The sequence below is a fragment of the Porites lutea genome, chromosome 7 (assembly GCF_958299795.1).
Source record: "Porites lutea chromosome 7, jaPorLute2.1, whole genome shotgun sequence".
NCBI classification, from domain to species: domain Eukaryota; kingdom Metazoa; phylum Cnidaria; class Anthozoa; order Scleractinia; family Poritidae; genus Porites; species Porites lutea.
Genome location: NC_133207.1, coordinates 22,836,135 through 22,904,317, shown reverse-complemented (window position 1 = coordinate 22,904,317; position 68,183 = coordinate 22,836,135). Strand labels below are relative to the sequence as shown.

Below are 68,183 nucleotides of genomic sequence, written 5' to 3'. Positions count from 1 at the left end.
TATTTTAGTATTTAAACGGTCGATATTGGCATATTTTTATCCCCTAAAAAATTTTCATCCGTTCGAATTTCCTAACTGAAAGTGTAGTGATCCGAAAATTATAAGGATCAAAACTTACCTTTTCGAAAATTCCAGCCAGGTAAAAGGCTACCGACTAGGGGTACCTTCCGGCAAGTGTCAACGAGGCGAACTCGTTTATCTTTTGTGGAATGTGCATATTCAGATCTTCGCGATATTTTTTTTCATAATTTTAGAGGTTTAAAATGGATTCCGCAAAAGAATCACTTCGGGATGGCCCCCAAGTTCAAAACAACAACTTTGGCACATTTACGGCTTTCACTTTTATTAAACAATCACAACAGGGCTTGAAACTCTGTTGGTAAATATGAGCAAGTTAGCACTTATGTTTCTTGGAAAATTCCATTGTAGCAAAACTATAAACGTTAGAAAGAAAAATATAGTTTAAATGAGGTCTTCGACTGCTGAAAATAAAAATAATAATAATTGAATTCCGAGCAACAGCGTCATCAGGGATAGGAAAAATATTTTGCGTGGTAATATACACCAGAAAAAATTCGGGTAAAGTAAAATGTGTGAAAAGCGCAAGAATGGGGCGGAATGTATCAGAGGTATAAAAATATAAACTTGAATAAAATACAAAGATCTAATGAGCGAGTGTCACAGGACAAAGAGTCTCTTGAAAGGCATAATGATAGTCTTCGAAACAAAAAATCCGCAAATTCGTTGCATTCCCTACGGGAGTTTTGGGCTGTCTTAATGAAAATCGAGCAGCAAAAAAACATGCTGGTTGACAAAATCTCTCGAAAGATATAAATAAATTCTGAAAAAAAGGTCCGCAAATACGTTGCATTCCTCACGGGAGGTGAGGACTGGCTCGATGTAAATTGACCTGGGAAGAACACGCTGGTTCTGATAGAAGTTTTGAGAATATAACCATACGCCTTGATCAACTACCGCTTAAAATTCAATTTACAAAGGAAAAGAGAACACTGAAAACTCTGGCTCTGAGTCGAAAAGCGAACCAGAGCACTAATTGCCCTCGTATTAAAGCTTGCTCACCTGTTAGGTGCTCTTCAACAGACAACGAACAGCTGCACACTGATTCACCCAATTTCGGACCACGAGTTGTAAATACAAGACCATGACGTCACCATTCAAATGTGGGGACTTACTTACACCCAAATATGGTGAGAGCTTTGGCCTACATTCCGCGGCGTTATAATTCTGCCGCCGAGGCAACCTCGCTTCTTAGCTCGGTCGCCTCGTTGGCAAAAATTCTAGGTGTTCTTTTTAGGGAAAAAATCTGTTAAAATGGGCAATTATACCATTTTGGCGAAATTCTTAGGAGAGGCAGGCAAGCAAGAAATTTCACAACAAATGTTCCGAAAATTCTAGATCTCAAATCGTCTTCCGAACAAATATTTTCCGAAAATTGACGTTGGGTGCTCCTGACTAGGTGGCACGCCCATGATTCTGTGAGTCAGACACCACGGCATTATGAAATCACTTGCGCACCAAAAGGAAATATAAAGTTCAATCTGTTTTAGCTTGAGTAAGCGAGTGTTATCGTAATGCCATGGTGATCTAAACTCCTAGTGTGATTTTTAAAGCAACAGAAACACTAGGTGGCGCGCCCGTGATTCTGTGAGTTAGACACCACGGCGTTATGAAATCACTTGCGCACAGAAGGAAATTAATATGTCTGATATGTTTTGGCTCGAGTAAGCGAATGTTATTGTAATGCCATGGTGTTCTAAACTCCTAAGTGCGATTTTTGAAGCAACAGAAACACTAGGTGGTGCGCCCGTGATTCTGTGAGTTAGACACCAAAAAACAAATACCACAGCCTTGTATATTAATTCTATCTTATCCATCGAGGCGACTTTCGTAAACATCACATTTCAATCAAGCAAACAGGAAGACTCTAGCGACACCTTATCGGTTCGCTTAGGTCACACACGCGAAAACTGATCAAATTCAAGGTACATTTATGAAAAAGTGAGGCGTTCTAAACTGATCCAACTAACATAGCTATAAGTAGGTGCCATAGTAAAGGTAATTACAGAAAAAAACTTTGCGGCCCGACCTTTACTAAAACTTTACAAACTCCGTAACTTTACCTAATTTTCGGCAATCTCCAAGTTTGGCCGCCATTTTGAGGGACTTGTCAACATGAAGCGAAGCAGATATAACATATATCGAGCAGGTAGATCTTAAACCGTCAGAAATACATAGGAAAGCATTCAAATGAACTTCAATTTCAATTCAAGGGGCAAAATTTGAAATTGTTCGTTAAACCTACCATTCCTTCATCCCCATGCGACCATTTCTTCCAACAACTCAAACACTACAACTAGTGTTCGAATTCCCCTCGTCGATTCCACCCTAAAAAATAACCTGTGCCACCCAAGCTTCGACTCGAATGTGAATTACGAACCAAATAACATAAGGTATTTTGATTCTCTGACCGACAATAACGGTGATCAGGAAGTGATCGCCATGTTTACAATGTTTACCTCATAAACGTGACCGCTGACCAGCCGCTGAGTGAAAACAGTACGGCGCGGGGTGGGGTGGGTTGTGGGCTTATCGTCATAAGATATTCGAATGCGTGCTAAAAACCCTTTAGGACTCTCAGTCTAAACAGTGAAGGCATGCTTCGTGGTACAGACAATTTTTATTTTATACTCATAACTTTTCCTTTAAATTAGAACTGGTATTAATTAATAGAGTTATTTACGTATTTGTAACCGATGTTCTCGTACCGGACCTTTTTGCTTGCTTTTTTCTTCCAGAATCTTTTATTCATGTCTTATTGCACGGAATGAACACTATACTTGGAATGTTTGTTCTAAATCATTTTTGCTGTGTCCAAGAATGTATGCAAAATCATTGCTTTATACAAAGCTGACTCTAAAATATGATTTTTCGTAACAGTAACCAATGTCATTTACGTAAGGTGTTAATAATACTAGCAATGTACAATTTTTAGCGTTTCCACTTACAAGCCTGACATACAATTGTCAAGTAAACTATGTTAGTTTCAGCTCATTCCTTGATTCGATGTGACCTTTTATCACTAAACCCTATTCTTTTCATTTGCAATTTTCCTGTACGTTTTTTTTTTCATACGACAACGACAAAGAGTTTTACAAGTAAACCGATTTTCTGGTGGACCACGCTTATTACAGTGTACATACCATACAAATACATGCAAAAGGCGGGCTAAATAAGCTCCTCCCCCTGCTCCTAATGATTTTTTGGTTGCTTTCGCCCCATGCCTCTGCGCGACTCCCTGTTGGCTAAAAGGAAATTTGCAAGACTGCTATGCAGGACACCTTTTCTCTTTCATTTTCAGTTACCCTCTACAATTTTTTATAAGTATGTAAAGATATAAAAACACAAAGGTTTTTACAAGTAAACTGTCTTTTTTTTTTGTGTAGCACCCTAAATATATACATATACTTTGTTCTGGCAAAATGGTGGCTAAAAACGGCTGAATATATACCTACTTGGAAATAAAATGATGCTGTTTGGTTTCCCGTTAAAACATTACGTAAGAGTGACGCGTGTCTGTTCAAATTGTGACAAAAACACGTCACAAAGTCAATGCAAACAGAAAAAAGTGTAATTTTCAGCCACTCTTCCCGGGAAAACAGGCGCTCCCGGTTTTCCCTCTTCGCTTTCCTCATATCTTGCGAGACTTGTCGCAGATCCACTTTCCTTCAAGATTGCTCACCAATGTCAAACTTGGTGGTGAGATACTGCCTTACTTTCTCGGAGAAGCGAAAAGCGCCACCTTTTGGCTGATGAAGTGCCCATCCTTCACTTAAATTCGACTGGAAAGGTTCGCTACCCTGTCTCTAGATAGAATTGGTTCTGTCGTCTTCTGAAAGGGTAAGAGATGAGAATTTTTCAACGCAGCTTAAATCTAGAGATTCCAAAGCTGTTCTAATGTCAAAAATAAAGGAAATTACCCATGAATGCCAGTGCTCAGTGCAAGGATAATTACACCATCAAGCAGTGACGCAATGGCCCTTGTTGCTGTCTATAGTGGAGAGATTGTAAGTTGGTTATGAAAAACACACTAGTAGATATATATTCAGCCGTTCTTAGCTAACACCTTACGTAAATGATATTGGTCACTGTTACGGAAAATCATATTTTTGAGTCTGTATTTTTGAGGTTCTGGAAGAAAAGACACCTTATTTTATTACACCACGGTTAAAAATATTTAAATAACTCTATCAATTAATACCAGGAGCCCATCAAATGGGCTCCTGTTAATACCAGTTCTAATTTAAAGGAAAAAGTTATGAGAATAAAATAAAAGTTGTTTGTACCACGAAGCATGCCTTCACTGTTTAGACTGAGAGTCCTAAAGGGTTTTTAGCATGTATTCGAATATCTTATGACGATAAGCCCGCCAACCACCCCACCCCGCGCCGTACTGTTTTCACTCAGTGGCTGGTCAGCGGTCACGTCTATGAGGTAAACATGACGATCACTTCCTGATCATCGTTCTTGTCGATCAGAAAATCAAAATACCAGCGTGATATTGCCCCGAAGATGAAGCAGTTATGTTATTCGATTCGTACTTCACATTCGAGTCGCGTAGTTTTTTGTAAATTGTACGCCAAAGTTGCCTCAATTTAACGTCTTGAAAAGTGTCACGACAGGCCTTCGCTCGAGTGAAATTCAGATTCCGTAAAACTCTGAAAAATAAAGAGATCCGATCAAACGGATTGTGGTTTTAGTATAGGTACATGAATGTCTTACAACACCCAAGAAATGAGCTAAATCTGTGTCTCAAGCAAAATCGACCGGACCGCTCTTACTGGACACTCTCTTAAGGGGTATACAAGCTATAAAATCTATATGTCTGTCTTAGAGTGTTTTGTATTAGGTGATTTTCTTGTAGGAGATCCTCCGCCAGTTATATTTTTGGGCATTTATTTGTAAAAGATTTGTTTTTTCGTTACAAATAAAACACGCGTAGCAATATTCCCATTTCCGGCACTTTTAGTACGTCCTGGAAACTGGAAAGCACAGTACGTAACCGGTTATTCGGAAGAAGGCTTTTCTCTTTCTTTTTGATATTTATTTAGAAAAATACTGTTGCAATCCGTTCACTGAGAATCTCTGCTAATGCGGTTACATTTCGAAAACAATATTTTTGTGGTCTCGCGTTCTCCTAGCTCGCGGGCGGCCTTTTGCTTTTAACCACCTGGAGACACTGGTTTGGTTTTAGTTTCATTATTTCACGTCGTAGTTACAAAGAAACGTTTTTTCGTGGCGCACACAGTGTAAATAAATTTGAGTAAAGTGGTCGAGTGTTCTGAAGTTGCTCTGTTTGAAAAGGCATTTGTAATTTTTACAATAAAATCGATGATGTATTTACGGAGGTTTCGGTTATCGTTAGAGGAGACAAAAGCACATTTTGTTCCTGTCGGAACAAAATGTCATATGAGTTAGCGAGAAAGGACACACGATGACGTGCGAGTAATAAGTTCCAGGGATTTCTTATAGTTCCCGATCTTCGGTCCTGCGGTATGTTGTCAACACTTCCTTTGTTTTATATTGCGCAATCGGTCGATTCAGATGACCGTCGTGCACGTTTCCAAGGCTTGCGGGCCATCATGATGCGACTTAAAATAAAGATAACCACGGTGTGTCGCTTGATTCAGTTCCCGCCATTGACTTTACAGAGTATTCTCAGTTGGAAAATTTTAGATTTGGCGCCAATGTATAACTTTTTTGATTATGAACTTCTTACGATTTCTTAGCTGAAAGTCGAAAAGCTGGAAAACTACTGTTTGAGAATTAAATGACAGTAATAAAACTCGGATGGGATTCGCACTCACCCAGGATTTATTTTATTTCGCTTTTTTCGAAGCTGCAGCCAAGTTCCGTTTAGGTTTCGGTCGATGTTAGATAGGATTTTGTGACGTGTTGACACCAAATAACATCGACCGAAACCAGCCTTCTTCGGGAAGGCCATAAGCCGCGTCGTTCAATGCAATACAGCTGAGTCTATTATAGATTTAACTTTTTTTTAGTGATATAAACTGGAAACGACAATATTGGCCGTTCTATAATTCAAGCTGACTCAAATATAGCATCCTCGCTGCGATCGATCAAGTGAGCGGAAGTCGACAGGATCATTTCAGTCATTTCGTAAGACGCCGCTGACATCTCGATGACTCATCTGGTTTAGGTAGCCTCCCGCCCAGACGTTCTTAGGGTTACTCACGCGTTCCTGCCACGCAGACGTTCGTGGGGTAGGAACGCGTGACAAACCCCTGAGAACGTCTGCGTGGGAGGCTAGGTAGAGGTCGATGTTTATATTAGTGCTTTCAAACAAAAAGGGACCGTGATGTAGTGCGAGCGAGACGGTCTGGAACCGAGACGACCAAGTTGAGTCCGCGGTTCTTACAGGTTGTTTACCATTTATAAAAAAAAAATCCGGAAAATTTGGTTGGGAATTTTCGGTCGGTAAGAACGGTACGTGTCGGTTACCATTTGCCCAAAATTTCCGGATTGTCGCGCTGCGCGAGACTGGATTCTAGTTACAATATGAAACTAGTACGAAAATCAAGAAACTTGTAAATGGTAAACGCCGGAATTTCCATTCGGAACGTCCCAATGGGGAAAACGGGACTACCTTTTCAGAATCTCCGTTTGTCCTGGGAATTTTCCAGTGGGATGAACCAAAAAAACGTTCACCATTTACATCCCAACCGAAATTTCTGGGAATTAGTGGTAAATGGTAAACAACCACAGTGTTACGGGGACCTTCCCATAAAAATACCCACCTTATTTGCCCTCAGACAGGCCCCAGAGCACATCACAATTGCGGCATACTGTAAGTAAATTTTTTTAAAGTAAAATTTTAAGTTCGCATCTTCAGGTTTACCCCCACTGAGCAGATGTGCTGAAAAAAAGAACCCAGTCATCCATTACGCTAAAAGCACCGCTAGTTGGGGAGCCCGGGAGGTACCAAATAATGGCCTGCATGGAAAGGAAAACCAATTTCAGCATTGAAGCACACACTCGGCCCAAAAGGGGTACCTTTTTCTGACTTCAGGTATATGAAAGGGTAGGGACTTCGCACAAGGGGGTACTCCGGATTTCACGTGACTCGGAGATAATCGAATAGGGGCAAAAATCAAAACCCCAGAAGAAAAAAATCCCTATCGACCAAAATTTAACCCCCCCAAAAATCCCATGCCGAATTTCCGAGTCATAAACACGGAAATACGCGGCCGGGATACGCTACTCTGATACCCAGCCGTTTTTAGTGTAAAACGAAAGAAGCAAGGCTGATTTTACAGTCGGGAATGTATATATATATATATATATATATATATATATATATATATATTACCAATATTTCGGAAGGCGCATAAGACCAATTTCCGTAAAAGTCACGCTATTCAACTGATAGATCGAAATAAAAGTAAGAACCGTTCAATAGATAAAGTCCAGAATCTGGGAAATGAAAGGAAGTACATATACAAAGACCCTCGCCAAGATTCAGGTCAGAGGGATATTTCGTATACGAGATATCCGGAGAAATGTTTTACCCAAACTTATAGAGATTTGTATGGAGATTTGTATGTATAAGAGATGTATTTGCATGGAGATTCGTATGATGGTGCTCGCCTGAATGAGCACCAACATGGCGGACGGAAACCAACAGAAACATCTGTTACCGAGTTTTGCTACAAAAGCGTGAATTTATTCTTCGTGAAACTCATAACATTAAAGTAATACTTTTTCTAAAACACGAACTGTTTAGAGAGCAAAATTTCCTGAAATACGTCATTTTTTTTAACCTACGTGACAACTCTCTTGGCCGTTATGTAAATACCGCGTCACGCAAAAGGTTAGAAATTCAAGCGTACTCTAACACAAAACCAAGAACCCTTCTGAAGCGAAAATTTGTATGAAAATTATTTTTCAGCTGCTCTAATACATCGTGAAAGTAAAATCTCGGTAGGATCGATAGTTTAGTTTGAATTTTAGTGTCGTCATGTGAAAACCAAGAATACTTGTGGGGTACTCCTGGGAATTCTTGGTGGGGGTGTGCCGCCCGGTTCTCGAAATATAATCCTGACCTTATTTCAGCCCAAAAAATTGTCATTTTCCACACCCGTTTTCAGACCTGGCTTCTCAAATCCATACTCGTTTTCGGACCTGGAGGTGGTCACAAAACGCAACATTGCATGTTTACATAAAACAGAAATTATGTCATCATTGCTGAGATTAAAACCGCAACAAAAAGATTTCTTAAAATACATTTCGAAGTCGCCAAGAGCCACTGATGGGCTCTTGAATTCGCACATAACACTTTCTTCCTTATTCATCTGGAATTGATTCGACGAGCACATTGATACACAACTGTAGTTCCTCCGTAAACATACCCGTTTTCAAACCAAAACGGCGCAAAGACCCTACCCTTGGGGGCGACACATGCCTAAATGGCTCATATATGAGAGTACCCCCCGGAAGCAATAATGAGTTTGTCGATAACTGCGTGACGAGTTAGATTGAAAGGCTGCTTGATTGTTATGAGAGGGCTTAAGTTAACAACGATTTGTATTTTTAGCTTGCCGTGACCTGTGCACTGACTGGTTACAACTTGTCTGTGGAGACTGAACAAGCAGCGCTCAGTCGAAACCACATCCGTACTTCAAGAAGAAAGAGAAATTGGTGCTTTAAAAGAGACTATTAACGCCTGTTCACTTCCGTGATGCTCTGCTAAATATATCAAGTGGACTAGAGCTTAGTGTGTACCCACGAATTGTCGTCACACAGAGGATATAATTCACCTCTACAAAAGTAGCACGCATTTGAAAATTCGAAATCAAGACAGACGCAACAAAACCAAAGTTGTCGGGGATACTCTGTCTATAACAACAGGTATCAGAACACGCGAAAGAGCACCTGGGAACAGCTGTGGCAGTTTCGTGACGTCTTAAAGCGAGCTTAAACACAAGGCAGGTAATATATCCTTAGAATCCAAAAAGAAGAACACTCTTGTCCATACTGAAGTTTTCTCGACCATAAACAAATCATATCACTACTTCTAAACACAACTTGAAGTGGGGCTGTTCAATTATTCAGATAGGAGCCTTAAAAGACATTTTCAACACATTCAGCTTTTGTCAGTCTTCTCATTATGGTAAAGTGTTGTTTATTTAACTCTGCATATTTTGAAAGTTTCTTCAAACGTCTAAGTTTGTCTGGGGGTGTGGGGGGGGGGGGGGAGCACAGCCTTTGGAAGCTTGTGTGTGTCCATTTGTTGGTAGGTTAAGTCTTATTAGCTTAATATTTTTCAGAATAATTTTAAAATTTTCAAAAAACTTTAAGCTGCAGTAATGTAAATCACGATAATTAAATCACACTCAGCTTGGAAGTTTCAATACAAATATTCTTGAACTAGGTAATAACAGGGCTGATATATGAACAACTGTTTTGAAATACACAGGAATGTTTTACTTCCGGTCCGAATCTGCTTAATGTGAAAAGCAACCGTTTATTGCAAAATGGAAGCAAAAGTGGTCTTCATCCTCATCTTTTCAATTGTCTACTCCACCATCGTCTGTTCCACTGCTACGCCACAGCTAATCACCTTACCCGAAATGTACGAAGTTCGAGACGGTGAAGCCTTTGAACTACACCATGACTCAGTCAGTGGCCAACGGAAAACAAAAGTTAATTTGGAAAGGCTTGAAGTGGTCCGAAATGACTTGGTCTTTGGTTTGCCTTTCGAAAGTTGTATAGAAGAGAAAATGGCACGTGACAATAAGTATGCAGCTTCGGATGGACACAACTCGAGATTTAAGGAAGTTCACCAGGTAGGTACCCGGGGGGGTACTGCTGGGAATTCTTGGTGGAGGTGTGCCGACCTGATCTCAATTTCAAACCAAAAGAAGTCATCTTCTACACCGGTTTTCAGACCTGGCCTCTATGAACTTAAGTCGTTATTACTTACTTTAGAACGCCAACAAAATGATTTCTTAAATGCATTTCTAATTCCTATATCACTCTCTCTTTCTTACTTACTCATTTGGAATTGAAACGACAAACACGTTTATACACTCCCTTAACACCTCCGTAGTTCCCTCCAAAATCATACCTCATTCCAGACCAAAACAGGCACAATCTATATCCGTTTTCAGAGCGTTATGGTAAAAAAAAACATACCCTTTGGGGAGGCACATACCTCGATATGGCTTTATAAGAGAGTACCGGCCCGGCGGGGTAGAAATATTACAGTGTTATATCAGAGTTATCAAATCTGTGGTAGACTTTTCACAGTTGCCTATTTTTCCGTAAGATCGTCCAGATAGAGCGCTATGCGTTACCGACTAGGGGCAAATCTAGTTGGGGAGCGGATTCCCATATCGCTTTAACCCCACCCCCCTCCCTCCCCGTACATATGAAACCAAGATGGCCGCACGTAGCGGAAAGCGCTTGATCCTGACGATCTTACGAAAAAATAGGAGACCGTGACCAGTCTAAATCTGTGGGGCAGTAGGTGGGAACATTTGGGTGCGTTGCTACGCTAGGGCCTTGAAGCCCCCAGCAACTCTCAGACTGAAAAAAGTTCAAATTTGCTACACCATCTGGGACTAAAGAGTTTACATCTTATCTCATACTGGAAGACTTTATTGTGGTGAGTTTTTTTCACATTGCTACAAAATCTGTTGTATTTTCAAACGTTTAAACTGAATTGAAAAACAGGAAAAGATATAAAACATCTATCGTGTACAGGAAGTTACACCCTATTCAAATGTAATGACCCCATCTCAGAATCAACTGGAAACCATCATGAACCAGGAAGGTAGTGCTAAAAAGGATCTTTAAGTATTTTGTTTTTTGGCTTCATCTATTTGTTAAGAACGAGTTGTGGTTAAAAAGGGTTAGCAAAGGTGATCTTTTAATCTGCACTGTGATATTTTTGGGAAAATTCCAGTCCGTGAGGCATGCAATCAGTCTTTCACGATTCTCTTACAATCCAGATCTTTCATGTTTTGCAAAAGTAATCATAACGTATTGCAGCCCTCTATTTACAGAATACGATCTCGAAGGCTGAGATGCATGCTAACCACAGAACAGGTTTTGGCTGAAAATCGAGGAGGCAAAGTTAACGTTCACAATCCACTCTCAGCTGTGCCCTATAAAGAAAACAAATACCGTCATCCTCTTAAAAATGTTAAAAAGAAAACGTCCATTTTCACTAAGCCGTCAAAATACACAATACGCACTAAATTAGGTAATGGTAATTATTTTAGTGTTAAGGGGCAATTACGGGTGAAACTTTTATGCGAAGGTCAATGATTTTCTGCAGAGAAAGATTAAGGTGCCCCTGAGAAATTTATGAACGCATGTTAGGAAGTTTTGTCGCACAGAGATAGTCTAATTGTTTCCTTTCTCAATACTCCGATTTCGTTTCACACAGCAAGCTGGATTTCACCATGTTCACCGTCACAGTATGCCTGTTAGACCTCACTGCGTCTTTGATGTTTTCGTACCATTTTATAACTCTTCACGCAAGGCGCGGATTCCCGGCGAGTTCTGCATTCCAGAGCATGTGACCGGTGGAGCGGCTGTCGGTGATTATGATGGTGACGGACTAGAGGATATTTATTTCACCGTGTCTCATGACACGAGTGTCTTGTATAGAAATAATGGTAAGCATTGCGATTAACCCTATTCGAACCGGGCTTTTTAGCTTAGTTGGGGGCTAGAGGTGGCTTTGGGGGCCCTTTTAATGACTTTAAAACTGGTCATGATACAGCCACCAAATTAACACAGAATATTGTACTCATCATCTTAAACATCTAGATAAAATTTGATTGACAGAATAACGTAAATTGACATCATCATGAAGTCATATCGTTCAATTTATTGGCCAAACGTATATTTCACTATTCGACATTGGTTTCTTAATCGGCTAATTGGCATGGCAATGGGCCATTTCCGAGTTCCCCCGGGCCTCTGTATCAAATTGAGGTTGAGTGGTTAGCCTTTAAAATGGAAATGAGATTTTCATTCTCATGCAAATAAATTTCATTTTCACAAGGTCGTGCACTTGGCCTCATTTTGAAAGTGAGGCTTTTTGGAACACAAAAGTGGCCTATTGGCCAATACCTTGCGCATGCGCGTAGTCAAATCATCTAGACAGTGGCAGCCATGCTTGATAAGTTCAGTGGTCCGTCATTCTTCCTTGTCTTGACACATAAGCGTAATATGGCCAACGGGTAGGAAGGGAACCATAGGATTCATCTACATTCCCTTTACCGTCTCTCTCCCCGATGTTTGAAGGAACTGAAGGGGGCGGCTGAACGTACACAGGCTCTACGTTATTGAATAGATATGATTTAGAACCCCTCTGGATATCACCTATTGAGCTGAATAAGCCACCCTGTTCAAAAAAAGTTTTACTTAAATTCCTACTTACCTTAGTTAAATTATCCGTATTTTACATGTACAGGCGCATTTTCTATGCTAGCCAGCACTTTTCCTCACGACCTGTTTTCTTTCTCAGGGGATGGGACCTTCTCCGACGTCACCCAAGACACGGGTATTGGACCCAGATCCCTCGCCAATGGTGCTGTCTGGGCTGACTTTGACCAAGATGGAGATTTGGATCTTTATGTGACTACGGTTGGTGATACCAGGCATTATCTGTACATTAATTACGGAGGACACTTCAGGGAAGAAGCTATGTGGAGGAATTGTTCAATGCAGACGAGTGACAAAAGGAAACTTTCTGGGATGACGCCAAATGTTGGAGATTTTGATCGCGACGGATTCGTTGACATCTACGTGACGGAATGGATTCCCCAAATTCTAGGAAAGGTAATTTTTGGTGGATTATTAGGTACTCGAGGCAAGCGTGCCCTGAGAAATGGGCCATTCCGTTTTGTATCATTTCAGTACCTGTTAGGGTATGATCTAAGGTTTAGTGAGGAATCTTGCGTATTTAAATTCTAATTCAAAACCCCTTTTCACTAGAAGTCCTCCTTTTCTAAAATATCATACTCCTCAGACGTTTCTTCTTGAAATACACGGCAGTAAACGCTCTCTTAAACGGACACCTTTGGAATTGGCACTACGTGTCCGTCTAAGAGTGATGTCTGTCTTGTAGGGATCGAATTAACCGTCTTAAAACTTAAAGTTTTAAGGTACTTGAAATCTCACTATCTCAGTTGATCTTCAAGGACTTCTGGCTCCTAAAGAATCTACCAACTGATTCAACTTGCTTTATATGTAAAAATTTATGTAGAAATTTTACATGTAAAAGACTATGAAGCTGAGACAACCTCCAAAACACAATAGTTAATATTAATTTACACAGAAGTTAACTTTTGCTAAACTGACTCCCGTCAACTGTCAAAAAGCTCTAAAATTCAACCGTTACCCGTCAAAATTTGAAGAAAATAACCGTCAACCATCAAAGCTACTACCTTATTGAGAACCTCTTAGTGATGTTTCCTTTAAGAGAGAGTCGACTGTAATCTTTCAATGTAAGAATTTTTTTTAATTCTTATTGAGTAATGGAGTTTCAGTAGAAATAAGGAAATAAAACCAACTTACTCGATCCTGTTTAGTTTTGAGCCTCTCAACCTTTAGATTTTTTTCCTGAGTGAGTGCCAACTGAGTGAATTTAATCGAGTTCAGTTTTTAATGCACTTACATTCTCTCGCATTTCAGCCTTCGACTTCAAGGCTTCTTAGGAACAAAGGGTATCTAACACCTGGGTAAGTGAAACGTCAATGATAATTTTTGCCTAATTGCCTAATTGGATATTATGAGATGTTCTAAATTGAAAAATTACGGGATGTTTTCTGGAAACTATCGTTGGTTGTTACTATTTTGATTTTAATTGTGTCGCGGCTATTGTTCCATTCCATTTCAACCTATTCCATTACTTTATCAAGAAACTAACACATTACCTCAGTTAAAATGAAAGTCGCCTTTTACATTCTAAAGCAAGAACTGACGAAAAAACGAAAACCATCGGCGGAATTTTATTACTTTTCAGGTATTTCGAGGATGTAACATCACACACAGGAGTGGATATGGACGACTCGTTTACTGGCTTGCCGCTAAACTTAGGAACCTACGCGTTCGGCTCTTCTTTCACTGTAAGTATGTCGCAGTTTACCTATGACAAAAGTCTTTTGGACTTGGACATTTCGCCATTCTCTTAGAATAGGCCACTGACATGCAATATTCCTCACTCTTATATCAACAAAGTTCTCTCGTAGCCAATGAAAAAGTATCCTGAATTTCAGACATCCCTTCGAGTCGCATACTCCTCATGGACCTGAGAGGAGTATGCTACTGGAAGAGATGTCTGAAATTCAGGCTAAAGAAAAGCTGATGGGGATGATATTGAAGTGACAGTGAGTTGCAACTATATAAGTCACTTAACAGAAGACTGCATTTTGATTTCAGGATTTTGACAATGATGGATGGCAAGAATTACTAGTAACAGCAGATTATGGCAGCAGCAGAATGTTCTGGAATACAAAACGTGACAACTTTTCAGAATGTACAGAATCCTGCGGCATCAAGGCCAAACAGGTAAGAAATCATGATATCATGAAACAAGCAAGAAATCCTCTCTTCGTATTGCCATATTTGGTAACTCCTAGTCATCGATAAGACAAATTAACAGAGCTTTAGATTCTAAGACCAGGACAACAACGAGGACGATATTTTCTCAATACCAAGTAGTGCGCGCGCATGACCCTGTGGCATTTTGGCGGGAAAACGTGAACTCGGGAGTAGACCGAGAAACAAATCCCGGTAGCGGCATCAAACCGAGACCCCTAGAATGGAAGAGTACGTGATGGACCTCTCACAGTCCTCCTGGAATTATTTTTATTATCTTTTTTAAGATGGCAAACAAAACGATTAGATTGATCATGGTAATAATGACTTTTTACTTCGTTTTAGGACGCTATGGGCCATGCCATAGGAGACTGGGATAACGATGGTTATCTTGACTGGTTTTCCAGCGCCATTTGGCACAACCGAACTGAATGCTCCGAGTCCGGCTGCAAGTTTGATAACAAAGGAAACGTGTTATTCCGCAACCTGGGTAGCAGGCGATTTAAAGATGCCACAGATCAGGTAAGACACGTCATAATCGAGCAGGCTATATTTATGCATTGAGCTATTTCTTACCGTCTGTTACTACGGATGGCAAGGGCGAATATGGATTGAAAATTAAAGATCGGGACAACTTTTTCATTGTTTCAAAGTCCTGCTTGAAATAATCACCAGTCACTCTACAGAAGCATTTCGTGTGTGGGTATAGTGACCATTTAATGACTTGGACACAGAATCTACCTCCTCGCGACATACTAAGCCCCTTTACGAACTGCCCTCAGATTTGTTTGTCTTCACATTTTTGTTTTGTTTTTTTTTTTGCTTTTTTAGGCGGGTGTGGTCAATGGTGGGTGGGGATGGGGAGCGGCGTTTGTGGACTTCGATAACAACGGATTCTTGGATTTCGTCATGACCAGCGGTAACTGATACGATTAACAACAACAACAACAATCTTTATTTGTACTCACTCTTGCTAAAAAATAAATTATGACAATGAAAATATTAAAAGTAAACATTAGAGTACTGGCTGCCTGGAATAACCATAGGGGCTAGCGGAGCCAGGCAGCCAGTTGACATCAGCATTAAATAAAATGAAATTACAGGTCAGCAAGAAAACTGAAGCACAAATGCACACATAAAAAGAAAAAGAAAAAATAAGGGAGAAGAAGAAAAACGCTATTTCTAATTCATCAATCGATTTACGCAGAGGCTCTAAAAGCGATTAGCGTAACTTTGAACTTTATGAACTTTGAAATAAAGGTATGGAAGTATTGTTGGCGGAGTCATGTTGGAAACGGTAGAGAGATGGTTTATCTATGTGTTTTACGGGTGAGCACGTGAGGGAAGCGTGCAGGTTGACTCGCGCGCTAACCGAGGAGCAAAACAAAGCCCTCATAAATTTGCATGCCTTTTTATGTAGTTGTTGTTGTTGTTTTTTTTCAATGCAAAATACTTTGTGTTATCATTTGAGTGGAGCAGTTTGCATTCTAATTGTTTCCTTTTTTGTATAGTGGTAAGTGGTTTCTTGCTACTTGAATATTTAAAAATGAAAAGAGTGCTTAAAATCAAAGTTTGATTTTCAGTAGTAAAAATGTATTGACACCACCCTATAACTTCGTATCTTTCTGTAGTTTTAATTTTTGACAAATCTTTGTTTTCAAGGAATTGATTTTCCAACAACAACCACGGATGATTATTTCCGAGCAAACACACTTCACCTATGGAAAAACCTTGGTGCTGGTCATAACGGAAAAACAGAGGAGGTAATGTACACTTGATTTTGTTGCAAGAGTTGAAGGCAAAACTCGCGGAGCATGTTAACTTGTTAAAGGTTAACCTTCCAAGCATTTCAACTTGAGCAACCCCCCACTCCTATGGCAGCCCTTACTAGACCGTACGCCTAGGAGTACTACCTCGTCTTAACTGAAAACTAGCCTTCGAAAAATTTATCACCAGTTACTTTGAAGACCAATGCAAGATAACTATAGACTTAAGTCAAGTCGCAACCTTGAACTAGTCGATAGGTTAGAAAAACAGCAATAAAGTTGCCTTAGATGGTCTGACAATAAAATTATGCGAACAAAATTTCCAAGCCAGAAAATCATTGCTCCTGTTTCCTGAATAACTCAACATTTCCCTTTTTTAGAGAAGTCATCTTAAAATATTCCTTGTTCCCTAGAAGAGAATAGTCATCTTTCTTGTTCCCCAAAATTCCTGGAAGGCCGTTTTCTGGCCAACACCGTGTTTAAAGATTCCCTCTTACCACTCCGTAACTGACGATTGAGTGAAAACTAAATTTCGGAGTCGGAGCAAACGCGGGAGAATAAACCATTTGCAATCCCTTTTTGACTGAGTGGTGTAAGAAAGTAACGAAAATCCGTGAGTAGCCTCCTATTAAGAGTATGTGCACATTTCGTTGTTTTTCATGATCCGAGTGAATTGAGTTTGCCTTTTTTGTCCTTTTTCTAAAGGTGTCTTCGGTGTATGGATTAAATGGGACTGGACAAGGTCGTGGTCTGCTGAAGTGGGACTATGATGGTGAGAAATGGTCAACTATAATGCAAGGATTGCCTTTTTGCTATAATTGGATAGATTAGACTGATTTTTTTTGTCATTTTGTCTTTAGACGATGGCGATGAGGATATAATAGTGTGTAACAACTTTGGAGAGCCATTTTTTTATCAGAACCTACAGATGGAGCCAAACAATTGGATTCGAATACGTGTGATGCATAGGTAAATGCCAACAGCATTGAACTATTATGAAAAGATATCTACATTTGCAGGACCTCAGGGTAGATGATCTTATCGTCTTTTGAGATATAAATAATAACCGATTTTTTACGTTGTCTTTAGGTGCTCCCGTAACCATGATAAGTTATGTGACAGTCTCGGTGCTCGGGTGCAAGTTATCTCGGAGAGCAATCATACACAGGTGATCTCAGTATTCTGGATTCATTTCCTCACTCAAAGCAGCGAAAATACGTATTTTCGCCAAAGAGATAACTTTCTCGTAGACTATAATGTTAGCCTGCGAGTGAACCTCATAAATCACCCAATCCACCACTAGGAATTATTTTGACGGGTGATAAAATTGCTTTTATTGTAAACAAATCAAGAGACCATTCAACTGTCCGTAGGAGTTTATATCCCTCAACTCATTAAAGGAAGGACTCTTTTCACTACTTTAACGACACGTTCAAAAGCCTGCTGCTTACATTAACTTGCGCGGTTATTCGTTTCTACACCGCGAAACGTTTTGCCGCTCGTGGCTTCGGCCGGCCGAAGATGTGTTGATCATACAGGTTACAGGTCACCTCCACAAGTTTATTGACGAAAACTTATGACAATTTAAGTTCAATGTCTCTTTCTTACAGACCTTACACAATTAATTGCAGGATAACTGTTCAGGAAGTGTATTTTTTAGCATATCCACAGCAAATTATAAAAGGATACACCTTTTTAACTCGTGGGTACGCGAGAGCGTACCACGAGTTATTGCAGGGACAGAGATATGCAAATGAGTCACTCGCTCACTCGTAGAAGACGGACTTCGTAATTAATCGCGTACGAACTCGAGAGTGCGAAGATCTATCGTTTCCGAAGAAGCAGGCGCTCTCCGAAGTTCGGTGGGATCAAATTCTTCGCTGAGAGCGTGCATCGTTCGGCGTTCGCTGCTCAGACTCAGAGTTTTCTTTGTGGCAAATTTCTACACGGTTAGAGGTCTTACCAAATTTAAGACACGTAGGAGTCTTTCAAATGAGTACGATGGTTAACTTGGGGATTGGATTTCAAGAGCCTTTGACTCGTCCAGGCGTTAAACTTGACGAGAAAATGAGCAATTACTCTTCTGACTCCGAAAGATCACGGGGCATATACAAATTCCAGCTTGCTGGAAAGTGATCTGAAAGTAAGAAAATGTCATGCCATGCTATTCTTAAAACCTGTATGGGCCGAAAATGGATGTGATTTTGACCATTAGCTTCAAAATAACAGCAGAAATCGAGATAAGAAAACATATGTTTTGCCTCCTACTTCGCTGACGAGGTGTATCGGCTTTGTAAAGCACATGTTATTTTGTTCATTCGTTGCCATGAAATGCGTTGACATTGTTTTTTTTACTGTCAATAGCTCGGTTAATGCGGCTCGATCATACTGAACGAATTTGCTAGCGGAAGTTCCATAGATAACGCATCTTCAACGATCTTCTTCCTTTCTTTTTTTTCCGTTTTTGGCTTGTTTTGTTTGCTTATCTGTTTTGTTGTTTTTCTATAAATATGTACCTAAATAACTGTTATTTAATAAAGTGCAATAAACAAAAAGAAAAGTATTGTGTATCTAGAGCAAAGATAGTATATTAAATATATTGTACATGGATAAACAATCTGAATTTCTATCATTTCCTAAATTTACTGTGGGAAAACCAGAGTTGATAACCATTTGGTCTTTTTCCAAACAACGTTCCCAACGAGTTGACGATAGGCTTTCTTTGATTATATTATAGACGCAAGAAATCGGTTCCAGCACTCACTTCTTAGGTCAAAGTTCTTTAGCCGCTCACTTTGGACTGGGGCCAAGCATGCGCAGTGGTAATGTCACTGTTAAAGTCAGGTGGCCTTCTATTCCCATTGAAGTGACGTATGTTGACGTGCCTCCAAACACAAGACTACGAGCCATACTTCCGAGCAGGTGTCCAATTATTGATTAGATGAACCCATTTCAATTTATCTTTCAGACGGAAGCGAAACACCAGCTTCTAGTTTGAGCTGTACCTGGGTCTCAAGAGGATCTTAAATTAGATTTCATATACACCGTATTCACAAATGGCGGACACGCGGGAAAAAACTGGTGCCAGTTACGTGGGATGTCTTCTGCTTTTAATGTTTAGTAATGATTTGCTGTTTGCAATCAAAAGGGACGGGTATATCTGCAAGGAAACAGGATGATTTTGTAGGTTTCCGAAGCATCAGAAGCAGGACACGACAAGTGGGCGATGGCTTGAGAAAAGCGGCAAACATGTTGGCCCAGCTTCACACTGTAACCGAATACGAAAGCCAGATCACTACAATTCTGTAAAACAGAAATAAAAACAGATATTGGTGGCGAGAAAAAGAGATATAAGCGACGGATATATGGCCACTGAAAACAGGTCAAGCTGAGAGCGGGTGAAAGATTCATTCACGAGGCTCATTCATTCATGTCAGTGACATTTTATACATATCTATGTATATATGTATGTCTGTATTTACAACTTCCTTTGGATCATATTAATTCCGTCGCTTTGGAGCGAATTGTTAGAGGTACGTTGGCAGAGCTTAGCAAAAATCTCATGATTTCGTTGTCATTGCGAAATAATTAAAAATAATTTTATCAAAATTAGAAGCTGTAGTGTGTGAATCTTATGGCTTGCTATTTGCCTGGTCTTCTTTAGGGCATTATCTCAGAGAGCTCTTGGTAAAAAAAAGTGGTATAAAGCTTACATTTTACTAGGTTAAACTTTTAAGGCAATGTTTGTGTCAGGACTGAACATGGCAAGCTTCTGTTTCGAATAATTAAATTCGAGTCTGGATCCGTTTAAGAAGACCATCATTTTATTTATTTATGTATTCTTCAACTTTAAAATATAATGGAACATAAAGTTAAAACTCGTAACAGCCAACGATAAGAAATACGAAATTACTCGCTGAAATGATGTGTCTGGCTTACCGAGTCTGCCGAGTAACAAGTTGAAATTTTGAGCGTACTCCACTCGATCGCTCCTGCATTTATAATAAAAAAAATAATTATAATTGATGTCCTTCATTGATAAAGACCAGAGAATAACGTCCTGGCAAACAAAAATCAAACATAACTTCATCGAAACCTCAGTCACCTCTTCTTTCCTGTTTTCCTTTTTTCCATCTCGACTTGAACTGTTTTGTTCAACGGCAGACGTCTCTTGCGTTAACAAGTAGGCCATCTATCTGTCGCTTAATTCTTTTTTCTTGCCACCAAGATTTGTTTATATTTCTGTTTCACCGAATTGCAGTGAGCTGGCTTTCGTACTCGGTTTCAATGTGAAGTTTGGGCCAACATGTTTGCCGCTTTTCTCCAGTCATCGTCCACCTGTCAAGCTTCTGATGCTTCGGAAACCGACTCGAAAACCTACAAAATCATCCTGTTTCCTTGCAGATATACGCGTCCCCTTTGATTGCAAACAGCAAATCATTACTAAACATTAAAAGCAGAAGACATCCCACGTGACTGTATTTAAAAAGAAGTCCGTACAAAGTTATTTTAGGTGGAATCCGTGCTAAACACTCTGGAAGTTCACTGAAAGTCTTCATTTGCAATTTTTGTTTATCCTCCAACGCCTCGCTTTCATGACTAGGCACCAGTTTTTTCCCGCGTGTCCGCCATTTGTGAATACGGTGTATGGGTCGGTTATTTATTAAACGAAGTCTAACTTAGAACGCGGTTTAAGAGTCTCTGGACCTTCAGATCTCTTCCTTAGTGGGTTAATTTAAGAAGCTAAATTCTTTTCTTTTCTACACTTTACCACCGGGGCTTTCATAAAACTGTTCACGGAAAATGGTATTTAGATAAAAGCGTTGGGCAAAGTGAAAATGACTTAGAACGCGGTTTTGTTAAACACTGGTTAATTAAAAGGTTCGCAGTTTTCTGAGATTAATTCTTTTCCTTCATGTAATACCATAAAGCGTTTCTTTCATCAAACGTTGAGTGAAAGGCGTGAAATTTGACTAAAATTTACACTGATGTTTCACGTAACGCACCTTTTCAAGCATTCTAGAAGTTTTTAAGGCTAAAGAATCTACATGACGATTAAAAGTCACGAACTCTCCTTGCCGAGCATTGTACCAACTGTTGATTCACTAATTTTTGCTTGTAGGAGGGATCATTCAGGGAAGACGCTTTCTTATTCTTCCCTTGACAAGTGTTTTTCCTTAAGACTTACAGGAATTGTTAAACAGGTAAATCACCCTTTTGTTTGTCAGTTGGCAGTTAGGTAAAGATAGATGGGTGGGCATGAAGGCAGGCAGGTAGGTAGGTAGGTAGCTAGAAAAGTAGGTAGGTAGCTAGGCAGGTAAGCAGGGTGGCTAAGAAAGTCATCTGGGGATCGACTAAGGTTGGCAGGTTTGAAGACCGGTAGGCAAGTAGATCGGTGAAAATTTATCCTCAAAATGAGCGATATTGGGTTTCATAAACTTATTTCTATGTTTTCGTTATTTAGCAGTTAGTTGTATAGACGTTTCACTCTAAGATTGCCCAAAGTTAACAAAATAAAAGGCAAATTCAGCCAAGCCTAACTATGTTCCACGGGATTTGTTGTTATCATTATATCTCAGCCCGCACATTCAACTGCCACAATCAATCCTGACGGCAAGACAGTTCAGTTTCAATTAAATCCCGGTGTAAACCCAGCTGAGCTTGGCACTGAGGTCTTCACCTACTCTGTGAGCCTGGAACCTAGTCCAAAGAATCAGTCAATGACATCGACTGCAATATGTCTTGTCACGTTCAATCACTACCGAAACGGAAGTCACGCTTCAAGTGAATGCATGGGAGGCAGAAGGTTAGGACCAGCACCCAGCGTCACAGACGAAAGGTAAACTTTAATGTTACGACTTTTTAAGACTTAATCTAGCGAGTGTTCCACTGCTGGTTTTCGGAGCAGCGATCCCTTGGCCATTGCCATGGTTTAAGGGCTCTCGATCCAGTCCAGTGCTCGTGATTCCATTGTTTCTGCACTAGTAAAGGTAACAAAGGTAGCCATATATTGTGTCGATAACTCGTGGCGTACAGTAATTCAATTGATAAACTTGAGATCGACGGTGCGCTCATTTCATCTCCGTCTCTCCACCAGTGCTTTGTTTTAAGTGTTGATTCAAAGCTACTTAAAGCTGTATAGAAAGGAGAGACGTCGAAACCAAGAAGTGATGTCACTGGGGATCAAATTAGAGACCTCCCGCACACTAGCTGTCTGAGCCATCCTTGCTGCTACCAATTAGTACTTTTCTCACCGTACGTGAATTTTACTTTCTGCTTAGCGCTCGGTTAAATAACGCTAGTTTTGCAGGCCACGCCCTTTCTGAATAGATGAAAAATACCCCGCAACCTTTTTAAGCAATGCGTTAAAAGACCAAACCTAACTGTGATTTGCTCACCCAATCGTTCCTGTGATTGAGAAGTAAATTGTTTATCAGATATTTTTCCTCTTTGTCGTGGGATGGATCTTACCACCATCTTATCCAATGCATTTCACTTTTTGCATGTTATTTGTAATCTTTAAACTTCGCTTTGCTTTTCAACCAAATGTGTAATTTTGAAACTAATCGATATGTGACGCACCACTTTTGAGATCGGCGCGGGGCAGATTAAAGAAGTTGTGCCTGCGCAAGAGCTATCCTGAATTCAACGGTGTCGTGTGAACAAAGCCTTGGACCCCGTTTACAATGGTCCGGACAAATTTTTCAACGGACAAAAGTTCGCGCGGATGCGCCTTTTGTTTACACGGCACCGCCGCGGAACCGTGTAAGTTTAGTGTAAACTGCAATCTGTAATAGAAGTGCACAATTCCGTGAAAAAGGGTCGCACAGAGAAAAAACTAGTCGGTTCAAAATTTTTCCAGTCCCATTTTAACGGAGTCCTAGTACTATAGGGCGCATCGGTTACTCCTTTTTTCGGAAAGGATTACACTAACGCCGATGACGTCATAGCCTTTGTTCTTTATTTCATGAATGAAATGCGGAGGAATCTAATTAAGTTAAGTTCGTGTTATTATTTGGTGTTTTAACCCGTTTGACAGGTTTCTAGTTATTTCTAGGCCAATGAATGTTTTGCTTTTTGATTAGTCAACCAAAAAGTAGGTAAAGTATTTATTGTTTGATTCATGTTGGCCTTCCCTGTTTTCTTGCGCGCAAAACGTACATATTAATGAGGAAGAGAACAAACTAACTGGCTCTAGCTCACCCTTCCTCCTTGTTTGCTTCCCACGTTTCTATTATTTCGCTCCATGACCACATAGGCTATGACGTCATTGGCGTAAATGTATTCCTCCGCAATTTATGACATTCATCCGCAATAAAGGAGCAACCGGTGCACCCTATACTACTTATATCACCGTTGTGCTGTTTATTGACAGAAATGTGCTCCTATCCTTTAAGATGATTTTCTTTGTAACAAAAATAAGATGGTCTCTTTTTCATTTGAAAGAATGCGCAAAACCTACGCCGACAACCTGGTACCGGCAGAGACCTCAAGCCCTTTGATTATTGGTACCTACTGCGACCTTACCAATTCCCAAGTTATAAATTCAAGCAAGAAACCCAGACAACAAATAACCACTCAGACCTCATGTGCGTAGGCATGGAATGGCTGTGTCGCGTACTGATCATGAATACTGACTTATTTGTTTTACAGACGTTTGGATGGAATCTCCTACAACCAAGATCACGTGTGGTGGGGCGCTGCAATGGAGAATGTAGCACGTGAATTACCTGCCATGTACGCTGACGGTATCGCTATGCCCGCGGGCACCTGTACTCCTGACCAGCGGCAAACTGGCCATTGTAGATTTCTTGACGGGGTGAATGGATTTGGGTCTAACAGGCCCTCACCAAGGAATGTCAGCAACGAGCTCTTTCGTCAGGTGCAAAGGAATTGTAATTTGTTTTTGATAAATTATGATGGAAGCATAGTGCCTTTAACATGCTTGGGTATTTACAGACATTTTGCTCTTTATTCGTTATCTTGTAATCCTATGCACCACTGTAAGGCCTTTACTTTTGGCTTGTGTCTTATTGCAGATCGAATCCAAGATAAGCTCCCGCCGACTCAGTGACTTACATTCGCACTTTGGTCAGGTACTAGGTTCCTTGATTTATATATCCGTCTGTAATTGGCCAGTTTGTTTATCATTTGGATTTGTCGTCTTTTTCGGTTACTTATGTAAATCAGGCAGTCACAATTAAGCTAACTGAATAGCATTTAAAACAGTGGATACAGTTCTTAAGACATTGAACACTGCACTACTCTTCCCATATCGAGAATTGTTTTGCGTGGTAACGCTACTACGAAGTTCAGTGCAACCACAAAGACAACGGAAAAATGGCTAGTCTGAAATGTCAGCCGTTTTCTCCCCCTAACCCGAAGCGTGCGAGGGAGAGAGACGTCTATCCGCAGACTGAAAATGGAGAAAATAAGCAAAAAAAATTTCCGAACGTGAAGAACACTTTTTCTTGTTTTGTTTTTGTTTTTGTTTGTTTGTTTGTTTTTTTACCGTCATTATTGTACAACTAACATTGTGAAACTCAATTAAAACCGCAATACAATATCCTCGCGTTTATCTCTAAGATCGTCGCTTCATCAATAGCGATAGTCACGACTTCGATTTCGCCGGAAATGACCCATGCTCAGTTATGAAAACGGGGGGTGACAGCTCTAACAAGGGCTGTTTCGGGAGAAAAACAAATTTATTCCGGGAATCTGGCGTTTTTGCCGGGAATCGGGAAACCTGGGAAATTTTTCGGGAAATATGAGATATTTTCGGGACATTGAGCAAAGATTTGATATTAAAACAACATATATATACAGTGATATGCACCCAGTGTAGGCGCTGTATTCTTTGTATTTTGACACTTGAAAACGGCTGAACTTCCCATGATATGAAAAGACCAATCAGCAACGTTTCCAACTAAAATAGCATGAAGTTCGAGCGCGATTGACCACGTGCAATCCCCAGCGGATCGACACAAGAACCGTGCCGGTGCACAGATCCCATCATTCATTAGTTCAGGGGTATTTTTACGCTGTACGTTAACGAGATTTAAGAGCACTTTCCACTGATTGCATACTGGAAAACTTGAAAGAAGTACGTAAGAAGTATGTAAGAAAAAAACGAAACTCATTCAACCTTGTTAAACACAAATGAGGCCATAAAAGTAGTATGTCTGTGAAGACTCTTTAATCATCCTGATCTCGTCGGGGTCCTTCCGATTTTGCTCGAAAATCCCGAATTCCGATCAATATGCGTTCCCGATAGGAAAATTTCAGATTTCGACAGTTGTTCTGAAATTTTCAAATGAATTCTTATGATACTCATACAATGACACCACACAGAGTATACTTAGCTGAAAGTGATATCCTGAGCAATTTCAAAAACCGCACAACTTGTATAAAATAAAATTGACTACTTCTACGCGAAGTCACGCCAATACAAATAAGCATAAAAAGGACAACTGATTTAGAGAACATTTTGGACAGAATTTGTCCTCTCAGAACACTAGAAATGGCGTTTCAGAGCACCAAGATTTCAAAATTTTCTGGGGGAGCATGCCCCCAGAGCCCCCTAGTGGTTGGCCCCTTCACTTCTCCCCTGATTCATTGGTGATTAAAAAACAAAAACAAGGGTTTCATATACCTAAAAAGTTGGACAGTCTTTCTGTGTTAACATGATACCCTCTAAACGAAAAAATAGTTAGATAATTAACAAGTTACATAATTAACAAGAAGCTGCAAAAAATCTATAATCAAAATTTTAATTTTAATGTTAAAACAATTTTGGTAAGTTAAACATTTATGAGGAATGCCACCGAAAAATTCGGGAGGGTCGACAAAATTTCCGGGAGGACATAAAGTTATTCATAGGACTGCCCAAACAGCCTTTGTTAGAGTTGTCACCCCCGTATGAAAAGCCAACTTTTTGCGGTCGTGCGGTTTTTCATAGAGCAAGTCCGTTATGGCCTTGCCTCAATTCACCACCAGCTAAGGGAGTCTAAATTCCAACTTGAAAAGACTTCAAACAATGACACTAAGTATCATTTTTTTAATGTTTCATAGTTCCTGGCTCACGACACAGATTTTTCCAGTCCGCTTCCTCGATATGAATTTCAAGGCGTCGTAAGCGACGTTTGGCTACCAATTGAAGTACCGAAGGTAAGACTTCAATATTATTTGTTGCCTTTATAAGGACCATAATAATCAGGGGAGTATCCGTTTGTAATAGATGTTTAGAGTATTCGCGTAGTAACCCATTCAGCAGAAGATTTGTGTAATTTTCTTTTTTAATGCGACTTACTTATAAGCCTGCGAACACAGACGTATTTCTGGTCGTACTCGTTTCTCTCCACCCAAAAAGTGGAGAGAGGCGACGATCGGAAGTACCTCTGTGTTCGTAGGCTACTTACTTATGGGGTGATTAATTGGCAAACTTATGGAGTGTTCCCCTTTCTGCTTAAGGGTACCAAGAATTCGGTTTTACATCCTCAACGCAACTCAATACTTTCATTTATTTTAAATTTCCTAAAATGATAGAGTCTGAGTGAAAAAAATTAATTTCGTTTCCATAAAAAATCACCAATTGATAGACATTAAGCCCGTATCGAGAACCTGGGGGAACTAACCAGATTCTAATCGTAAAGTGATCTTTGTACTACACCACGCCGCATATCGGCCAATACGATTTTATTTGAGCTTACTTTTACCGGACTAATATTCTTAAATCAGCAGCAAGACCGTTCATTTTTAAAGAAAGATTGAGATTGAGATCGACCACAAAACCAAGTGTCCGAGAAGCCCTCATGATGCGAAGCAGTAGAAAATGACTTTTTCTAACGTCTTTCTGTTTCGTTGCAGGGTGATGTTCAATTTGATCCACTAAACAAAGGCAACATTTACCTTCCTTTTGTGCGTTCCACTTATAACAGGTCTGGATACTGAACTTAATTATTTTACATTAGCGCCGTAAAGGAACTGCCCGTTTTTTTTATCTCAAAATACGTCATTTCCCCTTTGCCCTAAGCCTCTGTTTCAAAGCGAGGCTAAGTGAAGAGCTATTGATATGAAAATGGATTTTTTATTCTCATTCAAATAAAACTCATTTTCCAAGAAGGGTTTTCCAGTAAGCCTTGTTTCGAAATTGAGAATTTTCGGAACTCGGAAATTTATGGCCAATTACGTCCTTTTATCTCGATCTCTATTTCGACACGAGGCAATGCTTGACGTCTGGTTATGTCTCTACGCGCCAGAAGGTGCGTACGGCCGTAATAATCCACCCCCATCAAAACTGTGTGGCCCGTTGAAATCATAACGTTTCATATTATCCAAGGATGTCCAAGTCAGGGGGAAATTATTTCCGGAGCAAGCGATTACTTGAGCTGATTATAGTTAGTCTCACGGTAGGGCATTACTATGCTTAGTTGAACGCCTCTTTCCATGTAAAAATTGACATCTTAATTCCGCTGCACAAGTTCCACGCTGAAATATTAATTTACTCTAGTTTAGGATTTCTATATCATTTATACAGGTATTTCGAGAAAGGTTGTCGGAAAAAGTGCACGCGACAATCCCGAAAGGTATTGTGGGTAGTTTTGAGTTCACTTTTCTTCAAAGAAATTTGAAGGAATGGCACGAGAGGCCATGGATGTATGTTTGCGAGAGCTAAAGGAAAGACACAAAAGCAGGTTCAACAGCTACAGTGTCGGGAACAGTGTACTGATCATAAACCATAGTACCTTTCGGGATTGTCGCGTGCACTTTTTTTCTGACAACCTTTCTCGAAACAGCTGTATATGGGTAGCTGGATAAGAGCTGTTCAGAGTAAGAGGTCAACAACTCACATGCAAACACTGTATTGACTCAATTAATAGCTTATTCGTCGTATTAATACCGTCCCGCGCAAAAACCAATCACCTACTTTTCTATTAGATGCACGGGCAGAAGTACTGACACCCCAAGGCAACAAGTGAACAAAATAACTTCGTATATCGATGGTTCTGTCGTGTACGGTGAATCGGAAGAAAGAAACAGGGCGTTACGAGAATTTAAAGATGGAAAAATGAAAGTTGGACCAGGTGACCTCATACCAGTGAGTAACGCAGCAATTTTTTAATAGAAAAAAATTTCACGCTTATTTTTGCTATTCGTGAAGAGAAAACAAAGTATTGCACTATCCTGACGGGTGTTTGGATATTGGGTCTTAATTACTAGAAAACATAATAAATTTTGTGAACTTAAGCTTTCAATTTTTATTCTTCGATAATTATTATTCGATCATTTGAGGAACTGTATCAAACACCTCATATAGTGTTTTATCCGATATACAGATACCTGGAAACCATCTCGGCTGCGCCCCCTTTTTGCAACCATTTCTCGGTGCTTGGATATCGGATGCAAGACTGCTTGTTCTGATCACTGAGTTCCTGAGGATGTCGCACTGTAGAGATTATAGCCTTCACATGAGACAGATCAGGGATGAAAATGAAAACTGCTTCATATACTCCCTTTTTAATCTCAGCCAATGTAGTTCTATTACGCAGTTTAAGAGGCTTTATTAATAATATAAATTGAAAATTAAAAGAGTAAGGCTAACTAACAGAGTCATTAATTTATTATGGTTTTGCCTCCTGTAACAGGACAACACTATGGCTGTTGCAAATGATAATCCCGTGGGTCGTGATCCAGACAGTCTGCTGGCTGCTGGAGATTCTCGCGCGAATGTTCAGCCAGGATTGATTGCGCTTCACACGCTTTTCGTACGCGAACATAACCGGCTCTGTGATGAATACAAGCGTAAATATCCAATGGTTAGTTGGCATCAACTCTGCTACCAGATAAAAATAGCTTTCCGTTAATTCTTTTATCAGTCGGGCAAAAGATCCAAAAATCCATCGACCCCAGCCTTCAGTTATTTAATTTAAAATTCCGCTGGTCAGTCTGTCAGTCCGTCTGTCTGTCAGTTATGTCAGGCAAACTTCAGACAGTCGATCATTTAGTCAGTCAGTAAGGCAATCAGTCAGCCACGCGAACAGAAAGTCAATCAATTTTTCAGTCAGCGCAGTAAAGAAATTTGTTATCAATATTTTTCGGTAACAAGAGGAAAAAGTAGTTAAAAAAGAATGGTTGGTTTATATTAGTCTTTGCTAAACTGGGACGATTTTTTGAATTTTCAGGCTACCGATGAACAATTATTCCAGGCTGCGCGTCGCCTGGTAGCAGCTGAGCTCCAGGCAATCACGTTCCGTGAATACTTGCCGTCGTTGCTGGGAGGTACCAAACACATTCCTCCTTATCAGGGGTACAATAGGAGCGTGGACGCTGGAATGAGTAACATCATGGCTACAGCAGCTTTTAGGTGAGTTATACACGTGGTGCACATTGTGCGGAACTTCCGAAGACTTTCAGCTAGGCATTTGTAAAGAGAAGTACTGTTTAAATGATTGAAACATTTCTCATCAGCCCGCTGTTGTCATACAAAGTTAAGTAAAGAAACGGCACCTACTACTAGAGTGCGCAGGACCTCGAATGATGAAGGATCCGGCCATTTTGATTTTTAGGAGTCCAATTTTTCTGCTGCAATAAGGTGGAAATGGGGAAATGGAAGGGTAAACGAATCTGGTCTCTATCCTCACTAGGTAAAAAAAAAGTGCAAACCTCGATGTAACTAACGTCCATATAACGAAGTGATCGGTGTAGCGAACAATTTTTCAAACTGATAGTAAAATGTTTGGAAAAGAACCTCGATATAACGAAACCCTGTTATAGGGAGCATATTTTGCCAGTCCTTGGCCTTTCGTTTTTCGAGGTTCCACCGTATGTCTTGGGCCTCCCCTTTTTTTTTCTCTATGGTATTTAACCAACCATTTTGGTGTGACAGAGTCCATTGTTTTCATTTGTAGAGAAAATATGGAGGAGAAAATCTCGCAAGTAAAGTGATTTGTCAAACCGTACTGTAAAGAATTTCGTTAACCTGATGCGCCTATGGAACTATGACAACTATCAATAACCTAAGGCCTGTTTACATGGAAGTGGGGGACCCCAGTTAGGTAAGGTAACATGCGGCGGGTCACCCCACCTATCATGTAAACGTGATCACATTAAAATGAGAGATTATATGGACAGGCGGGTTAACCACCAAAGCGGGTTACCACACCTACCTGGGGTCCCCCAACTCCATGTAAACAGGCCCTAAGGTTATTTGTTGCATTTTAGATTTGGTCATAGCCAAGTGAACACTCACTTGTGGAGATACGAAGAGAATGGTACGATATCTCCCTATGGACACCTCCCCATGAGAGATGCTTACTTTGCCCCTGAGAGAGTGAAGAGGGAGGGCGGTATAGACCCTCTCTTTAGAGGTGCAGTAAGACAAGCGGCACAGGAAATTGATTTGAAGGTATGCAAATGCAAGGAGATCCTTTCAAGACGATCGGATTTTTGTCCCTTCTGTGGGCTCAGTGGGACGGGGGAAGCCAACAACCGACTGATTCGATATTCTCACAGCATGTTGCGCAGAATTTTCTTTAGAGCTAACCTTGAATATAACTTTATGGGGGCCAATTTAGTTTCTTCTTTCTTTCTTCGAAGCAACACGTTTGATTTAAAGTGGCTTTTTTTTACATTAATTAGTTAAAAGTTTTTGATTAAGTATCATGTTTGTAAACTAAAAAGGAAGGCAATCTCATGTTTTAATTCTCATGTCTTCACGTTAACCCTGCGATAATTTCTCGCCTGAAACAATGATCGTGTGATTAAAACTGTGTAAGTTGCAAGAAAAGGGGCGTTTATGATAATAACGCTCTCTTCTGGGCACTCTCATTTTCAATAGGCTTAATTTTTTCTTTTTATATATTTTGCGATGGGAATCTTTAGATGGTAGATGACATGAGAAACGCCTTGTTTCCTTCTGGTCGTGCTCCTGGACTTGGTTTGGATCTAGCAGCCATGAATATTCAGCGTGGAAGGGATCATGGCTTGCCAGACTACAACTCCGTGAGAAAGGCGATTGGGTTAAAAGGTTGGTGGGTCAATATAATGTTCTTAATTGTTGAGTATTAATTCAACGAAAAAAAATCAAACAATCACTTCAGTTGGTCAGTTAAGGTTGACGAAACTGCAAAGACGGGAAGATGTTTTTACGATAGATTAAGAAACATCGGACCCCGGCTGTTTCCGAAGGAACAAATTATGTCCGGGCACTATCAGTTTTGGGGTAAGGTAAAGCTTATTCCTTGAAATTGTAAATTAAACGAGACTTACCTGTAAGGTGAAGTTTGATTGAGGTTCTACCAGGTCATCACAGCAGCAGAGATTACATGAGATAGCGCATGCGCATAGCTGGTCAATATTAAAAGCACTGAGTGTCCGTATGTAATAAAAAGAAGACCCAGTAGGCCCATAACAGGATATGGGCTGAGTATGAAACCAGGGAGGGTAACAACTGGGAGGGCATGTAATCTCTGCTGCTGTGATGACCTGGTAGAACCTCAATCAAACTTCACCTTACAGGTAAGTCTCGTTTAATTTACAATTCTACCAGGTCATCGCAGCAGAGATTCCATGAGATTTCAAAGCCATATGGACACGAAGACAAAATAAACAAGGAACACCTATAAAACACAACTGGTGTCCTAGTTTATTAACTGTAGTAGAAAAAACCAAGACCTAGAAAGCTAGGCTTATACATTAATGCTGGTACCAAGAACAGCTTGGCCAAAACGAGAAACATTATCTTCAATAGGTTTGTTGTAAAACTTACGGAAAGTGCAATCTCCTTTCCAAGACGCTGCCTTAAGAATCACATCTATAGGCACCTGGCATGCATTTGCTTTGCTGGTAGAAGCAGCTCTGGTACTATGGGGTTTGAACACTTCCACATCAATACCAGCCTTGATCATAACATTCTTAATCCAACGTGAAATAGTGTCCCTAGACACGGCCTGGTAGGGTTTAACAAAACTAATAAAGAGTCTGGTTTCTCCACCTCTAAGGGGTGCAGTACACTTAATGTATTCTGAGAGAACTGAGTAAACGCAAACCCTGCCATCTGCTGGGAAGGCAGGAAGGATAAGCTCTGGTAGATTCCTGCCTGGAGCTGACTGCTTAACAATATCCTTAATAATAAATTTATAGTGGTCAGTATTTTTCTGCATACTAGTAATATCCATAAGATGGAAAGACTGACATCGCTGGCCTGTAACCAGTGCTATTAACATAACTAGCTTATGGGTAAGCTCTTTAAGGCTTATGCTTTCCAGCGGTGGAAATGTTTGAAGGTATGTCAAAACGCTTGTGGGATCCCAGACCGACTGGTATCTAGGTATACTAGGCCTATTGTTAAATACAGCCTTCAAAAAACGGTTAACTAATGGGTGAGAACCCACAGTTTTGTTATCATCTAGGTGGATAACAGATGATAGAGCACAACGAGCAGTATTCAGGCTACTGTAGCCGAGTCCACTATCAAACAGTTCAGTTAAGAAATCTATGACTTCTGATATAGCTGGTTGAATGGGATCAGTATTCCGTCCACTGCTGAATGTGGTCCACCGCTGTAAGTATGTTCGGTACTGTTTCTGGGTTCCTTCCCTCCAGGACTGCAGAATGAGCTCTTGAGCCCTCGCTGAAATGCCTTTATTTTGGAGACTTTCCCTGATAAGTGACATGCCATCAGCAGCAGTTTTGCCCCCAATGGGTGTTCTTTCCCTGGGTTGAAGGGGAGGTGTACGATGTTGGGACGATTGGGGAGTAGCACTGGGGTCTGCACCAGAAGTCTTGTTAATTTGGGGAACCAGGACTGTGTTGGCCAATGAGGGGCTATCATGATTGCTTCTGCTTGATCCTCCTCCACCTTTTGTAGAACTTGTGAAATTAAACTGAAGGGAGGAAAAACATAGTTATATTGTGTTCCCCAGTCTAATGTAAAAGCATCTACTCCAACAGCATTAGGATCAGGGATCCATGAAACATAACGAGACAGTTGATGGTTAAGTCTGGATGCGAATAAATCAAGGTCAGGTTTGCCAAATAAGGAAAAAATTTCTGACACCACTGGTTGGTCTAGTTTCCATTCTGTTTTGTCATTAAAAACCCGGGAAGCAGAGTCTGCTTCGATATTCTCGACCCCAGGGATATGTGCAGGTGTGATCCAGATATCTCTGTCCTTGCACCAAAGCCATATGTCTCTGGAGATATCATTACAAGGGGTAGAATGGGATCCCCCCATGTTCCTCAGATATGATACAGTGGTGGTATTATCAGACAGAACTTTAATGTGGCAGTGATGTTCTGAAGGGCATAAAGCCTTGAGGCCCCAAAAAACAGCGAGGAGCTCTAGGGCATTAATATGCAGTTGAGCTTCTTCCGGGGACCACCTGCCACCTGTGGAAATCCCATCTGAAAAGGCTCCCCACCCTTGGGTAGAGGCATCTGTTTTGAGTTCTCTTGTGATTTTCCCATGACTAATCTTCCTTTTGCATGTTTTGGCATGGTTCATCCACCAGACTATGTCATTTTTTGCTGTTTCAGACAACATCATAGGACTTTCAAAATTCCAGTTGGAATTTTTTAGAGCAGTTGATTTTTCAATCTCAAGTTGTCTGTAAAAAAGTCTAGCATACTCTACACCAGGGAAAAAAGATACCATAATGCCCACTAAACGAGCAACCAGTCTAACAGGAACAGATGTAGATTGCAATACCTGATGTGCTGAGGCAAGTAGCTTGCCAAAATTGTGATCTGTTATGCTAACAGACATGTCTAAGGAATTTAAAATAAAACCCAGATGTTCAAGGATCTGTGTAGGTTGGACAACTGATTTAGCCAAATTAGGGCAGAAACCCAAGTCCCCTAAAAGGGTTAAGGTATCCTGGACATTGGATGAGCAGGCCACACTAGTGTCTCCTTCTAAAAAGGAGTCGTCTAAATACCCACTAGAAACATGTCCTTTGAGTCGGAGGTATGCATACACAGGTTTGAGTAATTTGGTGAACACTCTGGGAGCACAGGCAAGGCCCTGCGCAAGGCAAGTAAACTGATAAAGCTTTCCTTTCCATAAAAACTTAAGATATTTTTGATGTGACCGGTCAACAGGTACAGAAAAATAAGCATCTGAAAGATCAATAGATGCCATAAAACACCCAGGTTTCATCAAGTGAACACAGGTTTCAATATTATCCATCTTAAAATGATGATAAGCAATAAAGCGATTGAATTCTTTCAAATTCAGAATCATTCTGAAACTCCCATTTTTCTTAGCTCGGAGAAAAACGGGGGATATGAATTCGGTGGATTCATGTTGGGACTCAACAATGATACCCCTAGACAAAAAATTTTGAATCTGCTGATCTAAGGCCACTGCTGCCTCAGTATACAGAATGGTAGGTCTAACTCTACCTAGTTGAACAGGCTGTATGTCATAAAACTCAAGTTTGTAGCCCTGTACGATGGACAGAATAGTTCTGTCAGAGGTAATTTCTTGCCACTTGGCCAGAAAATTCTTAATTCTTCCACCAGTAATAAGGGTGGGTACAGAGCTTACCTTAGGTTGAGTCATGACTGTTTCACAGTCTGTTTCATTGTTTTCGTCTCGGTTTTGCGAGGTTCCTTCCTGTATGAGGGGTGATTGCTCCTCTGATAGCCTCTGCCATGGTTGCTGTACTGGTTGAAGGGGCGCTGGTTGCGCCCCCCTTGGCCCAAAAAAGACCGTGATGGCCCTTTATACTTCTGAGAACTTGGCTTGTTGGATCTTGTAAGCTGTTTGGCTGCTTTGTTACTCTCGGTAACTGTTTTCAGCCGTTCGGCTAGGTCGTCACCAAACAGTTCACTTCCAATTGGGTGCTTGTTATTACACAAGGCCTTGTAGCTGTCATCTAAATCTGTTTTGAACAAGTCACGGCGGCAAATATTCAAGCTGTGGTTAGCCGCCGCTACAAGAAGAAGGGAATTCGATAGAGCTTCCCATAGGGTCTCTTTGGTTGGCATTGCAGCGCCTGAATCCAACGATTCACCCACTTTTCCTGTCATGTCTGCAAGAGGAATAAGCCCTTTAATCAGGGTGTCTTGCAAAGCTTGACGTCTAGCATCCATGCTTCGTGTTGGCTTTTTAGCGATGTCCCAAATCTCGGAATTGACACGAGTTTGGGCAAGTAATGTGCTGTTTGTGGGCCTATGAATGTTCTCTTTTCGCCGCTTAGTGGCTTGATCATTAAGACCACTGGCGAGGATGTTGTTAAGAACGTTTGCGATTTTTTTTTTTCCGAAATCGCTGGCCCCGTGACTTCGTCCTCGGTCACTTCGGTGACAAGTGAATCCACTTTGCCAGTAGTATCTGTCGTTTTGGAACGGGGTTGTTCGTCCGGTTGTGGCGTGATTCTGGGTCGTTTTGGCGGAGGCCCTTCCTCATTCTCGCTTTCAGCCAACGAAGGAGCGTCGACATCATCCACATCTTGCAATAGCCAGGCATCGTGAGACTCTTGTAAAGTTTTGACAACGGGCACCATGTCTTGCACGAGGCTTGTCAATAGGTCGAGTTTGTGGAGAAGCCTAGCTTCTCCCTCGCCTTCAGCAGAGTCAGCAGCCTGACTCGTGTTTGCGGCAGATGTGGATTGTTGTTTTGGAGATCGAGACGATCCTGTAAGCGTAGTTCCTTTGCTTGTCAAATTCGGCGAATTTGACTCGGTCAGTGACTCCTTGGTCACATCAAGGATTTCATCAAGTACGCCGGAACCCGGCGTAGGCATTTTTAGTGAATGAAAAAACACGGCAGTTATAAACTTTGCTTCGCAAAGATTGCCGATGTATGATAAATAAGAAATATAACTTTACGATGGTGAAGATAGACACCGGATTGTGATGGGCTAACAGACCAGCCTTGCCAAAATGGCGACGCAAGCACAAAAATTTGACCAGCTATGCGCATGCGCTATCTCATGGAATCTCTGCTGCGATGACCTGGTAGAATCGTCTTAGGTACGAGATTAATCGCTGTGCAATGGGTCATGGGAAGGACGAAAAACGTTGACCCTTAACGTTTTTCAAGCTTTCCCATGATCCTAGCGCCGCGACCACCGTCGAAAATCCCGAGATGCACTTAGACACGAGGCAGTCAAAAAAGATGAAGTCTGACTTTTCGCCACCATCGTGGGAAAATATTCGAAGTCAGGAGGGGAACTATTAACTTCAGCCAAACTGAAACTTCGGCTAAAGGCATAGTTAATTTTTTATTATTATTATTTTTTAAACCTTTTCTTAAGGAATAAGCAGTTTCGCAGATGTTACAAAAAATGAAGAAGTTGCCTATAAGATAAAGGACCTTTATCAGGACAAGAATAACATCGACCTGTGGGTAGGAGGCCTGGTGGAGGACCACGAAGAAGGCAGTGAACTGGGACCCACATTCAGGACGTGAGTTAAACGTCTTAATAACTTTAACTAATAATAATAAATATAGAACACTAGTAAGATTACATATACTTTGCTGGTAAAAACAACGAGAGAGCCTTGTGCTAGAAGGGATCGAATGCATCAGAAGGGTGAACTTGTTTTTCCTGCATCGATCGGTATCCCTGTTTTTAAGGTTACGTGGCTACTTGGCTAAATGGCTACTTGGAAAGTTAACTTTTAAATTGTTTAATATATGTTTGTCAAACAGTTTGTCTTTTTTCTTGCAGAATTGTGATGCGCAACTTTTTAAGGATTAGAGACGGTGATAGGTTCTGGTATGAACGATATTTGTCGAAAGAGGTAATTGTAACCAGCCTATATTTCTTGCCAAGAAAGATGACAATTATTTTACACTGATCTTGGGCCTCTGATACTAGAGAGATTATGCATCGCGTTTACGGCAAACGGTAAATGTGAGATTCAAGTTGAAAAATTTTCAAAATGAGGAATGAGCAGATAAAAACAGCTTAAAACAATTATGTATAGAATTGGCGCGAATCCACCGATTTTAATCTGTCTCCAACGTACGCTCTTGCAACATAAGTAACATAGCCTATGTGACCACTGGTAGCCCAAGCTCGAAATATGAGCTTCGGTGAACATCGGCATTGTTGCGCAATATTCGAAATATAAGGAAAAAAACCTATAGCTATCGTTTCTGTAACGTACGAAAATAAAAGGATTTCAATGAAAAACAGCTTACCTTACTTAAAATGTGTGTTTCGTCTCTCCTCCTGTGTGGTCCACGGGCCGATTTATGGCCGTTTTTTGGATTTTTATGTACACCGTGTACATAAAAATTTTCATTTTCGTAGGTTACAGAAACGATAGGTTTTTTTCCCATACAAATCCTTATATTTCGAATGTTACGCAACAATGCCGATGTTCGCCGATGCTCATATTTCGAGCCGGGCTTGGGCTACCTGTGATGTGGCAGGCGCAAAAAAATGGATGCCTTCTGTCCCCAATCCCCGCTCCATTTTCCCCTTCTTCCCCCACCCCGCTTCTCTCAAATCCAGCCACGCATATGAACTGTTCACAGTCCCCTATTTTTTCGTGACATCGTTTAGATATACCGCGTCTTACCGTCACGGCTATCTTGATTTTCAAATCTACTCATGCAAGATGGTTAGCCCGTGACGCAAAGCTCTCGATCTCGATGATCTTACGGAAAAATAGAGGACTGTGAACAGTCTACCACGCATACTACACACAACACTGCCCACTCATGTTTTTATAAATACAGCGAGGTTTTTTTTTTCCTGGGCGGTCCATTCTGTCTTCAACTCTATTCTCCTTAGTTGTAAATACCACTTTTGAAGGAAAAGATACTGGTTCAACTTTCATTATAAAATGGTACACCGCTTTCACGGCTACTGCATTCATTTTCTTAAATCAACCCTAATGGAAGAACGTTTTACTAAAAGACGCTACGAAAGAACATCAAAATTCATCTCAAAACAAGGATCAAAATAGCATGCGTGTCAGGCATTCAAAAGGGTGGTGAAAGGCTTTTCCAGGCGCGTGAGAAGCGTGAGGGGTTCCTTTCTTCTCCTTCACTCGCGGCGGTCTTGGGCCCAAGTTCCCCTATCCTACCCTTTCCAACGCTTGCCAGGCAGGCTAGAGGAACATAAAATCAACAAAATTAAATTCAACCTAATGATCGTCTTTTTTGTAGGAAACCTTGTAAATACCTAAATAAGAGATGTCTCCACCATTTCATATCCTACAAATTACAACTTCGTGAAATCTCTACCATTTTAAAATTCTGTACCATGAAAAGGGCAGTTTCCTGTGGTGGACCGCTTGTATAGGCCATTATAGGGAGTAATTCCCCGTCCCTCCCCCTCCCGCGAGGTGCTTGCCTTCTATCTTCCCGGGGCGGGGGGGCACTCCCATACATTACCTATACGGGTATGTGCCGCCCAACGGGGTCGTGATTTTGAGGCTCCTGGTTTAGAACGGGGTATCCATTTCAGAGGCGTTTTCTAGAACGGAGTATAAAAAATTGGCCCATTTCTAGAACGGGGTATCAGTTTTAGGGGAATTTTTTTTTTAGAACGGGGTGCCAATTTGGAGTCCCGGGCGGCACATACCCACCCAAAAAATACCCAAGTGCCCCCCCCCTCCCCCCGGACTATCTTCTTCTCAGTTTTTAACTCAGCAGCTCAGAAAACTGACGAATAAAGTGTTGTTGATATGATGAAATGGCGAGCTGATGCTCTCTGCCGAATTACTGTCTCATATTCGGCTTTTGCTTCTCGTTAACAGGAAATCGACAAAGTGAATTCCTTGACGCTTGGAAGAATCATCCGCTTAAACACAGGATTCAAAAGCGCGCCAGATGACTTGTTCTTCTCAACGCATTACTGCGCAGCCGTGAAAGATTTTCAGTGCATAACCAATAGCAAAAATTTGACTGGTGACTGCGTGACCTTTCAACACAAACTAAGAACTCTTGAGCGAGATTTAGCAACATGTACGCAAGGCAGCAAGGCCAGTTCCCCACCCAAAGACAACAATATTTCAAACAATTCAAGGACTGTCACACTTTTAATATTTTTTTGCGTGGTACATTTGTTAGCTGCCACCATCTTTTTCGTCCTCTTTCTCAAACTCTGGTTTAAATTTCGACGACGTAATCTTGAAGTTCCGTGCAATGCTAAGAGTAATGCGGCATTTGAAATGAATAATCGCAGCTACAGGAAAAATAGCTTAGAACCTAACAATTACTCTGTTATTTCATGATAGATTTTAAAGACTAGAAGCTCTGAACGTTTGAAGTTGCTTATCGACAAATGCCGCAGTCTAGTGGCTAATCTGAATAATTTCTCACTTAGTTTTACCGATACATTCATACATTCAAGATGATTGCGCCAACTTAAATTTGCTGTAAACTAAGACATGCAAAAGGAATACGTACGCTGCATGACCAAATGAAAAAAAAAATGAAAAAATGAAATGAAATCAAATGAAAAAAAGGATGGCAAGAAAAAAAAATATTGGCAACTTTGCCAAATGTTCAGGCCATACGAGCTTCCTGGCAAATCAGGGAGTGACGTCACACGATATTGAGTTTAACAAATCTTTGGAGGAGAATTTCGTTAGAACCGTATTGAATTTGAAAGCTCAGAGCGTAAACTGACCTAAACTCATTGCCATCTGTCTTTTTATCAGTGATCAGAAAAATGATGTCCTCTTTGGGGTGACCTTGCTTACATTTTGCCATACTACTTATAATAAAAGAGTAGTATAAAAAATTTATAGAGGAGCATAAAGGCTCTGTATATCTCGTTCAATACGAGTGCATGTGATCCTAAACGAATTATAATTCGAAGTGATGTTTTGAGTTTTTGATGAGACAGGGAAACCACATGCAATACCTGAGGGATGGTTTCTAGGAGCGCAGAGCTGAGAACCAAACATATAATTCAATCCACATCTGATTCGGGACAATTTAAGCACCCTCACTCCCTCAACTGTAGGGTGTGGAATGGGGGGTTCTGATCCCGGATCCCGAGCATCCGTTATTTGCTATCCCGAATATCATCTTTTCCAATTCCACATCCCGCTTCCCAGGGAGCCGTCAAATCCCGTATCTTGTTAACCTTTCCCGAATCCCGCCTGGTTTTCAGGGGTCAAATCCTGGCTCTCGGGAATATACCCTCGTAACACCCGCGAATATAAGCTCTACTGCAATGTAAACGGAATTCTTCCTCTCTCAAAGCTAATGACAAAGCAGAGATTACAGTCTCTTAATTCAAACTTGATGGTGACGATTGCAATTGACTCTCTTCAACAAAAATAGGCGTTAAGTATTTCTCGTCAAAGCGCGACCAAACTCTCACTAACCAAGACTTTTCATACTGCATCTTCTCAATTCTTTCTAGTGGCGTGCTTCCTGATGGGTCGTTGACATCAATGAGGCTCAATCTGCGCGCGCGCTTTTCTTCCTCAATCACGTCGATACCTGTCTTAATTTTTAAACACGAGAGTACTGGCAATGCCACACCCCCAAACACAATCACAGACACGATGACTATTATCAGAGTCGTTGTCAGCATCATCTGCCTCGGGATCGACACAGTATTTCTGACAGCTAAAGCAAACGCAATTGCACCACGTAACCCAGAAAAGAACATCATATGCTGAACATTCAGCGGTATTTTTCGGGTTCTGCCCAAATTCAGGAACAGCGATAGTGGATAAATATTGAGAGCGCGACCAACCTGTATGGCTAAAAACGACCATCCGATGAAACCCGCATTCCACTGGTGGTTTGTGAAGGCGAAAACAGACAAGCCTATGTACGAAAATATGAAGGTCTCTGCCAAGAAGTTTAACAGTTCGAAGGTCTGCATCGTACGCATTCTTGATTCTTCGGTGAGGTTTCTGTACGTGTAGTGCTGTTGTGTTATTCCGCAGAAGAGAACGGCTACAATACCAGACCAATTTGAAAGTTCAGCTGCTAAGAAAGTACAATAAGACATAAGGAAAAATAGAGCTGTCTCCAAGATCGGAAAGCTTCCTATCTTTGTGAGCTTTGTAACAAGTGCATTTATGCATGACATACCGCAGCCTATGGTGAACGAACCGACAAAAATAGCCACAAAATCTGCAATGGCCTTCAAAAACGAGAAGAGATCGAAATCGCGTAAGTCGCTCTGGTTGTAAGCGAGGTACGTTTCGATGGCCCTATAGAGAACAATGGCTACGGCGTCGTTTAGGACGCTCTCCCCGAAAACGAGAGCATACAAATCTAGGTCGGCGTGAAGGTCGTGAAAAATCGCTAGCACTGTCACCGGGTCGGTGGCAGAGATCAAGGCGCCAAAAAGTAAGCATTCTGCGTAATCAAAAGTTTCTGTGACGCCTGTCCATATATTAAAACCAAAGACAAGCGAGCCAGTAACGATACATGAAATAGTGGTGCCAAAGAAAGCGTAAGTCATAATGGCACCCAAATTCCGGAAGAAATAACGTTTCTGAAAACTATACCCGGCATAGAAAATTATTGGAGGCAAAAGAACGTAGAAGAATACTTCCGGGTTAAAAGAAGACTTGGATTCTATTTCGCTGCCTTCGTCTGATGGAGATGTGTTGGGCGGAAAGCGAATCCCCGTTAGCGTGTATGAGTACTCCGTACCGTTTATACTGACATAAACGTTTTTAGGGGCTATGGTGATGTTTCCGCAATTTTTTAATTTCACAGCTAAAGGTTTTCTGTGTCCGTGGTTCTCGGAGTACTTGATTATGGCTCCTACGATGACACCAAGGATCATGGCTACGCCGGTTTCATGGAAGAACTCAAATCTACGAATCTTAAACAGCCAGATCATGAGAACGTTGATGATCAAAAGGGTTATCAGAATAAACATGCTCAGGCTATCTGTCTTGTGCGTGTTCTCCATTTCATCTTCTTTCTTGCCTTCTAGAGTGGTCGGAGTTTCAACAGCGTACGAGAGAGTCGAGCAAAAGATTACGCAGATGGAAACGGCGAATATTAAGTTGATATTGGCTGCCATTTTGTAGATCAATGAAAGCATAGTTGTGTTCCGATCCCAGTGATCTAACCAACCGCAGTTTGCAAGTAAACTTCTCGGTCAATTGAAACTGTTGTTTAAGTGCCGGAATGAACCAGCATTCCGCCAACAACCTGCGTTGAATTCATCTTGTTCACTAGATCGTTTAAGTGATTAAATTAGAAGATCAATAACAGGCGGGTATTCTTCGTAATCCTTCGCCAAAGCCATTTTGAATCCTAGGTATGTTTCCGGGGCTCTAACTGTCAACTAACGTGTGATCTAGCGTTCTAGAAGCAGTGAATAGCTGAAGAATCGATCCGATGATCTAATAGATTTTTGCTTTAGATACCAGCGGAAACTAAAGGAAATATTTTCGGGTCTCAGGAAAATGGTAAATGTTTAATGAGGAACCCGTTTTCTTTCTTCCTATTTGCTCTGTTAATGCATTAGGCAGGTGGTTACGATTAGCCGCGAAATGTGAACTTGAAATGTAAACTATTCAATCAGTTCTCACGAAAACATTTCTCCTCGATTTATTGCAGCTTATAATCTACAGGATAGCGTTATATAAGCAGTTACGCCTTAACTGGATTGCACTTATTGCATGGCTACCTGAGAAATACAGTCAAAGCTAAATGTGCGATCACCCCTCGTAAGCGATCACCTCTCTAAAACACTTGAAATTTTTCCCATTCAAAGCCCTATAATTAACCCTCTCGTAAACGACCACATCTCATAAGCGACCGCGACCAGCATGCATTGGCAAGAAAGCTCCGAGCTGTGTGGGCCAGGAGTAGGGCCTTCCGGATGTTGGACGGGGGCGTTGGAGTGGGGGCTTTTTTTTCTCCCTCATCAAGATTACATTAAATAGACCTCTATTCTGTCTAGGCACTGGTAAATCTTTCTGTAACCATAGCAAGACGAATATACATATACATATGCATGTATAGCTCGTGCAAAACCAATACCGTGCATTGTAGGCTTCTCATCTGTAACACTTTTTCACATGCCCAATAGCGTGTGTTTTTACTTTGGCGGGGGTCTTACAATAATTGCAGTTAATGTAAGGAAACATGGCAATACAGGCTGAATTGCAGAATAGTAGTTCCCAATGCCAACTGGCTACTTCAGTATAATTGAAGTAGCCAGTAGGTTTGAATAGAGTAAGCGACTGTATCAACAAGGGGCCATTAGTCCCCTTCTTCTAGGAGGGTCTGGGGGCGTGCTCCCCCAGAAAATTGTGGAATTTCGAAGCCCTAAAATGAGATTTCCAGTGTTCCGGGGACTAAATTGAGAACGGTAGAGCCTGTTTTTCTTTCAAGAAAATATAGCTTTCATTTAGGTTTCATAGCCACACAATCAATTTTACAAGCAATGAACAAATGTTGATATTCAAAATTAAGTGCATTTGCACATAAACAAATTCTGCGCAAACCTACAAAGAAACGTGGAAAAAGATTGACTGAAATACAGCGTTTGTGTAACAAGACAAGACAAAGACAAGACATTTATTATCATAATATTGCAAGAAACCAGATGTGCTTCTGATGTAACTAAAGCATGACATATCAGTGGACCTTGAAAGCTCATCATAATTAAATTACGTTTTAATTCAGGTTTAATTATATATCTTTTGTTCACAACATTTTTTAAAACTTATTGCTTCTTTTTTGGAGAAAAAAGTAGGCGACTGCTCTGAGCAAAGTAGCCGACGCGTTTCGTCGGTCACTTGCCTTTATGACACAGGAAACCCAAGTTATTGTGAATGGAAATGGAGATAAGATTACATGGAAATCTATAAACTGAAAAAAAGACAATGGTAATGCAATGATATAGTAATAAACATCAGATAATAATCATTTGATATTTTTATAATTACTTCCCAAGGTAATTCAGTTATGACATTCATACTGTATTTGAGAAAGAACAACAGTCAATTTTGTTTCTACTCTTGAAAGATTACATGCAACAATAACCACATGCATTTGTCTAACCACAGCAGAAAAAAACAGCTCAGTGAGATCAATAATAATACAAATCAATCATTTATACCATATCAACTCAATATCTTTGCTTTTTACAATCAACTATAAAGTACTCATTTTGTAAAACATGAAACATTCATTATTCCAAAATTGCATCTTCCTTATGAACATACAGTGTATTCAGTCACTTCTTATCCACAAGTATTCATTCTTGATGTTGTAATTCCCTGCTTTTTCGTGTTATCCTTTATAATAAATCTATACTGTATCACTAAAAAACATTAATTGTACCTCGATTTTTGTTTCCATTATTTTTTTGGTATTGTACCTCAATGTTCTTTGTGGTTTGATGTTTACTTTCCTCAAAGAAAAGAATTGCTCACAAAGAACAAGAAAAACACTTTCACAACGTGGAACAATTAGAAAGCATAAAAGGGTAACAAAACCAACTAAAACTTCTTAATAATTATGTACAACCTCATGATTTCTTTCTTACAAATTGTGATTCAAACCTTGACTTTCAATGATTGATAAATTGTACTTAATTTCTGAAGAAACAAGAATCACATTAAAACTGCTGATTATTTGCTTTTTAAAAGAACTGTACATGTAGCTGGTGGTCAAGATTATCATAGGAAGAAGGCCGTGCCTTAACGGGGTGTTTACATGATACTGGGGCGACTAAATTTTATTGAAATCAAGACAGCATCATTGTATGTTGGTATAACAGGTCAAGAAGAAGACATGTATTAAACACAATATGAAATAAATTGGCAATCCCAGTGAAACATTGTGATGTTTACATGTATGTAAACACCCCTTCATGACCATTTAACCATTTTAGTCCCTGGGGCAACCAACAAAGAACATCAGTTTTCTCAAAACAATGTCAATATATAACTAAGAGAAAACGGTTTTGAATTAATCAATTTATCACCAAACATAAAATACTTCAATCTTTTTAGCAAATTCTCTTAACTTACATAGAAATGTATGAAATCAAACTGAAGAAATTATTTATTGTAAATGTATGTGGATAGTAAGGCTTAAAGGGTTAAGACTTGCATGTTTTTCCAAAAGACAAAAGTAAGTCTCCACAATGGCAATAGAGTGAATTCGTTCTCGTATGCTAATGAAAATTGCTAAATGCTGATGAGAAGAACAATGGAGAAGGCACACACCAAACTGAAACCACTGCTACAAATTCTGAATTGAAAGACAGTTGGAATCATGTTGGTTGCTGATTTTACACAAGAAGACAGAGTTTCACTCATGTTTCTCCCGAACAATTGTGCAAATACTGGGAAAAGCACGTCTCAGCTGCTGGATTTTTCCTCACTAACTGAAAACTGTCAAACAACTAATGCCGCAGTTTTCGTCCAACTGTAGTAACTGAAAGGATCACAAAAATCAGCAAAAAGCCAAGTATATAAATTATTTAAAAGTACTGCTTTTGCCTTGTACAGAATATTCTTGGTTCAGATAACTACCATTTGTTTTCGAAAAGTGCAGTACATGTACATTCCAGCATGAATTGCCCTTGAGTACAGAAGCTGGTCATAACAATAAATTGCGTGCCTCATTAGCATACAAGGAACGAGTTATACAAATTCAGTCTAGTGGGTGTTGCTTTAGTACACCCTTGCATGATTATACATTGTATAAATATTTTCAGGGCTGTCACTAAGGGCCTGTGGCTGGGTATTTCCTCAGGCTATTAACCCTTTAAGCCCCAATATCCACATACAAACTCTCCAAACTGATCTCTATACATTTTATTGAAGAATATGTGTTGAGGGAATTTGATAAAAGATCAAAGAATTTTCTGTTTAGTGTTCATTTTATTAATTCTCGTAACCTAATCTCTTGACAATGTACAGATATCATTCAGAGAAAATTGATATTGGTCACTATTATGACTTAAAGGGTTAGTATGTGTAATCAAATGGTGACGAGTGAAATTAAGGAATAATTTTGTCCAAATCCTTATAATTTCCCAAGCCTTTAGGCGAGGGAAATTATTAGGAATTGGACAAAACGCAAGTGAAATTATTCCCTAATTTCACGAGTATACCATTTGATTACCTATTAATATCATGGGTGACGAATTATGTTAGCAATCTTTGATTTTTGACATGTTTATCCTGAATCATATTGATTGAGAACTCCACTCTCTCAAATGTTTAGACCTTAAATTTGGCTTGTAAAGTTCAGAATTTTTCAGCAAAATACCTGTTAGAGTCCTTCTTGATGTTCTCTTGTGTGTTCAGGTTTTCTAAAGCGTCTTTTTGTGCCCTGACATCTTCATTCACGGCATTTTAAAACTTTGTCGCCATCTTGACACTGAGATATAAGGAAGGTTGCCATGGCAATTTTGTAATTTCACAAGTGAAATTACAAATTATCGCTGAAATTTCGCGCCAAAATTAAGGAGTATTTCGTCACCTATGATATTAAGAGCATAATCCCAGGCTACTAGAAAAGAAAAGGAAAATAGAACCAAAGGAACTTGCTAACAGTTCCACTCCCTGCCTACAGTGCTAATTGCATATACCAAACTGAAAGTCCTGTTTTCCTCATGTCTCAGTCCACTACAAGCTCTATAGTTGTTAGCCTGCAAAAACAGCCATCTCTCTTCGTTCCTAGGGACTAACACCAGGAGAGAAGTCTGCACCTCAGTGACAGAAATTTTATTCTGGTGATTTATGATCTGTCCAGAATCTGGTCAGGAGTTCTGATTGGTCCAGTAACATACATGTAGTAGTTATCTTGTTTAAGCTATTGCTTACGAATGACGGACAAACAGTCACATAAGTAAAATGTAAACCTGATGAATCTTCAACCAAACAGTCGATTTTTGTGGAATACATTATATAGTTTTGCTGAAGCTCGTTCACTGGAGAACACAAAATATTACCATAATCAACCAGGAGAAGCATAAAACCGAACATATTAACATTTGGAATACCATGACAAGCCCTAGGATTTCAAATCCCAAGGATAACAATTTTTCGGTTCCGTGCCCAGAGATCACGGGTACATGTAACTATCGGTAACAATTTTTTGCTTCAGAGAAAATTCATGGGAACCCTCTTTTATTTCTTTGAATGTACAGAAACACTTTTCTGGAAACATGTTGTTAAACATACCATAAAATTAAGGAACATCAGTGTGTACTATTATTTACAAAAAACTTCAATGTCTATTAAAATGTTAGAAGAAGGTCAATTTAAGTGTTAATTTTGTGTGCACTAGTGTCATGTGTGAGTCATCAGTAATGTGCAATGCACTAATGGAGTGATTCAACATGAAAAATTTGTTTATACACAAGCTGAGTCATAAAGATTGCTGTACTAGTCAAAAATCCAAGTGGAAAAATACTACATTTGTGTATTTTTATCCCTCAGTCTGAATATATCAGGATCAGTCAATGGGAAACTATTTTTCAGTTCCGTTATTTTAAGATCACAGTAACGACACAGTACCGGAAACGATCGTTACCATGAAATCCTAGGGTTTGCCATGACTAATCAATTTATTATATAAACATTGATTTACCTCAACAGTATGGAATTTGCCGCTGAAGCACAGACATCCTTCCTGGCGAAACGCAACTAGTGGCAAGGAGTGAGGACAGATGACTGTTTTTGCACGCTATATAAAATTATTTGTTTGATCTCATGTACATTGTACCATACAATGTACATGCTGACAATGTAAATATCCATGAATTTGATCTTCACTCTCACCTATTACCAAGCCAAGTTCAGTCTACATAAGCAAAGCATTCAGTTTGTTTTTGATTTTTTAGCAGGGTTATCCTCTGATTGTACATTTTCTGCTTCAAACTTTCTCTTTGCCTCAAGAGCCTCCTTCTCTATCTCCTTTACTGCACGGTCATCATCTTCGCTGGGATCACTCCAAAGGGAGCAGCTTTTGCATTTAGCACAAGGTTTGCCAGGATCCCTTGGGTGCTGACAAAAGTGATTGTATCCAATGTTTGGCTTACGACAGACATAACACATTTTCATTCCACAGCGGCAGGTCATTTTGTTGCAACCATCCGACTTGGTAAACTCACAGCCACACTTGGGGCATTTCCGTATCTTTGCCATTGTCATTTTTTCTTCATAAGAGAGCCGGACATCTTTTTGTGCCGATTTCTCAACCTCATTGCATCTTAAACCAAAGTGCTCAGACCAATCCTCCTTACAATAGCGGCAAATTTCTTTGGCACAAGAAGGATTCTGGCATTTGAACACTTTGACTTCAGGCGGCAGAATTGCCGCAAAATCACATGAAGGACACCGTACAAAATCATCCATCTGGGCTAATAACAGAGACTCCTCTTTCACTCGATCTTCGTATTTCTCCAGGATGTTGGTTGGTAACGCTTTTTTCAGCTGGCTCAATGGAAAAGTACCATCACAGCCGTCAGTCAGGCATGTGAGTGTTGCTTTACCTTGACCAAACGCCGCTTCTTTGGCATAGTTCATAAGACAGCTTGCACAAAATAAGTGACCTTCCAAGCACTGGACCATGTCTTCAAAAGCTGCATCACTATAGCAACAGCCACATTCAATTTTCTGCCCTTCCTCCTCATACTGTTCATCATTTAAGCTGGCAGCAAGCATTCGATCCATCTCCTCACTTCTGGATAGCTCATACTTTCTTATAAAATCAATCTCTCTTCGCAATTCTTTATCACTTACACTTCTTGAAAAACCTGAGACTAGAGGACGTCCACATCTTAACAAAACTATTTTAGGAGGAACGAAAAAGTTACAGCTGGATGTTGAGCTGGTCTGCTCTGTTTTCAATGAAGATGAAGTTGTTCCCTGTACTGCAGAAGTTGTAGCTGATGTGCTGGTTTCATTAGAAGTGTTAGAGATCCTTAGCTGTTCTTGCAAGTACCTTTTGGAGGGAGCATAATGACCTTTGAACTTTGACATAGCCAACCTAATGTATTTAACTGGAATCATTCTGAAATCATTTTGCAAAAGGATAAAACATTGATGTCGAAATTTGTCTGATACCCTGGTAGAGAAGTCCTGAAAGTAGTCTTTATCTTTCTGGTCATCCGCTGGGTTTGTAACTGAAATAGGGGATGGAGATTTTCTCGGATAATCTTTCTTCTCTAACAATTCATTACAAGCATTGTTTACAGCCTCATATAGTGGGATATGTGACCACTGCTTTAACAACGTCTGAAGATAGGCGTCTTCTACATCGGGAAATAAAGACCGCAGGTTTTTCAACGCCTCTTCCGCTGGATCGAGGGCCTGTTCAACATGACAAACTTTAGACTGAACATCGCGTTCTCCTTTCGAGCCCGTTGTCGCCGTGGTAGATGAAAATGTACTCTCAGTTACAGAAATTGTTCTCGTTTCTGTTGTTCTACTTGTATTTAGAGACTGAGGAGATGCCAACGTGTTATTACTCGAAGCAGGCGACTTGAAGTTCGAGATAATTGTCACTTCATTCTCATCGATCAAACTGATAACATGATGGCTTGTAGCTTTGGTCTTGGGCGAGCGGGAAGTGCTCGCAACGAAAATAACATCGTCATCGTTGTTTTGAATCCGAGAACTTCCTGCAGGATCGTTATTGCGGGGAGAAATGGTCACAGCAGCTGGTCTCTTCTGAGGAACAGGAACTTCTGGAAAAGACTGTTGAGCTAAGAGGACATCGATACAACCTGGTATGATTGAGTGCGGATCACTTCCTACCGTTTCTCGTACATTCCTGACGCAGTTTAAGATAACGGTATCATTTAGCTGCGGGAAAATCGGCCTCAAAGAATCCAAAATCCTTGCTTCATTGGTGGCAAGTGCCATTTGATGTTGTGTTAAAAAGAGACAGAAGATTTGAATGTGAACAAACCATCAACAATCCACTTTCTCTTCAAAAACCGCGCGAATGTCGGTCAGTATCTCATGTAAGACTCCATAACATGTCCCTCATATTGGGGACATAACATGGAGGCATAGTCCGTTATATCATGTAAGCTCACATGAATCTGCGCGATTCGCTACTCCGCTGACCAAGCAACAAACAGGCGCCCCACCCGAGGCAATGCGAAAATACACGACAATCCACGAAGATAGTAAAACTAATGAAGACCAATGAAAACAATGGAAATTTTTCCGACGATTTGCCACGATACCGAAATCTGTCGGAAAAGTTTGTCAGCGGAAAACATAGAAAAAATCATTGTTGTCAAATAGGACGCACGGAAGATTACGCAGAAAAAGAAAAATTACATTTGCAGATAAAAATAGTAACATCCGCACATCATCAGCATCACAATGGCGCACTGGTTTCACAGAAATCCGATAAAAGCTTCTGCTCCTGTGACATTCGAGTCAATTCGTCATGTAGCGGCCAATTCTTCCTCTTCCAAGATGTTATCGTGAGTTGAGCTTAAGTTATTTTTTTTGTTATGACTTATATAGGCTTACTATTGACTGGGATATAAGGTTACTTATTTAATTCTCTTGGGATGCATTTAACAAAAATAGATTCACAAGCGCTCTTGTCTAGAAAATTTTAAAAGTTTGTCATATGACAAGTATTTGAGGACATGTTAACTCTCGCTAGTATTAAAAAAAAGCAGTTGAAAAGGATCTGAAAGGATGAATATATTATAAGTTTAACACTTATTTTCATGGGGCATTTTATAGATTTAATATTGCATTATAAAAAAAGCTTCATAAAGCTACCCTTTAAATGAATCTAACTCTCCCAGCCGTCGATTTGTTTAGTAGGTAGTAGAAGATCAGAATTTTAAAATCTGGTTTGTTTCAAATGTTACCTGTCAAAGTGACAGATCTGGGCTAAACTTTAGAATGCCTGTCCACTTATTTGTATTTCACTGAATAACCAAAGTTCTTATTGTGTTATGCTCCATTCCTTCACTTGAGTGGGGTTTGTACGATTACACACTTTGATTGGATGATGCAATCATGAATTAAATAGTACCACAGGTGACTGGGTGTCTTTCTGTAACCTCTGTCATTGTATTTTGTCAACATTAATTACCATCAGTTGCATCTAAGCGTGGACACGAGGCAAAAAAACATGTTCTAATAGGATCAATGTGTTCTGCTCATTTATTTATCTCAACTATCAGGGATATTTCTCGCTCAAAATCAGCACACTAGCTTTAAACACTTGCTTTAAAGAACTACTTTTTAGAGTTGACAACTCCAGAAACTCTTCTTAAAAACTCTTGTGATGAATATTTTGTTCAGCTTAAACAAATCAAGTCAACAAACAGCAGCCTACTTTTTATGTGAACATTATTCTAAATTTAAACCACCCCAAACTTCAAATGCTTGGCAGCAAAACATGTCGTGTTTGCACCTAATTAGAACATGTTTTTTCATCATGTGTACACACTTAGATGCAACCGATGGTGTGCATTTTTCTTTCTAGTTATGCAGGTGAATCTGATTTGAGGTTGAATTTGTGTAAAATCACACCATCTCATAGATCAGATGCCCTGAAGGATCCTAATTACTAGTATTAGCTGGCTATCGTTTCTGCCGTTAATGATGGGATTCTTTTCCTTGTTACGTTTATTTGTTCCTGTCATGCATTTTTATTTTGCTCTGCCACACTAGGCGTTGTGCTAAAAACTGCCAATCTGGTTAGATAAAAGGTTATTATATAATAATTAAATTAATTTTTACCACATATATTATGAAGACTTAATAAGGTTTAATATCCATCCAGTGACATTTATCATTTTCACCTTTACAGAGAATTGAAGCTGGCAAGATCTAAGCTACTAAATTATCTAACAGATCCTTCAAATGATGCCAAGTCAATTCAACAGGCAACAGAGATATACTTGTCCTTTTTCCATGGCCTTGTTAATGATCCTGTTGCAGGGTCTGGTGACAGCAAGCTCCGGAAGTTAGTCATGTTTAAATGGACCAACTCTATTTGTGGTAATACACCAACGTAAGTTTCCAAAACAATAGATTTAGTTAGATAGTCAGATAAGTCAAAATTGATACTATCTATTTGCCTTCAGTTGATTTCAGATGTTCAAAATAAATTTAATGGAAAATATTATCATTACTGAGCAATCACTGAAGTCCATTGCTAACACGGCACTGGCCAGGTTTAAGACTAGGATATTTTTTATCTCTGGTTTTCCTCCCGGCATACAGAGGATTTTGCTCTCACCATACTTAATTTGTGGCCCCTATCAACTTACTTTTGCCTTAATATGGTAGCAAATGTCTTCGGTGCCTTGATGCCAGGCCGAGATGTTGATTTAAGCATGAGTTGGGCCCCCAAGTGATGTTGATGAGCTTTTGATGACAGATAAGTACCATCTTGACCAGACATTGGCCGTCACCACAGTCCCGAGCTCCAGTAATGCTGTATGAAACCTACAAGTCCCTCTTTTCACTCATACTGGTGTCGGCACAACTCACTACTTGCAGCTAATTGCTGCTCAAATATTGACATACCCCACTCGATCGCTTTCAGATTTTAGAGCAAAAGAGGGACTACTCACAGTAAAATTATATCTAAACCCCCCTTAACTGTGTTTGAAATAAGCTTACAAGCCCCTCAGGATTTACGGTAGCTGTGCTGTTTGAGTCAGTGATTTGCAGGGTATAATTTTTATTTGAAATTAATCTAGCATTTTGATGTAATGATAATATTTGGCTCAACTATCTGCTTTGAAAGGCATTGATTAATATAACCTTAAATTTGCATTTTGTTGAAGGGGCTTGTTGAAGTTCTCTGTAGCATTGCATGGTTACTTCATGTACACCTGTAAACTTAAATAATGAAGTGCTGATCATGAGTCACACTTTTAAAATTTACTTTGAGTCGAACTGTTAATTTCAATAACAACGGAATTGATAACAATGGGATTATTCCGATGTGACACAGTGTTGCTTTAATATTTTATCTTCTATAGGTGTGAGGCTGACAGTGTTTTTGAACTAACATCCATGTGTATTGATGTTGCCATTTGGTACGCAAAGTATGCAGCTAAACTGGCAGCTAAAGGAGAGTAAGTAATATTAATGTAGCATAATTCAATTTGAATGGGCCATTTGCACAACATTTTGACATCTTTTTACTACTAAGACCAGAATTCATTTCATTTATTCTTTCATCTTTAAATTTGGTAATCCAAGAGAGGTTTAAATAGCAAAAGGACAGAGCGTGGCCGGCCGAGCAGTTAGAGTGCCTGTGGACTTGCAATTCGGAGACCTTGAGTTCAAGTCCCGCCCTGACTGCTAACTGGATTTGTTCGTGGTTTTCCCGAGTTCAAATCCTTGACCACACTTGTAAATAACCAGCTGATTTGCCTCCGGCCAGTTTGAATTCTTAACCCTGTTATGTTTGATTTGAATTAATTGTTCCATAAATCAGCCATTTGCTCGGCCCCACCAGCATGAGTGCTATAAATAGTAATACTGCTGAGGGTTAATAATAATAATAGTTATTATTAAAAGTCCTAATTTGCACGAGAAAGCAATACACTTTTGTGCAAATGGCCTATTGAAAAAATGAAAGCAGGAATTTTGTGAGATGTTTTTCTGCATTTTAATATTAAGCCTTACTCTGTCTTTTTATATACGTTTTTTGCAATCAGGGGTTGTTCAATGATACTTTTCAGTTTAATTTACATGTACAAGTGTCATGTAAATTTTGTTTTCAGTTTGAAAAAATAAACAGCTACAACTCCTAAATTGCTGAGTGAAATGTGTTGGCACCTTCAATGTTGCTGTTGTCTCCACAGGGTTTCTATGGATGAAGCAAAGGAAGTCCACACAACCCTTAGAACGGCAGCAGGCATATTTAAATTTGTAAAGGTATTAGTTGTTGCAGTTGTGGTGTGAAAGTGGTTTACCCTAAACTTATGTCTTAAATTATTTTAGTGATACAGTAATCTAATGTGATTGTATTTTCCATACACATACCTAATTCTTTCCATGGAAATTTTTTCCATGGTAAGTAAATTTATTTACATAATTATTTTTAAAGGAAAGTCTGATGCCACGCCTTGGTGAGTTATCAGCGGAGAAGGGTGCAGACACTGATCAAAGAGTGCTGGCTGCTTATCAGAAGCAGTGTGTTGCAGAAGCCCAGGAAGGTTAGTGCTGGAGTCTTGCTTAGTGGTACATTGTAGCCTGGGAGCAGGCTCTGTAGTAGGATGAACTAGCAAAAAACGGGGTGAAACAGGAAAAACCTGAGCTTCGAGTGGTGGACTGGGGAAAGAGAGAAGGCACCACCTTTTCCTCTCCTTAGACTACTGCTTGGCTTGCTTCACTCTCTTATTTTTTTTGCCCTCGTCAATTATTTTTTAGCCCTTTTTACCTACTATGGAACCTGGTACCAGGCTAGCTTTAGTATTGAAGTTATCAGTCGTTTTGATACAAATTCCTTTCAATTCAAGTCATTTCAATGCAAGTTTATTTAGTTGAGTTGTAGTTTCATGTACTTGGCTTAACCAGAAAGAAAAATAACTCACCCAAAATGTTTTTCTTATTCACACGCAAACTATACTTGAGGCAATCAGACTTTTTGTGCAATGTTTATACTGCTTGAGTTCGTATTGAAATGACTTGTATTGAAACAACCTTGGATTGAAATGACCAGTTAGCAGTATTGAGTACCCCCCCCACCCCTAAGGAGTTCTGAGACAGAAGCCGCTTAGGAATCGTATAAATAGCTGCCCTAAGAGTTTCTCCTCGTACAGAAGATCTAGCAAGAATGACAGTAGCTTGCCTTTATTTTTTCCAACTGACAAGAGAGAATGCACAAAGACTACTCCACTGCACCCACACCAATTTGATGTGTCAGTCCCATTCCCTTCGGTAAGCCATGACAGACGGAACTTCCTACTTTGTAAGACCGCAGTATCACTCTCTATTTGGTCAATGAATGTTGTTGCTGGGTGTCCCCTTGACCATCTGCCATGTTTTGGTCCCGAAAGTAGTCGTTGGGAAACAATCTCAGTCTTGCTTCCACAACAGTAGGCACTAAACTCACTGCAGCTGGCATATTTGGAGACTTGCCGAATTCGGAGTCAGGTCCTCCTAGACCCAGTGCCTCTTTGTCAAATAATAATTATGTGGTCATTCTACTAACTTACATTCAGAGCAACTGCTAGGAGCCTTGTGTAGCAGCTGTATCCAGTTGTTTTTCTAATGCAGTGGTAAAGGTTGAACTCTCCTACCAGGCCCCAGTACTTCAAAAGCTGGAATGATGTTATTCAGGGGATAAATCTCTAACCAGTAGATAATGCAATCGGTTTCCCTGATAGTAGTTACATATGTATCTACTGGAAAGTGATTTATCTGATGGATAGCACTATCCAACATTTGAACTACTGGGGCCAGTACCAGTACAGTACAATATAAACAGAAGAGTTTCTTTCTGCAAGGCCTGTTTTTTTTTTTTTCATAAACAGGTCTTCTTATAAAAAGAGTATATCTCAAAGAGTATCTCTTAACACTAAACTACCTCATCCATTTCTCCCTCTTTTTAGTTACTGTGGCTCGAGCAGTGGAACTTAAACATAAAGCATCACTCATCTCAGCTCTCACCTACGAGACATCAAAATTATTTACTGATGCAGGTAAGCTGATCATTACCAGTAACAATATTTCAACTAGTTCATGTGTTCGATGGTAATGCTTCATGACTGGGATGAGGACCTTGAGCAAGTTGAGATCTGATCATTACATAAATAGGTACTGATTTAGCCGATAGCGCCGTCTTTTTCATCCTTCTTGTCCAATTTAAAAGTGAAACCACACCTGATAACAGAGGAGGGATAAAGAGTCAAATTCATGAATGTGAATCTTTGTTTAAACTGCAGAAAGGCAAATTAGCTGCTCTAGCTTAAGATAAAAGGTTTTATTTTATGACGGTACTATCTTGGAACAATGTAGTACTCATTAGACAAAGAGCCTGTTTACATAAATTATAAATGTATGAAAGTGGGAAACACAAGGTAGGTTTTATGTAGGTAACCCGCTTAGGTGGGGCCACCCCTTTGTCCACATGGTCACCCCACCTATCATGTAAGCACTATCAAATTAAAATGAGATTATATGCACAGGTGGGCTACCCCACACAAGCAGGTTACAATACATACCTGGGCTCCCCCACCTCAATGTAAACAGTCTCTGACAAACCTGAGGCTGGCGATGCACCTAATTTATGAAGCCAATTAATCTGGGATGTACAGTTGTATATCCTTAGCACTGTCAGATGACAACAGAAACATTTTGTTATGAATAAATTTTGGATGCCTTTCTTGAACTTGCACTGGAATACTAAGCAATTGCATATATTCTGCATCAAACGCAAATAAATGTGTGCGCAAGTTGCAACTCAGTTTAGTTTTGGTGGGGAATTTGAGGGAGATTTTCTTTTAGCCAATCACTGCTCACAAAGTAGATAGTGCTCTCCAGTGGACAATGCAATGGGTTTTTCCCACTACTTAATTAATTAATCCACTTGAAAAAGATTTATCGGATGGGTGGCATCATCCACAAGCTTGTGAACAACGGGGTTAGAAGTGTCTTGGTTGCAATATACAATACACATCATTTAAAGAACCTCTAAACTGACACCATGTGAATTTATATTTTTGCAGGTGACGAATTGAAGTCTGTAGATCCGCTCAAAGCAGGGAAATGGAAGAAATATTTGGATCTCAAAGCTGCCTTCTATCTGTCTTACGTAAGTTCAATTCGTTAAGCCCTTGTTACTAAACGGAAACGGTATACCGTCAAATTTTTGGTTTTGAAAGAAATTGTTTGAGGAAGAACACACCATTCGAAATTTTAGAGAAAGACCCTTAAAGTTTCATAGCCAGGAAAATCTCTTCTGTCATCGACTCGAAGGTGCAGAAATACTCAATCCTCATCAAAATTTATGTGTTTGCTTGAGAAGATATTTGTTTGAAGTTTTTACACTCGCACATATTCTTCATACTATTTTTGGTTTACAAATACTAATCAGGGGTGGCTGCGTTGAGTTTAAGGCCCAAATGTATCAAGGTCCTCCTCCTCTTCCAAGATTTCGCTTCGCCATTATTTCTCTGTTAATAATAAAATTTAATGTGTTCGTCTCAAGAAGGCAGGCCTTCTAGGTGGTCAGCCCGGCTGACTGGGATGATAATTATGGAGACCTCTATTCAACGTTAATCTTTAAGTTCTTGCTTGAAAGTGGTGTTTTATATGCAGATGTTCGTAGCTGAGTTGTGGAGGTTCTTTAAATACCAGAGGTCTGGTGTTTGTTCATGTTCATTGCAGGCCTACTGTTTTTCTGGAGACACTCTGCTGGAAGAGGATCAGTGTGGAAAAGCAATCCGTGCTTTGCGGGAGAGTGATAAAAGTAATTCTTGATGTTTTTTTTCTTGTCGTTGTTATAATGTTCAGTTAGTAAAAAGAAGGAAATTTAAAGAGAAGCAGCCGTTCACCCGTTCCAGACGTTCATAAGTGATTCGATCTGGAACAACTTAATTAAGAGACTTGCCAGTTACGTTAGAAAAATATGATGAGCCTTAAACCTCTCACTGCTAAAGTACATGAGGAGTCTTGTAAGGTAGTTCTAACTTTTAAGGCTGTGGACGAAATCCTTTGATGTGACCATTCAAATGAAATCTCTTTGGCAGTACTTTCACACGGTTTTATCATTTTTTCAGGAACTTCTATTTAATGAACTTTGGAAATTTTATTGTAGTTAAATGTTAAATTTGACCACTTTGGCAGTGATGGGCTTACTTTGTACCTCGTCTATGGAGCAAATGTTGGAGTTTTGAAAACTATGATTTCTACTGTTTTGTTCACCAAACCTTTTCTCTTACTTTTCTGTCCTCAGTGTACAAGAAGGCGGAAGCAATATCCCGCGAGTACTCTAGTACCAAGGGCCCTGGCACCACTGCAAGGCCCTGGGAACATCCGTTCTTTTTAAAACTGGGCCCCATCATTAGGAAGAAGCTAGAGAAAGCTACCCACGAGAATGGCTTCATGTAAGTCATTTTCTTGTACATTGACCCGCCAATAGGCCAGAGGTCAATTTAATAAAACTTTTACAAGTGTAATTTTTTATTAGTGTACAGCTGTAGCTATTGTTTTCGGACCCTAAAACAATACCTGCACTTATAAATTACACTGGTAAGAATTTTATTAGGTAGTTGCTATTTCCTTTCTAGTTAGCACGGAAGACTCGAGAATTAGAGAAGGCTTTGCGCACAGGAAAAAGGAAAAGACTCGCCTTGGGGCAGAACCTGGACCGTTGCCTAGTTAACCTGAAGATTAATAAAGTAGAAGGGAATGGCGTTTCTGCTATCGCACGAGAGACTTTGACAGGAGTCTAACGTTTACCTTTTTCTTTAGTTATTTCCATAAGATCCCAGAAGAGGCTCCAGAGCTGGAGCTGAAAGCCACGCATGGATTAGCGAGCCCTCAAGAGTTTACACTGCCAGCACCCCATGCCATGTGGGGAGGCGATACTTATGCTGGATTTGATGTGTCCAAGGCTCATCCTCCACAACCGGTAGGTCTTTTATCCCGGGGTGATGAGGGGGGGGGGGGGGGAGGTACCCTCTTTAATGGCCGATACGGGGTTGTTCTGCTTCAAAGGGGTACTTTTTTCATGCGTCAGGTATATGAAAGGGTAGGGACTTCAATTCTTGAGGTATATGAAATGGAATGGAAATCTGTTATTTCGGTCTGTAAAAAGGACCAAAAGGGCTAACAGATGTATTTTATGTGTGTGAAAATATCGAGAAACATTCTGGTTTTGTGATGTATTCAAAATTAGAAGACAGTGCATTTACAGCAGTAAAAGGGATGCAAAGTTCTAAACTATTTGTGGATAGAAGATATAAAAGGGATACCTTTTCTATCAAAAATGGTATATAATAGGGTAAGGGGTTGGACCTCGCACGGAGCCTCTCCCGTATAAAACTTTGTCGAGTATCCGCGCGGGTCTTAGCCTACGTAGCATGGCGGTTTTGGTTGGGCACGCTAAGTAATAAAGGCGGGCGAGCGCAGAGAAACCGCGAGGAGATTGGGGCGGGAGCAACTTGGCTCCCGGCTCGACAAAACCGCCATGCTACGCAGGCTGACCGGGTCTTTTATTGCCATACCAATGAATAGCCCTTATGCATGTTTACATTAGACGACTGGATTGGAAATTGTGAAGTTGCGACAAGGCAATAGAGTTGAAAAGAATACCCACGCACAAAGAGTGCAAATGCGCAGAATTTTGCTTACAAACGACGGAGGCTTGGTGGTGAAACAGGCTCATCTGACGTTATCAGGCATAAGGGCCATTTAATAAAGTTATATTACTATTAACTGTACCTTATTCATTATCGCTATTAGAGCTACAATTGGTTTCCCTTTCTTCAAAAAGCAGCGCTATCTTTTCACAAATGCCTTGGATTTTCCCTCCCGACTCCACCCTATACAATGTTAAAACTCGGGAAGAATTGTGGACACGCTGCTCACCGTTGTATATCGGGTCGGGGATGGGTTGAGTTTGTGTTGTTTTAATACGCGCCACGAATGTAAATTTGTCCCAAAACTTAAGTCCATGATTTTAGAGCAAGTAGCTTGAGGAAAGGCACCACGTTGTTTGGGGAGAGTAGGAAGGGAGGAATGTCGTTCTAAAAGGCAAAAAGCGTCTCAACTAAGTTTGTGGCTGATTTTAGCTGGTTTACCAGTCAATTCCAAAACCAGGCAACCCCCGGGCATACCCCGGGTATTTGACTGGAGGTTTGCTCCGTACAGTGGGGAGTTTGACCCTAAATGAGGCCCGACCAGTCGGGCATTTGACTTTCCAGTCAAAACGCTGGTCAGGGTCGCAAACAAAAGGATTTCGTAACTCATTCCACTTTTAGCATGTACCCCGTGTTCACGGGTTATTGCTGCTACATGTATAATCACTGGTTTGTTGGAGCATCTGAGAGCCTTTGAAAAAGCCCGTTAAATGTGGATTTGCTGGAATGAACAATTTTATTCGAACGAGAAAACTCCGTATAAAACAGCTTTCTAAGACTTCTTAAGATATTTCTGTTTTGTTTAGTTGGGTATTTACGTATATTTGAGTGAACGGTTTGACGAGTGAGAAAATTTTTGAATAGTCGCTCATGGTGGGTGAGGGATATGACGCTTTTTGAAGCGCTAGCCGTTGGGGCATTTGACCATCTAAAATGCCAACATACCGGGGAACTTGGGTGAAAATTTTCAAAAAAGTCAAATGCCCGGGCGTTTACCCGTTTACCGGGGGGGAGAGGTGGTTTTGGATACGCCACTTCCACATTTCCCACAATGCACCTTATTTGCCTCTCCCCCCCCCCGAAAAAAGACTTTGCATCAGCATTGTTTTCAATTTGTCTTGGGACATCCGTAATAACCAGGAGAAATGAAAAACAAAGGTTATGGAACATTTGGGGGGGGGGGAGCAGATAATGTGCATTATGGAAAATGTGAAAGTGGCGTATTGACTGGAACATAAATGCAACGTATTGATTTTTGTACAGAAATCCCAAGGTGCAGCAGGAGATGTCAAACCCGTCCCAGAACCTGAAGATTCAAGTCCTGTGAAACCAGCCAACAATTCCTCTGGCTGCGTGGTGTCTTGAACCATCCAAAACCACAAACATCTAAAACTAGGGCCAAACGTCGAACTTTTCATGAGACGAACCAAAGTTAGTGAGTTAAGTTCATGAAAAGCTCGACGTCTGGCTCAGTTAAGTTCGTGTAAATGAGTTTGGATCGTCAAATTGAAACACGCTTTATCCGTCCGCTTCAGAAGGTAGACTGTGTAACTATTCCGCGGTTTATTTACCAAAAAATTATATAGAATTGTTCGTTGGGACAACGAAGACTGTTCGTTATAAACGTGCTTCCGCAAAGCGGGTTTCAACTGTACGACTGAAGACTTTTTCACGCCACATATTAAGTTCGACGTTTGATCTAACAGTCTAACTTATCGAATGGCAATTTGGTTCGTCTCATGAAAAGTTTGAAGTTTGGCCTTGGTCTAAAACTTCAATCTAAGAAAGATCTCACGTATCTATTCTTTTCTCCTACACTAGTTAGAATGGAACAGATATATTACCATGAGAGTGTTCTAATTCTCTTTGGTTTGAAGGGGTTATTTTTCTCAAAAAGCTTTGCAGATTCAATGGAAAAAATCCCGAAATTTTGTTTTTAGTATTACCAAGTGTAAGTAAAGCTGAAAAGGTTTCAGTTGATTGGCCAAACCCTAACCCACACCGGAATAAAATTGTATCCACAGACTCAAAAAATAAAACCTGTTTATGAATGTAATAAATAGTACCATGTGAAAGTATTGCTCGACAGGTTTCATTTGAGAGGTTACACCATAGGATTGCATCCACAGACGTAAAGTAATGATTGAATGAGGAAATATTTTACGGAGACTTTTATATATATTATATTAATCAAAAGAAAATGATGATGAGCGATGCAACACTAACGACAGGCCGATCCAGCCCCTCTTGAATAATGGTTTCGCTTGTCCCCATTTTGCTGGCAGAGCTTTCACCTGTCTGCATCGTCTGTTCTAGGTTTTCAAGGGATACTCTGAGAAAATATCCTTTTTAATTGATTTTTATGGAACTTTAATATTTTTACTATTTTTCCTGCAAAATTTATGATATTGAATATAGAGTGTAGTTTAACATGACGTCACGGCTGCCATATTGGTGCTTCAAAACAATGAAACGGTTATCTGGGGAATGGGGATTTGAGTTAATAACTAGGAAATGCAGGGTCGAGGGGAACACACTCCTCTCCAGATTTTGACCCTTTATCCTCCACTGGCGGGAACAGGCAGATTAAATTGAGTTATCATTGAGATTTATGCATTACTACCAGTGTTGTGAAAATAAGTCAATTTGACTATTCCTGGTTGACAAGACTCATAATGAGCTAGCGAATAAAATGTACATAATTGTCAGCAATCATGCAATGCTCATGGTAGATAAGGTGCAAAGCTACTATTGACTCCTTGTGTTGAAAGCGGTTGTAAAACGTGGTGGTCTGTAAAATTTATTGTTCCTTACGTAGTACTAAAACAAAAGTTAACCAGATCAAAACAAAATGTCCGGACCACAAAAGTACACGTCATTTTTGTAATAAAAAGCTAACGAACCTCTCCTAAGGGACGGTGTTGCACGGTTCATAACAAATGGCACAATAATTTATCTCGAAAAGGACAGTATATACTTCTTATTAACCGAGGGTGAAGTCATTACAGGGAAATTAATGTATTGATCGAGCTAGCAATAGCGAGGTCAATACATCAAGGCCGAGGTCTGAGATTTCCCTGAAATGACTGAACGGACCAGGTTAATAAGTTATTTATTGTAAGGCCTCTTTTCAATGGACCTGGGCCTTCGATCAATCAAAAACAGCAACTGGTCAGCCGATAACTTAAAAAAACACGTCACCCTAATGAGTTGTACACTTCAGCCCACGATACAGTCAGGCCACACTGATCAGCGGATCCATAACTGCCTCCTCCTCAAGCGCTTTGTTTTTAGCGTGGTTTCGCATAGAGCGCGAAACGCGAATAACTGGTGATGAACCGCAAGGGACCATGGGAAGGGTAAGAAACGGGAGGCGACGTCTGGGTACGAGGCAGATGGATGTCCGTAAGGATGTCCACTACCAAGTTAAATAGGTTGTATATGCTTTGGGCATCTAGCTAGTAATGCCCGGTCATTACAACAAAACAGCCCATCAGAGCGCGCGTATTATCTTAGCTATATAATAAATTCTGTTCTTGGCAACTGGCTCCTTGGACTAAGAGGGCGCGTGGCTGGTTACATGTAAAGGGCAAAGAATTCTGAGACCAAAGGACATTTCTGGTTTATTGTGCCAAAGTAAGGAGTTACAGATGTGTGTTTAAAAGTCTATAAGCATAAGCATAATCAGTTTAAGAGTTTCCGCATAAATCATATCCCGTAAATTTGACTTCAATTCGGGTTTAGTTTTCATGGCGTCATCTCACGTCATCTATCTACCCCTAAGAAGTAGGAACCTCTTCCCACTCCTGCCGAAACGGGCTACCCTAAGTAAGACGAACACAGTGAAAAGCACTAACAGTCGGTTTCTGGTTTAGACTGTCTACCGTGGTCCAAAGAGCAGCAGGAATCGTTTTATAAAGGATCTATGGAGAGAAGTTTGATTGTAAATTCACTAACGGATCTTCACTTCGCTATAAATAATGTCATCGTTGCCGGCTTTCCAGAAATACCATTTGGGTCGTGACTGGCGGTTTAAATTTCCGCATCCACAGTCACTGTACCACCAGCCAGCGTTATCTTCATCTGCGCAGTCTCTGTTAGGCGTTGCATCATTATCAAAGTCCACAGTAGAGAAATCTTGCCCTGAAGAACTAGATGCACAATCTCCGATATCACCGACGTAACCAGATATCTCCAGGCGATATTTATCATTTCTTCCGTGAACTTTGAAACAGGAATATTTGGCAGGACCCGTCAAATTACTTCGAGATTTAAGGACAATTTGGACCTCGACTTGCCTTTTGGAAAGCTCGTGGATAACTTTGTTTCCAAGCCAAAACTCACTGTCAGGTTTTCCAAAGCCGTTTTCATACTCGACCCAGTTCAATTTGACTATTCCTGGTTGACAAGACTCATAATGAGCTAGCGAATAAAATGTACATAATTGTCAGCAATCATGCAATGCTCATGGTAGATAAGGTGCAAAGCTACTATTGACTCCTTGTGTTGAAAGCGGTTGTAAAACGTGGTGGTCTGTAAAATTTATTGTTCCTTACGTAGTACTAAAACAAAAGTTAACCAGATCAAAACAAAATGTCCGGACCACAAAAGTACACGTCATTTTTGTAATAAAAAGCTAACGAACCTCTCCTAAGGGACGGTGTTGCACGGTTCATAACAAATGGCACAATAATTTATCTCGAAAAGGACAGTATATACTTCTTATTAACCGAGGGTGAAGTCATTACAGGGAAATTAATGTATTGATCGAGCTAGCAATAGCGAGGTCAATACATCAAGGCCGAGGTCTGAGATTTCCCTGAAATGACTGAACGGACCAGGTTAATAAGTTATTTATTGTAAGGCCTCTTTTCAATGGACCTGGGCCTTCGATCAATCAAAAACAGCAACTGGTCAGCCGATAACTTAAAAAAACACGTCACCCTAATGAGTTGTACACTTCAGCCCACGATACAGTCAGGCCACACTGATCAGCGGATCCATAACTGCCTCCTCCTCAAGCGCTTTGTTTTTAGCGTGGTTTCGCATAGAGCGCGAAACGCGAATAACTGGTGATGAACCGCAAGGGACCATGGGAAGGGTAAGAAACGGGAGGCGACGTCTGGGTACGAGGCAGATGGATGTCCGTAAGGATGTCCACTACCAAGTTAAATAGGTTGTATATGCTTTGGGCATCTAGCTAGTAATGCCCGGTCATTACAACAAAACAGCCCATCAGAGCGCGCGTATTATCTTAGCTATATAATAAATTCTGTTCTTGGCAACTGGCTCCTTGGACTAAGAGGGCGCGTGGCTGGTTACATGTAAAGGGCAAAGAATTCTGAGACCAAAGGACATTTCTGGTTTATTGTGCCAAAGTAAGGAGTTGCAGATGTGTGTTTAAAAGTCTATAAGCATAAGCATAATCAGTTTAAGAGTTTCCGCATAAATCATATCCCGTAAATTTGACTTCAATTCGGGTTTAGTTTTCATGGCGTCATCTCACGTCATCTATCTACCCCTAAGAAGTAGGAACCTCTTCCCACTCCTGCCGAAACGGGCTACCCTAAGTAAGACGAACACAGTGAAAAGCACTAACAGTCGGTTTCTGGTTTAGACTGTCTACCGTGGTCCAAAGAGCAGCAGGAATCGTTTTATAAAGGATCTATGGAGAGAAGTTTGATTGTAAATTCACTAACGGATCTTCACTTCGCTATAAATAATGTCATCGTTGCCGGCTTTCCAGAAATACCATTTGGGTCGTGACTGGCGGTTTAAATTTCCGCATCCACAGTCACTGTACCACCAGCCAGCGTTATCTTCATCTGCGCAGTCTCTGTTAGGCGTTGCATCATTATCAAAGTCCACAGTAGAGAAATCTTGCCCCTGAAGAACTAGATGCACAATCTCCGATATCACCGACGTAACCAGATATCTCCAGGCGATATTTATCATTTCTTCCGTGAACTTTGAAACAGGAATATTTGGCAGGACCCGTCAAATTACTTCGAGATTTAAGGACAATTTGGACCTCGACTTGCCTTTTGGAAAGCTCGTGGATAACTTTGTTTCCAAGCCAAAACTCACTGTCAGGTTTTCCAAAGCCGTTTTCATACTCGACCCAGTTCAATTTGACTATTCCTGGTTGACAAGACTCATAATGAGCTAGCGAATAAAATGTACATAATTGTCAGCAATCATGCAATGCTCATGGTAGATAAGGTGCAAAGCTACTATTGACTCCTTGTGTTGAAAGCGGTTGTAAAACGTGGTGGTCTGTAAAATTTATTGTTCCTTACGTAGTACTAAAACAAAAGTTAACCAGATCAAAACAAAATGTCCGGACCACAAAAGTACACGTCATTTTTGTAATAAAAAGCTAACGAACCTCTCCTAAGGGACGGTGTTGCACGGTTCATAACAAATGGCACAATAATTTATCTCGAAAAGGACAGTATATACTTCTTATTAACCGAGGGTGAAGTCATTACAGGGAAATTAATGTATTGATCGAGCTAGCAATAGCGAGGTCAATACATCAAGGCCGAGGTCTGAGATTTCCCTGAAATGACTGAACGGACCAGGTTAATAAGTTATTTATTGTAAGGCCTCTTTTCAATGGACCTGGGCCTTCGATCAATCAAAAACAGCAACTGGTCAGCCGATAACTTAAAAAAACACGTCACCCTAATGAGTTGTACACTTCAGCCCACGATACAGTCAGGCCACACTGATCAGCGGATCCATAACTGCCTCCTCCTCAAGCGCTTTGTTTTTAGCGTGGTTTCGCATAGAGCGCGAAACGCGAATAACTGGTGATGAACCGCAAGGGACCATGGGAAGGGTAAGAAACGGGAGGCGACGTCTGGGTACGAGGCAGATGGATGTCCGTAAGGATGTCCACTACCAAGTTAAATAGGTTGTATATGCTTTGGGCATCTAGCTAGTAATGCCCGGTCATTACAACAAAACAGCCCATCAGAGCGCGCGTATTATCTTAGCTATATAATAAATTCTGTTCTTGGCAACTGGCTCCTTGGACTAAGAGGGCGCGTGGCTGGTTACATGTAAAGGGCAAAGAATTCTGAGACCAAAGGACATTTCTGGTTTATTGTGCCAAAGTAAGGAGTTACAGATGTGTGTTTAAAAGTCTGTAAGCATAAGCATAATCAGTTTAAGAGTTTCCGCATAAATCATATCCCGTAAATTTGACTTCAATTCGGGTTTAGTTTTCATGGCGTCATCTCACGTCATCTATCTACCCCTAAGAAGTAGGAACCTCTTCCCACTCCTGCCGAAACGGGCTACCCTAAGTAAGACGAACACAGTGAAAAGCACTAACAGTCGGTTTCTGGTTTAGACTGTCTACCGTGGTCCAAAGAGCAGCAGGAATCGTTTTATAAAGGATCTATGGAGAGAAGTTTGATTGTAAATTCACTAACGGATCTTCACTTCGCTATAAATAATGTCATCGTTGCCGGCTTTCCAGAAATACCATTTGGGTCGTGACTGGCGGTTTAAATTTCCGCATCCACAGTCACTGTACCACCAGCCAGCGTTATCTTCATCTGCGCAGTCTCTGTTAGGCGTTGCATCATTATCAAAGTCCACAGTAGAGAAATCTTGCCCCTGAAGAACTAGATGCACAATCTCCGATATCACCGACGTAACCAGATATCTCCAGGCGATATTTATCATTTCTTCCGTGAACTTTGAAACAGGAATATTTGGCAGGACCCGTCAAATTACTTCGAGATTTAAGGACAATTTGGACCTCGACTTGCCTTTTGGAAAGCTCGTGGATAACTTTGTTTCCAAGCCAAAACTCACTGTCAGGTTTTCCAAAGCCGTTTTCATACTCGACCCAGTTCCTTTCGAAGGAGAGCGAGAAAGGCGCGGCACGCCTCTGAATCACCGTCCATCCTCCTCCGTCCGTGGATTGATCACAAAAGACTTGGACCGAGCCAATGCTGGGTATATTAATGTGATGCAATCCATCTAAATTTGTTCCTGCCTCTTTAAGAGACTTACAACTCTCAGCTGAAAGAAATAGGCATTTAATTAATTGTAGAAGTAACGAATTTGTCAACTTGAATACAAAAGCAAATCTGGCGAATACACAAACAGTCTACCAGGAACATGATTTATTAAAAACTGAAGTCACTAGGTTATTCACAGTAGGTTAATTTCCTTTGCATCTTATTCGTAAGAATTAACTGATTTATTTAAAACCCACGCGGGTGGGCTGGGGTGGAGGGGGTTGGGAACCTCTACGTATCGATTCGACCGAGTCCTTCAAACTCAAGACCAAGAAACCCACACCCTGTCGGGCAGCATAAATAAGCTAAGGATGTGCCTTCCCCGGGCGCAAGACTTATTGACGGGCTGAGTGAATAGTTTATCTAGACTAGAAAACTTCAAATTGCTGGAAATCAGTATACGAAACCATAACCATGTCCCTGAAGACACCTACCGTTATCATGACACGAAACAACTCCCGCGGGAAGAGCGTCGGGCTGAA

At 40.4% G+C, this 68,183-nt stretch overlaps 5 protein-coding genes and 2 pseudogenes across 5 annotated transcripts in view; 2 read left to right on the top strand and 5 right to left on the bottom strand.

The window, feature by feature from the left end:
- The first annotated feature begins 8,648 nt into the window (after window positions 1-8,648).
- Window positions 8,649-39,829, top strand: LOC140944233 (uncharacterized). The gene is made up of 28 exons (XM_073393365.1): window positions 8,649-9,027; window positions 9,515-9,884; window positions 11,492-11,723; window positions 12,581-12,894; window positions 13,750-13,796; window positions 14,081-14,183; window positions 14,497-14,625; window positions 15,001-15,177; window positions 15,487-15,574; window positions 16,318-16,418; window positions 17,127-17,193; window positions 17,282-17,390; window positions 17,511-17,589; window positions 19,159-19,343; window positions 21,544-21,625; window positions 22,001-22,260; window positions 24,075-24,303; window positions 24,461-24,517; window positions 26,493-26,588; window positions 27,288-27,358; window positions 28,359-28,518; window positions 29,066-29,236; window positions 29,603-29,784; window positions 30,642-30,825; window positions 31,302-31,446; window positions 36,683-36,833; window positions 37,100-37,172; window positions 39,144-39,829. Exons 2-28 carry the CDS (start codon window positions 9,573-9,575, stop codon window positions 39,618-39,620), a joined length of 4,281 nt encoding a protein of 1,426 aa, XP_073249466.1. The 5' UTR covers window positions 8,649-9,027; window positions 9,515-9,572; the 3' UTR covers window positions 39,621-39,829.
- On the bottom strand, window positions 33,218-36,325 carry LOC140944235 (uncharacterized; annotated as a pseudogene).
- A 432-nt stretch (window positions 39,830-40,261) lies between the features above and the next one.
- LOC140944234 (sodium/hydrogen exchanger 7 pseudogene) lies at window positions 40,262-42,640 on the bottom strand (annotated as a pseudogene).
- Window positions 42,641-48,073: 5,433 nt separating this feature from the next.
- On the bottom strand, window positions 48,074-50,297 carry LOC140943418 (E3 ubiquitin-protein ligase RNF216-like). Its single transcript, XM_073392501.1, has one exon. It carries the CDS (start codon window positions 50,214-50,216, stop codon window positions 48,168-48,170), a length of 2,049 nt encoding a protein of 682 aa, XP_073248602.1. The 5' UTR covers window positions 50,217-50,297; the 3' UTR covers window positions 48,074-48,167.
- A 304-nt stretch (window positions 50,298-50,601) lies between these two features.
- Window positions 50,602-62,574, top strand: LOC140943840 (BRO1 domain-containing protein BROX-like). Its single transcript, XM_073392952.1, has 11 exons — window positions 50,602-50,791; window positions 52,144-52,347; window positions 53,327-53,422; window positions 54,158-54,230; window positions 54,403-54,511; window positions 55,910-55,999; window positions 57,026-57,111; window positions 57,687-57,768; window positions 58,255-58,405; window positions 58,773-58,932; window positions 60,926-62,574. Exons 1-11 carry the CDS (start codon window positions 50,688-50,690, stop codon window positions 61,025-61,027), a joined length of 1,257 nt encoding a protein of 418 aa, XP_073249053.1. The 5' UTR covers window positions 50,602-50,687; the 3' UTR covers window positions 61,028-62,574.
- A 1,040-nt stretch (window positions 62,575-63,614) lies between these two features.
- Window positions 63,615-65,617, bottom strand: LOC140944633 (angiopoietin-related protein 6-like). The gene is made up of 2 exons (XM_073393751.1): window positions 65,362-65,617; window positions 63,615-64,084 (listed from the first exon to the last, which is right to left on the bottom strand). Exons 1-2 carry the CDS (start codon window positions 65,615-65,617, stop codon window positions 63,615-63,617), a joined length of 726 nt encoding a protein of 241 aa, XP_073249852.1.
- Window positions 65,618-67,262: 1,645 nt separating this feature from the next.
- LOC140944632 (ficolin-1-like) overlaps window positions 67,263-68,183 on the bottom strand; it is a 3,184-nt gene continuing 2,263 nt past the window's right edge. The window contains exons 3-4 of the mRNA XM_073393750.1: window positions 68,136-68,178; window positions 67,263-67,702 (exon numbers count right to left, since the gene is read on the bottom strand). Coding sequence (XP_073249851.1) covers window positions 67,263-67,702; window positions 68,136-68,178 — 483 coding nt within the window. The remainder of the gene's footprint in view (window positions 67,703-68,135; window positions 68,179-68,183) is intronic.

Excerpts from the sequence above, each read along its gene's own strand:
- LOC140944233 (XM_073393365.1), top strand. The coding sequence starts at position 9,573 with ATGGAAGCAAAAGTGGTCTTCATCCTCATCTTTTCAATTGTCTACTCC. Across the intron at positions 11,724-12,580 it reads TGTCTTGTATAGAAATAATG|GGGATGGGACCTTCTCCGAC; the intron begins GTAAGCATTGCG and ends TTTCTTTCTCAG. Across the intron at positions 24,518-26,492 it reads TACATTCGCACTTTGGTCAG|TTCCTGGCTCACGACACAGA; the intron begins GTACTAGGTTCC and ends AATGTTTCATAG.
- LOC140943418 (XM_073392501.1), bottom strand. The coding sequence starts at position 50,216 with ATGGCACTTGCCACCAATGAAGCAAGGATTTTGGATTCTTTGAGGCCG.
- LOC140943840 (XM_073392952.1), top strand. The coding sequence starts at position 50,688 with ATGGCGCACTGGTTTCACAGAAATCCGATAAAAGCTTCTGCTCCTGTG. Across the intron at positions 56,000-57,025 it reads AAAATTATTTACTGATGCAG|GTGACGAATTGAAGTCTGTA; the intron begins GTAAGCTGATCA and ends ATATTTTTGCAG. Across the intron at positions 57,112-57,686 it reads CTGCCTTCTATCTGTCTTAC|GCCTACTGTTTTTCTGGAGA; the intron begins GTAAGTTCAATT and ends TGTTCATTGCAG.
- LOC140944633 (XM_073393751.1), bottom strand. The coding sequence starts at position 65,617 with ATGATAAATATCGCCTGGAGATATCTGGTTACGTCGGTGATATCGGAG. Across the intron at positions 64,085-65,361 it reads TTATAGCGAAGTGAAGATCC|CTCATTATGAGTCTTGTCAA; the intron begins GTTAGTGAATTT and ends TTTATTCGCTAG.